Source organism: Hibiscus syriacus, unplaced genomic scaffold (assembly GCF_006381635.1).
Source record: "Hibiscus syriacus cultivar Baekdansim isolate YM2019G1 unplaced genomic scaffold, ASM638163v2 tig00112289_pilon, whole genome shotgun sequence".
Taxonomy (NCBI): Eukaryota; Viridiplantae; Streptophyta; class Magnoliopsida; order Malvales; family Malvaceae; genus Hibiscus; species Hibiscus syriacus.
Genome location: NW_024063295.1, coordinates 1,900,803 through 1,972,891, shown reverse-complemented (window position 1 = coordinate 1,972,891; position 72,089 = coordinate 1,900,803). Strand labels below are relative to the sequence as shown.

The 72,089-nt window shown below is 33.4% G+C and overlaps 3 protein-coding genes and 1 pseudogene across 3 annotated transcripts; 3 read left to right on the top strand and 1 right to left on the bottom strand.

Moving 5' to 3' along the window:
- Positions 1-432: 432 nt before the first annotated feature.
- LOC120177462 lies at positions 433-2,115 on the bottom strand (annotated as a pseudogene).
- A 22,843-nt stretch (positions 2,116-24,958) lies between these two features.
- On the top strand, positions 24,959-27,241 carry LOC120177408 (mitochondrial amidoxime reducing component 2-like). The gene is given in 9 exon segments (XM_039183569.1): positions 24,959-25,102; positions 25,291-25,440; positions 25,705-25,881; positions 26,057-26,145; positions 26,209-26,273; positions 26,514-26,616; positions 26,870-26,980; positions 27,058-27,100; positions 27,103-27,241. Coding segments are annotated over 9 exon segments (909 nt in total). The 5' UTR covers positions 24,959-25,008; the 3' UTR covers positions 27,180-27,241.
- Positions 25,487-32,576, top strand: LOC120177441 (the record flags this gene model as incomplete). The annotated part of the gene is made up of 4 exons (XM_039183589.1): positions 25,487-25,500; positions 30,697-31,738; positions 31,812-31,985; positions 32,457-32,576. Coding segments are annotated over exons 2-4 (1,260 nt in total), but the record flags the coding sequence as incomplete, so codon positions are not given.
- Positions 32,577-34,650: 2,074 nt separating this feature from the next.
- LOC120177440 lies at positions 34,651-35,380 on the top strand. The gene is made up of 2 exons (XM_039183588.1): positions 34,651-34,723; positions 34,779-35,380. The coding sequence occupies exons 1-2, from the start codon at positions 34,651-34,653 to the stop codon at positions 35,378-35,380; spliced, it is 675 nt and encodes a 224-aa protein (XP_039039519.1).
- Positions 35,381-72,089: the final 36,709 nt, after the last annotated feature.

The window sequence follows — 72,089 nt, the reverse complement described above, 5'->3', positions numbered from 1 at the left end:
TCTTGGGCCAAATCCAACCCCATTACATCAAATCTTGGCTCATCATCCCTAGTTAATCCTACTACACAATTAATTATAAATACCAATTAAACATACCGAAATTGATTCTACACAACTCTTCCTTAAAATTTATTTAAGTAGAACAGAAGCAAATATTAAACTTCATTATTGACTTTGATCTCCTTAAAGAATTTTTTGACTTCGGTTTCCAAGTAGTTTCCTTGATTATGGTTCCTCTATAAGATCTTGACCACATTGGTATCCCATGTCCCTTAACTCCTTGACTTCTCTCGCAAGAACTCATTAGTTCTTCAAAAAAAAAAAAAATCAAGACAAATCTCGATGGACTTGAATGGATGATTTAATTAAATTTTAACACATAATTAATAAATATAATTTCCATAGACGATTAATGTGAAACTAAATACCATATGATAAATAAAGGATATCTTCAAATTCCATGTCATAATTTGACAAATCCGAAAACATACCAAGTAAATGAAAAGACAACAAAACAATAAGGCATCTAACAGTCAATATCTTCAAATCCAGAGTGACTTCATCCACTTTTTAATGCCTTCATAGGTTTCTATAAACCCCAAGCACTCACACTTACATGCCAGTGAAAGCTTTCTTCCCACCACCCGAAGATCCAGCAGGAATCACTTTCAAAACATTGAACCTCACAGTCTTCGACAATGGCCTGGATTACCAAAAGAAACATAGGATACAACGAATTACAACACAGCCAAACTCGACATAACATAACCATGCAGATATGATATGTAATAGCAAATGTTAATTTAGAAGTTTTACCTGCATTGTCCGATAATGACATGGTCCCCTTCCTTCACACGGAAGCAGGGAGAATATGAGCAGGGATTCGAATGGCGCTTCTCATACCTACAATGGGAGGAAAATTTTATGCTAGAGTAGCATTTTCTCAAGAAAAATACATTTGAATCATGCTGGATCATACCTTTGGTATTTCTTGATAAAATGAAGGTAGTTCCGTCGACAATGATAGTCTAACCATCTTGGCACTATGGCAATACCCCAAGATACGTCCCCTGATGGAAACGGTACCGTGAATGGGCATTTCTTATCAATGTAAGTTCCTACCAAGAAAAAGGACAAGATACAGAACATACTAAAGGACATAACCAACAATCTTAATCTGGTTAAGAACTGAATCCTCCATAGCATTGGACTCTTCTTCATGTAATCGAGTCAATTAAGTACTAAACCCCATTTTTGTATATCTGATTTACATCCATTCTATGAAAATGCAGGCAATATAAAAACAAACAAATTTATTAGCTAGTACGATAATGTCATTCCGGCCAGCTTAAAGAATCTTAATTCAACATAAGCCACTAGATGCAAGAATAGTACTAAATTAAGGACACAACAGTGTAACTGCCACATTATCACGTTTAGTAGTGTTCGCAACACCACAACCACATTGGCACATAGAAACATAGTTATTTTTAGGAAATATCACTGAACATCCACAACCGCAACATGGCAGCAGCATCCGCAATTTTTTACTACAATACATTAACAATCAAAACTCTATATAACTGATCATGATTGCGCCTAAAATACAGAATATGAAACAGAAAGGAAAAGAAACCTTCAATGGCTTCACGAGGGGTCTTGAAGCCCAACCAATGCTCTTCCAGAAGCGGTTCCCTCCCTTTCCTGGTCTCTTCCCTTTCCCGGATTTCTTAGAGCTGAAAAACAATATAAACTCGATAAAAAAAACGCAAATCGGAAAATAAAGAAAGCTCAAAATTTTCGATGGAATTGAGCAGTGGATTACCTTAAAAACACTTTGGGTTGCTTCAAAAACGCCTTCTCGGTCTGCAATAAATGAAAACATCATCAAATGACAAGTACAGCAAGAAATAAAGTGATAGAAAGAGAGAAGGAGAGTGGATCTCAGTGAGACCTGTTCCGCCATTGTTGATGAAGTCTCTGGATAGCTTTGCGCGGCTGGTTGCGGGCAAGGGAAGTCAAAATAAGAGAGATGAACTTTGAGAAACCTTAACCCTAAGAAAGGAACTCGGACTCTCAGTCTTTTCATAAGGGACCGAGTTTGGGTCAATTTATCAATTTGGGCCTTCAAGTATACATTTTATTAAAGCAATTTCAACATTGACTCAATACTCCCAAACTTGGCCCAAAGATAAACCTAAATCGATTTAGACTCTATCGAGCGAATCGAATGTGATAAAAAAATTGACAACATAACAAATGATAAAATAAATAACATTAATATTTTATTGAGAATGGTCTTAGATTCGAGTAACTAGGTTCGAATAATTGCACGAATCAAACAATCTCGGTGGTAAATGAATTGTTATTTATTGAGATCTCGGATTCGAACACTAGGAATGTCAGGGGTACGGCTTTTCAATGTCAAATGGCTAAGAGTTATCTTTGAACATATATTGCCTTGTACTACTTACCTTATATTAATAAAAAAAATTCTTTAAGATGTATATACATTGTCAATAGGTTAAAAAATTATGAATATATATACATTATAATCATCATACTATTCAAAATAATTGTGTTGTCATGTTAAAACCTAATAATCAGTTAATTTTTTTTTTTCATTTGGTTGATAGGCTATTAATCATTCATATATTATCTCTTATTTCTTAATATCTTATTTTCTTTTATCATTTTTATATTATGTCTTTATTATTTTAGTTTTTTATTATTTTTACATGATTAGATTTGACATCGCCATGTCTGATTAGATGTCACTTTATTTGTTATCAATTAATTGTTCGTGCTTTAGTCCCTTGGATTAGATTTGGATACACAATTTGCATTTACGAATAATTTTATCATGTCGCTATACTCTTATTTGTGATTTATTAGCAGTCTTTCAATAGCTTGATATCCTTTTATAATTTATTTGTCGATGTGGTCAACTCTATTCGTATTTATCTTTTGTTTGAGTTTATTTAGTTAGGTTTTCAAATTTTTATATGATCATTGTGTGATCTTAAGTGGTTAATTATTGTGTTAATGATTATAAAAAAATATTATTATTATGTATTTAATTTACAATTGAGATTATAAACTTCATTATAATAAATTTATTTTTTTATTTTTTTAATAAAGCTAGATATATTGTTAAAAAATTAGGTAAATTACACATTTAATACCTAAACTATCAATTTTGTTTCATTTAGTAACTAAATTTGTTGGGATTTATGATGCTATATCGATCAACCGAAAAAGTGCCAAAATGGGGTGAATTAGCTAAATAAAAAATTTGGGAGTATGGAGAGAAATGATAGAAAATATGAACAAGTATTTAGAGTGGTTAAATTTCCTCAATGAAGTTTACATCCACTACCTTAGCTCCACACTAAGGATTTCTATCAAATTCACTAATTTGTTCTTTCTTTTTTTAGGATCAAGAGTAACCTTTTACAACTCCCTAGTTTTCAATGGCTAAACTAGAAACTTTAAAATCATTGAAACTTTAAAATGTTCACCATAACACAGTTTAACATACATGAGATAAAAAAACATATAATCATTTATGTTCAAAACTCATGCATGCATAAAACAAAATAGACAAACAATATACAAAAACATTAAGCTTAGAGGTTACACATTCCTCATTTTGTGTGGCTAGAGCATTTGAATTTCTTCACTTGTGACACCATTGCTCCCAAAGATCTACAAGAGATTTATAGCTTTGCGTATCCAAATTGTTTTGGGTCCTTAAATGTTAGTGCAAAAGTCTTGTTCCCTTCGGAACCCATACTTGTCTAATTTTAAAATGTTTTCTAAGTTTTAAAGGACAAGTATGTTTCATGTAACCATGAAAATGGCAATGTGAGCATTTTTGCCATTTTAAACATGATGAATTGTTTTGAGAAATTTTTTTCTTTTGTTAAGCATTCAATCTTAACTTTTTAATTAAGATTTTCTTTTTCTAAATCATTGATTTTGAATTTTGAAATCTCAAAATAATTTTTCAAAATCTATTTTTGCTTTCAAAAGAAAATCATTTTCAACTTTAAAATTTGAAATTAATTTCTTATATTTGGAATTCATGGTCTTAAATTCCAAATATAATTCATCATAGGCATCTTGTAACTCTTTAAATGAATAAGAATTTAAATCACAAGAGTTGGAAGTTACCCTTGAATCTTATTCGATGGCTATGAGATATAAGTTGGCTACTTCATCATCGAAGTTATCTTCATCACTCCAAGCCGCCACAAATGCCTTCTTTTTGTTTGATCCCTTCTTCTTTAGAAGAGGACATTCATATTTGACATGTCCCATTCTTTAGCATTCAAAGCACATCAGGGGACCCTTTTTCTTGATCGATTCATGCTTCACTTCTTTTCCTTTAGAAGACATGAATTTTGTGAATCTTTTAAAGAGCTTCGCTATCTCTTCATCTTCATCTATCTCTTCACTTAAGTCTTGATTACTCTCATTGGTGGATTTGAAGGCGATTCTCACTTTATTCATTTTCTTGTTCTTTTATTCTTCTTCTTCTTTCTTTTGGAGTTTCACCTCATGAGTGAGTAAATAATCGATTAGTTCATAAAGGGTATACAACTCCAAGTCATTGGCTTCTTTAATGGCGGTTGCTTTGCCTTCCCATGATGTAGGCAATGAGGCAAGCATCTTTCTCATACTTCTTCATTGAGATAAACCTTCCCAAAGTTCTTCAACTCGTTTATGATTGAAGAGAACCGATCAGACATCGTCTTAATGTCTTCACCGAGCTTCATATTAAAATTCTTATAGTTGAGAGTGTGAATGTCAATCTTTGAGTTCTTCACTTGGCTTGTTCCTTCACGAGTCACCTCTAACTTCTCTTAAATATCCTTAACATTAAAGCATAAAAATACTCTGTTATATTTATTCGGGCCAAGAGAATGAAATAGGATGTGCATGGCTTTGGCATTTAGTTGAGCAAGCTTCTTGTCTTCATTGGTCTAATCATTTCGATTTCTTGGAGGAACGGGAGAATCGTCGACGATGACATCCTAAACCGCAAAGTCGGTGGCGTGGATGAACAATGTCATCCTATTCTTCCAATAGGAGTAGTTGTCACCATTGAAATAAGGATGCCTATGAATAAAGTGTGAGTCTTCAAGGTAGTACGTGTCATATGTTGAAGTCATCTTCTCGGTTGCATCAGGAATTGATAGAGAGCTTAAAGGATCTTCACAATGTTGTTAAACCGTAGATTTGTGACTCACTCTGATACCAATTGTTGGCTTTATGATGCTCTATTGATCAACCAAAAAAGTACCAAGAGGATGTGAATTGTAACGTCCCATACCCGGTCTAGGAGTCCGAGCTGGATACCTTAGCGTACATTAAGTTCCAATCGTGTTGGACAAATCAGGATCCACATTACGCACATTCCATGGAACCAAACAAATTAAAATTTCTTAATATTCATCACACACAATGTTCAATGTAACTAACATATAATTGAATCTCAATTAAACATGCAAACATTACATTTAAATATTTATGGGTATTTCAGTCATTTCACATCATATAATAAATCAATAAGTCAAATCACCCAATTAAGGTTACCACATGTTAAACATTGTCAAAAGGAAGCAGCATGCAAAATTTCATATCAATTGGACATCAGACAATCACTCAATCGATTATACAAGATTAGGGATCTAAACGTAAATATGCAAAACTTACTTACCAAAGAATAATATATAATTGAGGGTTCCATTATGTAATTAAGTGTGTTTAAGAAGTGATCACTCAAATCTCATCAAATTTCCAATTTAAGAGTTTACGTAATTAAATAAATAAATATTTAGGTTAAATTGAACTCACATAATCATTCAGGGTTAAATTAGAATTTAAGAACACTTCAGACCTTTAATGAATGCAATTTCACCTTTTTTTTCATCGAGCAAAACAACTAAGGGATTGATCATTTTTCACGGGGTATCGATCCTTTCTCTTAAGGGATCGATCATTTTTCTGAAAAACTGTAGATTTATCAAGAACATGCATATTTGGTCAACTAATCAACCATATAAAATTAATCATGGACTAGGAACATGCTTGGACACTATTCAACCACTTTATACATGTCAAAACAAAGGTATAACATGCTTTACACAAGTCAACACATTAATCAAGGATTTGACACCAAAAGTCATCAATTGCATAAAAGTTCATTTCAAGCACAAGCCATCTACTCATTTTTTAGCATTTAAGTTCGTTTCATGCAACCTAAGAGTCTAACACGTTTAGTTTACCACGTTACACTTAACTAAACACTCCAAACACTTCTTTAAGGATTAAAACAATATTTGAGTAATCTCATGCTTCAAGCAACAAGTTCATACTTATAAATCCAAATTCAACGAATCAAACCAAAATCAAATCCCAAACTTAAATCCAAATTCAACGAATCAAACCAAAATCAAATCCCAAACTTAAATCCACTTATTACAAACCAAAATCCAGCATTATAAGTCCAACAAAGTGAATAATAGATCTAAGTCCCAAAAGTCCCCAAATTACCACAAAAAAGTTTTCAAAAACCACATACGTATAGCTTTATGTCTTAGCCTTGCTTGATCACACCGATGCCAAGCTCACTAAAAAAAAACTATTTACAAGAGAAAATGAAGAATAAAGAATGAAAGTTATTCTCTTGAAGATCAATGCTTCGATAGGTGTTGTGTAATATTCTTCAATTATCTTGAACTTCATTTTATATGTTGGAATGTGTTTATGTCCGTTTTTAGCCGTTGAAGATGTTTTGTAGCTGTTGGGGACTTAATTGCTGCAAATAAAATTGCCCAGACTAGGGAGTATCGGTACTCAAGCTTGGAGTATCGATATTGCACTAATAAAAACCAGTCGTTTTTCAACCGTTGGACTGGGAGTATCAGTACTGAGGTCATGGTATTGATACTCGTCTGAGTATCGGTACCAAAAGTGCCTACTATAATTTAAACATGTTTGAAACCCACAAGGCAATATCAATATTACCATGAGAGTATATGTACTATTCATGTGGTATCGATACTGTCAGAACAATATCGACACTTCTTTGCCATAAACATGTTTTGTGTTCAAATTCATGTTTTAATAAACTTTGAATTATTTTTGAAAGCTTTGAATAAATTCAATCATGTCCAAAAACATTTTGCCCCTTTAATTTGTATATCTAAAAAGGTTGAACAAAATTTTCATTCATTTCAAAATTATACCTAATGTTTAGTTTTTGTTTCATTTTGGTACATCGTCGTTAAAACCTTAGTGGAACTATTGTACGTGAAACCTTTTTTAAAAATAAATTACATCATTCATCATTCAACTATCTTCTCACTCATATTTTAATCACTGGATTTTTTTTTAATTTAATTACTTAACTTTAAAAAACAAATAGTTGTCCCTCGTTCCCATATGTAATAGGGTAAGGGGGAGGTAAGATAGTAGGATGCCCCCAAGACTAGGTTGAGAGCAGCTTCCGTAGAAGACCTCCGAATTATGAAATGCCCTCCGTGGGACTCGATCCCACGACCTCAAGGTTAAGAACCTTGTGCTCTACCAACACCAGCTTCCGTGGAACTTTCAAATTACTCATTTCTACATTAATTGAGAGGTGGAGACCAGAGACACACACATTTCATCTTTCATATTGGGAGTGCATGATTACTCTAGAGGATGTTTCAATTCAGTTGGGACTTTCGGTAGATAGGCGTGTTCTTACTGGTGCGATGGCAGATAATTGACATGGTTTGTGCATGCAATATTTAAGAAAGTCTCTAAATTCATTCAATGGTTGTTGAATCTCGCTAGAGTGGCTTTAAGACAATTTTCGAGAGTTAGATGAAAATTGTTTTGATGAGAAGGTAAGAGCATTTGCTCGAACATATATTTTACGATTCATAGGAGGTATCTTGATGTCTAAAAAATCTTATAACCAAGTGCATGTTATGTAGTTGTGTCACCTTGTTACTTTTTTTATTAAACTGGGGTAAGTACAAGACAATATATGTTCATAGAAATCACTCCACCATTTGACATTAAACACTCACACCCTTGCCTTTTTTTATGTGGTTGCATCACCTTGTTACTTTTTTTATCTGGTGCTCGAACTTGGGACCTCAAGTAATATCAACAATTCCTTTATCAATGATGTTGCATAATTTGTGCACCTTGTTACTTTTGAATAAGGGCCATGTAACACCCCCAACCCGTTCCCAACCAGGATACGAGTCCAAGGTGTCACATTGACTTTTCAAACTTTGATTCATGACAAAACACGAGAAAATTTAAAACTTTCATTAAAGTCACAGCGGTTTGTTTAACTCAATCAATTAGTACATGCTAACTATATTCAATAAACATAATACATCTAATTCAAAAACATCTTTTCGGATCTGATCTTCGGTAAGAAGTAACTGACCGGTCTTGCTCCTCTTCACTTTTCTTCTAGCTTTCCGAAACCTACGTCTGAAACACTCACACGCTAAGTCGATGACTTAGTGAGGCATAAAAACATATGACCACTAATAATGCATTCATAATCTATACTTATTATATCATACAAAATCATACATTTTGTCATACAACCACTATCCACTCGTACACACACATCATTCACATATTCTTATAACAGGTTTCATAGCACAAAACATGTAAATCAAATGTAAGGTATTTATTATTATCTCTTTATTAGTCTTATTTTCGTTCTTTATCTTTTTGTCATATGTTCTTGCATCAATTCCTCTTAACCAAGCTATATACACATCATCATATCACATATATCACTTCACACCATAAAAATTACAAACCAATCACATAATATCATGCAAGGTTCTTTTATATTATTTCCTTTATTAGCCCATGTACACATGTGAGAACCATAGATATGTGAGTCTATAGAGGTTGTGCACTAATGCTGTCACTACAGCTCGTATAATTGCACCGAAGTGCCACGTAGAATTACACCAGAGTGCCGCGTAGAATTGCACCGTAGTGCCATATAATAATGTCCATAAGGACCGCATATCATTCCTTAAGAATCATATACATATAATAGGGATCAAGTATGTGTCTCACAAGACTTCACACATGTTCCAAAGAATATATATATATCCCGAATGACCGCGTAGACCCTCGACTCTTGGCATGCCAACTATACCCCAAAGCTCTCAAGACACATAACATGAGCATTAATATTTATGTTAACATACATTCACATGTACACATAGTCTCATAGTTCTTTCACATAGCTCATTGTCATATAAATCACATATCACATATACATATAGATACATGATTCACTTACGCGTAGAACATTTTCATATGATTCACATATCACAAAGCTTATCATATATAATTGTATTCTTTTCCATATAATCACATAATCATATAATATTTCATATGACATATACTTTCTCTTTCATATATCTCATGTCAAGTATCATATCTTGTAATCATGTAATCATGTTACTTATCATCACATAACTTCTACTCATACGGTTCAACATCATTAAATTTAGTTCACTTTTTCATATTATCATACATTTATATAACCTTATATGTCCTATCAATAACCTATAAACTTACTCATATACTCATATATACTCTTTAATATAATTTGCATAGCAATGCTCTATAATTGTATCATATAATGAGTTTACCTAAGTCTTCCTTTATAAAGTTTATACTACAAGTTCTAATACTCTCATTCTATCCTATACATAGTTTCTACTTATCATATCTCACTTCCTCTTTCACTCACATAAATCATCTATATACTAGTTTTATCTATTTATTTAATTCAATTTCCCATGACTTATATAATACTCTTTCATAAAGTTTTGTAATTCTTCACTTTATAATTCATAAAATGTAGTTTCCTTTAAGTATATAAATCTTCCCTATAAAACTTATGTATTATTACTTATGTTTATGCCCTCAAATTTATACTATCCTCGTAGAGTCTCTTAACCTTTCTCATGTAATCACTTATACCATATAATATGACTTATACTTAGTTATCTTATATTCATATATATATATATATATATATATATATGTCAATGATTCATTAACTTGTAGCTTATTTCACATATTCATTTCAGTCCTTATGTCTTTATCATACAACTTATTTCATGTTATTCTATTATTACATAATAGTGTTTTACACAAATCACATAATATATATAAAGCATATCAATATCTTTAGTCATGTATACATACAATTAATGTAATACATATAATCACATATAATCATAACAAACACATAATCATGTTCATAACTTCATGCATATTACTCTAGGAAATGGACTCATCGCAAGTCTTATTTCCATTAAACACTACATGTTACTAGTATGCACTCACCTGGCCTCACTAGTTAATACAAATCTCTTATCTTTCCCTTTTATCGATCTTACTTGACAATGATTCCGGAACTCGTTCAGGCTCTGAATCTACATAATTATACATTTTCAAGACAATTATTAGATACCTACATCTTGTAATTCGATACTAACAACTTAAACGAACTTAATAAACCAATATTCTTTTCTTCCTTTAGGGGGGAATCGGTTCCCTCCTGTGGGGGTATCGGTTCCCCCATGACATTCTGTAAATTCTGGTTCGTTTGAGGGGGTATCGGTTCCCCTTGAATGGGTACCGATTCCCCTAGCCCATAAATCACATGTTGAGCTCGAAAATCACTTTATTTTCAGCTCAACACTTCATATTTCACTACCTTTAATATTCCTAACTTTCATATACATACTTAAACTAATTAATTTTCATTCAATACCTCTTTAACTTAAAAATTCACTCCTCCACATAGCATTCAAGAATCATACCAAATTTTCTATATGTTCTAAATCCAATTCTATCACTCCAAATCTCTTAATTTAACCATTGACAAGTCAAATTCAACTTCACAATATAATAACTCCCTCTATTTCAAAAATTCACTTAAAAACTCTTCACATTTAATCCTTCATAACTCATTCATTTTGGAGTTTCAACATGCTTTAATCTCTAAATAATCTTTCTTATCACCCCAAGAATCAAAATTAAGTTTAAAACTCAAGAATTAACCAGTTGAAATTAAACTTACCTTTGCCATGGAGCTTACGGGAAGAGAAGAAGAAGAAGGTTGAACCAAAGTCTCAAGACTTTTCTATTTTTCATCCCTTTCCACGTGCTATCTCCTATTTGCAATTTAGTCACTGACCCTGATTTGGGATATTACAAATCTCCCCTCCTTTTAAGAAAATTCGTCCTCGAATTTTCACTACATACCTTTATAATATCATGTCTTCTAATATTTTCATGTTGCTTCCCTTTCTTAATCTTTCCTGCTACCGCTAGCAAACTTTCCAATTTCCCCAAACTCAAATCTTCATATACATCCACATCTTTATAAGTCCATATAATATTATTCATTATATAGACATCAACCTTAAATCCTTAATCCTCACTATTATGGATCAATTGATCTTTTCCATCATTCTCTATGTGCTTTGCACATAAATCAAGCTTTTGCTCATTTCTTAATCCTTGTATGTATTACTATACACACAATCTTTTCATATAACCCTTACGTATTTGTTCAAAGAATAATCACCCATTCTCGTTCTTTTAATAATTGAAATTTGTATCATTTCAATATCAAACTTATAACTTATATCTCAAAATACCTCTTGTCATACGGATCTTTTAAACTCCATCTTGTCTTTTCCTATCCTTTTATTCTTCATTCCATCAAAATCAAAATCTCCGTATAACATAGATCACATATTTTCTTCAGGCTCTCATACTCTTTGATAATCCACTTTACTTATACAGAACCTCTTTCTTTACCATCTCTTGTACTTGTATTTTCTTCCTCAAAGCTTATTTTTAAACATACAAATACTTATTTCCTTGCCTACATCATATCTATATGATCAAAACCATATCCAAATCTATATCATACTGATTAACTAACTTTATCTTTCTTCAAATCTTATAACTCTATTATCCATACTATTACAATTAATCAATAACAATGCTTCAATTTAGGGCATAAGCCCTAATCAAACTACTCATATTCATCTTCTCAGTTGAAATCCAACCAGTGCAATTTACTTACTTATCAAATCCACATTTATTCTCATACACCATACAATTTATGTTGTTCCAACATAACCTTCTAATTCCTTTATCTAATAAACTGATCACTGATGTTCCCATTCTTAAACTCTTCTTATCAATCCTTATCTTTACTCAAACATATAAATCCTCACCTTCTTCACTATATCACATATTATGATCAAAATATACAACTGTATCCAGGTCCACTTCATATTTGGTTATCTTATCCTGACAATATCTCAAAATCTTATAATTACAATACATTTTCCATCACCTCATCTAGTTAGCCAATGTTAACTCTTTCCATCTAGAATGCGAGCCCTTATAATATCCACACTCTTGCTTATACACGGTACTATCTCTTCGTTTCAACCTCATAAGCTTTGACTCTATATGTCTTATACGCTTGTCACTAAGGCACTTATTCTTGAATTCTCCTAACTAATAACCACATCCATGAATCTTCTATCATTCTTATGTTAACATCTGTTCACTATACTTCAACTTCTCCACATAGTAACTAAATTACTTCATCTAACTTCTTCACTTCAAAAAAGTGAAAACTCTTTAGCGTTATTATGGTGACACTTGTTCACCATATTCTATCTTATCCACGAAATAACAAAACTACTCCATATCGTGTTTCTGATTCAAAACAATGAAAACTTTCTATCATTATTCAGATATGATTTCAGTTTTCTGAAATCAACTTTTGATCTTACTAGGTATTTCCTGAGGTGTCCGCTCTTCATCCTGCCTGGCCAGGGCAGATGAATAGCTATAACAATCAGGAATATCACCTTTCCCTTTATTTCGGAATTATCACGATCAGATTTCTACTATATTAAATTAATCTTATTCTATTAGTAAGACAACACACTCCTTACACTATCAGATCAAAAATTTTCACTCTATGTTGGCATGTACACATCTTTAAAACTCATTTGACTTCGATTTAAGCCTAGAATTGGCTAAACCTTAGCTCTGATACCATTAAATGTAACACCCCCAACCCATACCCGACCCGAATACGAGTCTGAGGTGTCACATTGACTTTTCAAACTTTGACTCATGACAAAACTCGAGAAAATTTAAAATTTTCATTAAAGTCACAGCGGTTTGTTTAACTCAATCAATTAGTACATGCCAACTATATTCAATATACAGAATACATCTAATTCAAAAACATCTTTTCGGATCTGATCTTTGGTAAGAAGTAACTGACCGATCTTGCTCCTCTTCACTTTTCTTCTAGCTTTCCGGAACCTACGTGTGAAACACTCACACGCTAAGTCAATGACTTAGTCAGGCATAAAAACATATGACCACTACTAATGCATTCATAATCTATACTTATTATATCATACAAAGTCATACATTCTGTCATACAACCACTATCCACTCGTACACACACATCATTCACATATTCTTATAACAGGTTTCATAGCACAAAACATGTAAATCATATGTAAGGTATTTATTATTATCTCTTTATTAGTCTTATTTTCGTTCTTTATCTTTTTGTCATATGTTCTTGCATCAATTCCTCTTAACCAAGCTATATACACATCATCATATCACATATATCACTTCACACCATAAAAATTACAAACCAATCACATACTATCATGCAAGGTTCTTTTATATTATTTCCTTTATTAGCCCATGTACACATGTGAGAACCATAGATATGTGAGTCTATAGAGGTTGTGCACTAATGCTATCACCACAGCTCATATAATTGCACCGAAGTGCCACGTAGAATTGCACCGGAGTGCCGCGTAGAATTGCACCGTAGTGCCATATAATAATGTCCATAAGGACCACATATCATTCCTTAAGAATCATATACATATACTAGGGATCAAGTATGTGTCTCACAAGACTTCACACATGTTCCAAAGAATATATATAAATCCCGAAGGACCGCGTAGACCCTCGACTCTTGGCATGCCAACTATACCCCAAAGCTCTCAAGACACATAACATAGGCATTAATATTTATGTTAACATACATTCACATGTACACATAGTCTCATAGTTCTTTCACATAGCTCATTGTCATATAAATCACATATCACATATACATATAGACACATGATTCACTTACGCGTAGAACATTTTCATATGATTCACATATCACAAAGCTTATCACATATAATTGTATTCTTTTCCATATAATCACATAATCATATAATATTTCATATGACATATACTTTCTCTTTCATATATCTCATGTCAAGTATCATATCTTGTAATCATGTAATCATGTTACTTATCATCACATAACTTCTACTCATACGGTTCAACATCATTAAACTTAGTTCACTTTTTCATATTATCATACATTTATATAACCTTATATATCCTATCAATAACCTATAAACTTACTCATATACTCATATATACTCTTTAATATAATTTGCATAGCAATGCTCTATAATTGTATCATATAATGAGTTTACCTAAGTCTTCCTTTATAAAGTTTATACTACAAGTTCAAATAGTCTCATTCTATGCTATACATAGTTTCTACTTATCATATCTCACTTCCTCTTTCACTCACATAAATCATCTATATACTAGTTTTATCTATTTATTTAATTTAATTTCTCATGACTTCTATAATACTCTTTCATAAAGTTTTGTAATTCTTCACTTTATAATTCATAAAATGTAGTTTCCTTTAAGTATATAAATCTTCCCTATAAAACTTATGTATTATTACTTATGTTTATGCCCTCAAATTTATACTATCCTCGTAGAGTCTCTTAACCTTTCTCGTGTAATCACTTATACCATATAATATGACTTATACTATCAAGTTTAGAAATATGCTTTTAATTATTAAGTTTTTTATTTTAATATTGTTATAATTAGACTTTTATTTAAATTTTGATAATAAATATTTTTTTCAGTTCCAATGGATGCCATATATGAATGAATAAATAAGTGCTTGCATCCAACATGACTTACTGGGTCCATTAGATGTATGACTTACATTTGTGTCTCTTATCTGTTATGCTATTATCGAGTAACATCCAAGTGATCGTATGTTTCACTAATTCGGGTTCACATGATTTATTTAGGAAGCACCCGTGAATCTCAATAATATGCATAAACTTGGTAGACGAGGGAAGCATGGTGTTGATTAGATGGAGAAGTATAACGGGTAGATAACGATGTGGGAGCACTTATATGAACAAATTCTCGTTCGTCGTTATATTTCAGATATTGGTTTCACGATTTTACCTGAATATATTTCATGGTTCAGTGAAAACGAGAAATTTTTTATACTTTTTGATAACGCACGAGGCAGATCTATTTATTTTCGTTGAGAAAAACGTCCACCGAGATTGTATCATCTTTTCTTGACTAATCGTAGACGAAAAGCAAACACTTCCTGTTCGTCTTCAATAGTTCCACCGGAAACACCACAATATCCACCATATGGGTTATATTTTGAGCCCATCAGTTTACATTCTATGCCCCTACAGAGGATATTACACGTATATGGACCTGACATTTGCTTCATATAAATCATGTCTGATGGGTGGTTCTTATCCACCAACACCACCACCGTATACAACCCACTCACCGATGTAATTTTTTTCACAATTTTCATAGTTCTCAACAAGCGGTGGGATTATTCATCATACACGTTCACAGTTATTATTCCATGGAGGTAATTTTTCGACATCAGTTCCGATCCAACAAGATGAAGCTGATGTCGATGAAGATGATGAGATTAAATAGGAAAAACAACCTATACGAAGAAATCTTGTTCGAAACAGACAACCCCTACCATGTAAAACACATTCATTAAAAAAACCTCATTAATTTTTATATTATTTTTTTTTAATTTTTTGATTAAATATTATATTTTTATATTTATTTTTTATGTTAAATGTGATGTTTTTAATTGAATGTTATGTTTAGATGTGATGTTTTTATATTTATGTTTAATGTTATTTAGTTTTTATGTTTTTATATTATGTTTAATGTTTTTATATTATATTTTTGGGTAAATTACATTGTTCCTCATTGAACTTTACTCTCTCCTATTTTTCTCACCGTACTTTCAATTTTTCTATTTTACTCATTGATCTTTACAGATTGAATAATTTTGCTCACTCTGTCGTTAACTTTTTAATGGTGTTATGACAAGGCACAAGATTAAAATGACATCATTTTGAAAAACTCAAGTATATACCAAAACGATGTCGTTTTATAATCCTCTTATTTCCCCCATTTTTTCTCTACTTCGCAAATAAGGTGATCGATTGCCACCGCTAGCCACCACGTTATTTTTCATTTCGAATATTGTTTATCATCGTTGATGGTGGTCGATCGGTCTCAAAATTCATGGGTCGGTTCGTCTCGACCCTTTAGTCCAATCTAGTGGTTGTTTTATTGGAAAATATCGTAAAATTCGTGAATCTCGATTCAAATGTTTCAGCTTCCTCACTTTTAATCTCTAATTTGTGGACTTTGAATCAATTTCTGACAAAATAGAGGTCAGATTCAGACTCAAGGTGTAGAGGCGAATAGACCTATGGAATTTAGGATCGAACGACTACCATCTACGGCGGTCGACGGTGATCGGCTATGACATCCGACTACCTTCTGTTTTTATTTTATAGTTGAATGAGCAAAATATGAACGAGAGTAAAGTTCAGTGAGAAATCATGTAATTTACCCTTTTATTTTATAATAAAAATTGACACATCATCACACAGTTAGAGAGTTAACGGCAGAGTGAGCAAAATGATTCAATCTATAAAGTTTAATGAGCAAAATAGAAAAATTAAAAGTACGATAAGTAAAATAGGAGAGAGAGATAAAGTTCAGTGAGGACGGTGTCATTTACCCTATATTTTTATATAATGTTTAATATTTTTATATTATATTTAATGGAAAATTATATTTTTATATTTATTTTTAATGTTTAATGTTATGTTTTTTTATGTTTAATATTTTTAACTGAATGTTATATATTTTAATTATATATTTAATATTAATTTTTTAATTATTTTTTAAAATAAATTGTAAAGGTGTGTTCTACCTAACATGACTTCTAGGTGAACTGTCACATTAATATAAGACGTTTTACGTAGAACACACTTTTATTGAATCAAATGTTATGTGTATAAAGTGTATCCTACAAAATGTACTTTCGTGTCACTTTATATGAGAATATAATATTTTAATAAATATTGATCAAAGAATGTTATTTCGATAATTTTATTTTATTTTTGTGATTTTTAAGTAATGTCACCGGCTACTTGCTCTTGGGATCCACGTGCAAAAGAAAATGAATAAAGTTCCGAGCCAAACTTGGTAGTGCAAGCCACGAAATCCATAACACCCACAAACCTATACGGGTGATCCGATCCGATCCGAGTTGTCATATTAGGGCCACCGGAGCGACTCACAATAAAAATCTCGAAATTTTTTAAAATTTCTATTAAAGCACGTAAAATCGTAAAAAAATTTATATATTAAAAGTAGAATTTAACAATTTTAAGAAATAAAACAGGTTTTAGACTCGGATATAAAAACAAAATACAACCTACATGCCCCCAAATCACATGTACCGTACTCCGCAAGCAACGTCGGTAGAACTCCTTTACTGATGTCGATAGATGCACTGATTTGATTCTTTTAACCTGAAATGGTGAGTAAAAAGTGAGTTTTGAGAACTACCAAGTGATGCTGAAGGACATGCATATAAATGGGAAAGCATAAATTTTCCTTATTGATTCAGACGTTTACAGGTTTTCGGGATGAGCTGAGGTTCCACTGATATTTCTTTGAGTAAAAGACATGGAGATTTCAGTTCAGAGGAAACATTCATAGACCCAAGTTCAGGAGATCAGAATAGGATATCTAGTGTGTTCCAACCAAAACAGAGTAACATATATAGATCCTTTAAAAACGTTAGTGGTTTAAAACATATTTTAAAACCACAATAATACCCTCCCACCGAACACCTTTATGTAGTTTCCCCAGAACTGCATCCATAAGGACTTACTCTAAGCACATAACAAAGGGCCACCCTAAGGGAGTACCTTGGGGCCTATTGTAACACCCCAACCCGTATCCGAGTCCGAGGTGTCACATTGACTTTTCAAAACTCTTTTATTTACAAATCCACCAAAATCTTAAATTCATCATTTGAAAAAGTGAGTACTTTATAGAAATAATTATAATTAAATCGTTTTACAAACCAATCAGAGCATATTCAATCCAAATCTTGTAGCTACATGCCAACTAAATTTTGTAACACAAAATACATAGACTCCATAGGTTTCTGATCTGATATTCGTAAGGAATGTGCTAACCTGTCTTGCTCCTCTTACTTCTCTTCTCGTTTCTATAACCTACGTGTGAAACAATCACACGCTAAGTCTTTGACTTAGTGAGGCATTAAATTATAAAAGAACTCCAACTATTTACACATGCATGAACATATCATCTTATAATGCCACATCAAAACAATATAACATTATATATAACATATATATATCACACATTATTTTAAATCTCTAACCTTATTCCACTATCAATATTCTTATCATTTATATCTTATAATTATATCCTCTTATATCTATTCTTTTACTCAACATATTATTCAATTAACCAAGAAATAAAGACATCATCATATAAATCATATCAGATTATCTATTAAGAAATACACGCATACATATAAAGCATCATTAGTCACTTATCATTTAATCACATAGCACATATACTTAACCTTCTTAATCATGTACTATACATATACCTCATCATGTCCTTGCTATAAAATTTATCATATCACAACATATATTTTTTTATTATCTCTTGATTAGCCCATGTACATATGTGAGAACTATTAATATGTGAGTCTCTAGAGGTTGTGCACTAATGCTGTCACCACAGCTCGTATAAATGCACCGAAGTGCCATGTAGAATTGCACCGAAGTACCGCGTAGAATTGCACCGAAGTGCCATATAAAATGTCCCTAAGGACCACGTAGAAAATTCCTTAAGAATCATATACATATGAAAAGGATCAAGTATGTGTCTCCAAAGACATCACACATGTTCCAAGGAATACATATATATCCCGAAGGACCGCTTAGACCCTCGACTCTTGGCATGCCAACTATACCTCTAGCTCTAATGACACATAACATGGGCATTAATATTTATGTTATCACGCATTCGCATATACACATAGTCTTATTATTACATTTTTATAAGATCACACGTAGTTAGGTAGTTCATTTCCATATAAATCATACATACACGTAGATCACTTGCACGTAGAACATCTTCATATAATCATATGATTCACTTTCACTTATCACATATACTTTTTCTTTCATATATCTCATGGCATATATCACATGGCTCTTTATTTCATTCTCATATGATCACATAATCATGTAGTTCCCTTCTCATATCACTTTTCATGGTTTTACATAAACATATATCATATATTATTCATATATATATATATATATATATATATATCCGCAAATACATGTAAGCCCATATTTTCTTATCTTATAACTTACGTTACAAATGCCTGTAATCTTATGACTTATTGTTAAGTAACTCAAATAACATTGTATTATTACATACTTTGTTCCATAACCATATATTCACATACATTATAATTACCTAGTTTACTCCATTTCACACATAGTCACATAATCACGTAATTTACTTACAAATAGATCATTTCCATACCTAAATCATATAACACCCAATTCTTCCTCATAAAATTATATTATATATTCATATAATATCATATTATCCTATAATTAAATACTTATCTTATGGTTTGGTATCATCATTTATACTCAATTCCCTTCACTAATATATTATTCTCATATTACTCTATAGTCTAATCTTATTTAACTCACCACCTTTCTCATGTAGTCATATAAATCTATTATATTGATTCTTATAATTGATCACGTATACTATGTAACATGTATGGTCACCTATCATATAACCTATTTCACATTCCCATGTAATCATATAGATCATTCATATTAATTCCTATAACTTATCACAATACATGTATTCACATAAATCATTTAATACATATTGTAATATATATCACATATACCCAAATCAAACATATGCATATGATCATAAATTCATGCATTCTAATATAAGAAATAGACTCATCGCAAGTCTTATTTCCATTAAACATCATAAACTAACTTGTATACATTCACCTTGGCCTCACTAAGTTCCAATCCCCTTTTTTGATTTCCTTTCTTTCGATCGAATCTTAACTTGATGATCATCCCGGAACTTGTTCATGCTCGATATCTACATGTTTATACATTGATACATATCAGTATCTAAGTGATGTATTCTAATCTATCATTTCTTAAACCAAAAGAAAGACCTAATTCTATTTTCCCTTGAAGTGCATCGATACATTCTATAGTGTACCGATGCATTCTTTAACATGTACATCGATACACTACCCATGCATCGATACACTACCCATGCATCGATACACAAATCACCTTCGATGTTTTAATTTTAAGGGGGTACATCGATGCACTCCTTATGCATCGATGCACTAATTGTCGATGTTTCCATTTTTAATAGGTGCATCGATGCACTTCCTGTGCATCGATACACACTGAACAATTTCTGGAAATACCCTTGATGCATCAGTACACATTGAATGTGCATCGATGCACATAGTCCAAAATTCATTTTTAAGCCTGAAAATCACTCCAATTCTACTTAAACACTTCATATTACATCCTCTACCATATTCTTAACTCTCATATACATACTTAAACTCATTTCTACTCCTTTATCACCCTTTAAATCTCAAAATACCTTTCTCCATATGGAAATCAATAATCATACAAATTTTTCAATATGTTCTTAATTCAATTCTATCACTTCATATCTCTTAATTAAGTTGATGACAAGTCAAATTTATCTTCTAATTTGAGTAATGAACTCTATTCTAAGATTTCATTTGAAATCTCTTAATCTTTAATCTCTCTTAACTCCACCATCCTTTACTTTTAAGATGATTTAAGCTTTCTTTAAGCTTAATTATCATCTAATGATTATAAACAAACCTTGAATTCAACAAGAAATTATCTAACAAGAGGACTTACCTTTGCAACCTTGGATCACGATAGAGAGAAAGAAGAAAGATGAAGAGAACTCTAGAACTTCATTTTTCTTCTTCCCACGTGGTTTTCTTATCTTATAAGGGAAAATAAAAATCTTCCTTGTCAAATGACCATTTTACCCTTTACTTCATTTAATAATTACCAACAATCTCTCAAAAATATTTTAAAATAAGTCCCTATATTTTACAATCTTTTAAAATCATACTTCAAAGTTTCAAAAATTCTATTTTAGTCACTAACCCTGATTTTGGGATATTACACCTATGGGCCTACCCAAGGGTCTCCTTAGGTCTGTAACGATTTACCAGCTTAATCAGAGCTAAACCTCCATACTTCATAATCCTACCCATACAATATCTAGTAGAAATCAAATTTAACAGTAAATTGTAATATCAATATTGTGGTCCAGAAAAATCTCGTAAGAGTGACAATGAAATAAACGACATAACTTCCCTCCACTCGTACACCATATGTAGTCCCATGATTTACCCAAGAAAGGGTCTTGGGGCTTGAGAACCTACCCAAGAAAGTTTCTCAGGGGCCTCAGAGCTTACCCAAGGGTCGCCTTAGGTCCATAAGGAATTATTAGCTTGATTAGAGCTGAACCTCCATATTCCATCCTACCCAGATAATGTTCCAATAAAACAGTTCAAGTAGTAACCAGTAGGTCCCATGATCCATAAATCAGGAACAATTATATTTTCTAGTGAAAACAGGTAATCAGAGAACACATACCATGTAGCCATGGTTCATAAGCCAGTAAATCAGTAAATCATAAATTTCGGTGAAACACATTTTAAAATAGATAAAACAATCATGTAGTACATAGGGAACACACTAGAGGATCCAAATATTCTTCAGAGGTACTTGGTATTTATCAGGTAGGAAACCATGAAACTTTCTATAGTTTAATAGGATTTTAGAATCAATATCCCTATAAAAAGGGGGTTTGATAGCTAACTGATTCATCATTCTTTCGGGAAGTGATTTATCAAGATCATTAGTATTTCAGATATTTTTCAGAGGCAATTAAGTAATCAGGAAGCCATTCATAATCTTTTACATCAGAGTTATTAAAGATTTAGATATAACAAGAGTGTTCCCATTATTCAGGCAGAAAGGAGTATTCCGAACATTTTAATTTCTGATGGATTCTTAGTAACTTAATCCAATAAGGGTAAAATGGTAGTTTGCATTATTATGAATTTATACCGAATTATCATGATTTCGAGTCAAATCGTACTAATTGATCTCTACACTGTAAAACTTGTCAATATTCTAGACTGATACACTTCACGAATAATCACTTCTTAATATTGATTACACTTGTTGAACTTATCACTTTCAGAATCAACATTGAATGGAACTAGAGGAGGCGATCATGTATTTGATAGTATTATACATTTCTAGGATGTATCAGTATCAAGAATACTCAACACACTTGAGTTATGCTCCAAAACCTTTAGGGATGATACAACATAAGTTTATTGATGTTTCTAGAATTTATCCAAAGACATTCACTTATTTCAAGTTGTTAGAATATTTGGGTCACTTCCACACTCGATGTTACTTCGGTCATCTTAGAGTTTAAGGTATTCCAATTCTTTTTTGGGTTTAGGGGTATTTCATTCATTTGAATATTAGAGTTGTTTTAATATTTCGTAGCTCGATTACATTTTGGTAAATTCTTTTCAATCCAAACCTATGTAACTTTTTCTAGTAATTTGTCAGATATATCCGTTCAAAGTTATTTGAGATTTCAAGATTATATATTGGATTATCAGGATTTCGAGTCTAATTGAACTATAGATCCCAACACTGCGATACTTGTCAATCATTTGAACCGTGATACTTCACTATTATTCACTTCTTAACACTGACTGAACTAATTGAATCGATCAATATCAAGATCATTGTTGAATTGATCTTAGGGAGACGAACATGTATTCCAATAATATTTAATTCATTTCTGTGTTGCAATGGTATCACGAAATGTCAACGTGATGGATTTATGGTTTAAAGCCCTTATGGACGGTACAATATATAAGTTTATTAGCGTTTTCAGTTTTATCCAAGTCATTCTCTTAATTCTATGTCATTGAGGGTACTTAGGTCATTTAGTAGTCAAGTTTATTTCGATCACTTCGAGGTTTCCAGAGTAATTCAGTCGTTTTCACAATTCGGATACATACAATACTTCCACTTAGTTCAACTTGGTCATATAATATAGTCATTTTACACTTCAAGGGTATTTTGGTCATTTTACACTTAAGGAGAAATTTCGTAATTTCATAATCAAGTAGTTTCAGTATTAAACTTTTTAATGAAGATAAATAGAATTTAGAGATTCTGAGGTTATTTGTTTTTCCGGATAATCAATGAACTTAAAATCATTTCTTATCAGTCCTCTTGTGTCTATGCATGTAGTCTGAGCCTTATTTAGTTTAATTTACTTTATTTCACATTCAGATCGAGTTTAGAAATTTTAACTGCACACACAAGTAACTATATATATTCAATCATGCATTTACCAATACCAACATGTTTCATTAAGCATGCATAAGGTAGTAATGTATTACCTCGATTTTCGTGCTCCACCAATCGAACATTTAAACTCCATTTGATCACTCTCAAACTTGAATCCAACGTCCAATAATATCTCGGATATATATCAAAGGAATTTACGTCAGAAATTGAACTTAATCGAAAAACCAAATTGAATCCGAAGATAAAACACTAAAAAAATAGCTTACCGAGTGCAAATTTGGAAAAATGAAATTTGGATTCGGACTCAGGATGTCGAAAAATATGAAATATGACTTTTTGAAAATTTTGACTTTTCTGTCAAAGTCAACGAGTTGACTCGGACGGGTTGACTAAGTAATGGTTGACTAAGGCGAGTTGACTCGGTTCAGACCAGTTTGACTGGACCGGTTCTAGAAGCTCTCTGGACTGGCCGACGAATCCCACACACACTGTCGGCGCGTGTAGCGGTGACAGAGCTAGTTTCAACGGTTCGATTACTCCCTGTTTCAACATTCACCAAAATCAATCCAAATCAACATTAACATTAAGCCAAAATCCATCGGAAATAAAAGAAAAAGGGTTGAAACACTTACCCATACTGACGATGGACGAAAACGATGGACGGCGAACTCGGTCAGGTTTTGGTCGCACGGAGCTGGGGAATCCGGTACTCGGGGTAGTGTGTTAAACTGGTGAGCACGACAATCGAATTTTGCGAAAAACTGAACGGTTGGGGTTTTAGTGGGTTCTCCAAGTTTATGATGAACGATGGCCTATACGAGCAATCCAAGGGTCGGGGTTGGATCACCATTCGCCGTTGAGGCTGAAGGACGCAGCGGTGCACCTCAGCGCTGACCGGAGGAGGCTAAACGGAGCTCGGGTGGACTGTTCAGGTGGTGAGCAAATGGGTTTAGGGGGTTTGGTTTTTAAATTTCCCTGATCAGAAAAATGGTATAATTCAAGATTAAGTCCCTGAACTTCCCACATGTTTCAAAACCGAGCTGCAAACTTAAAAAAAAATGTAATTTGGTCCAAAACCGAGTTACATGGAATGAGAATAAAAACAGATAAGATTGCGTGGGAACTCAACATTATCTTTGTATATGCATCGTTGACAGAGCACTTTTAACTTGCTCATCAGTCATCGCCATCAATGGAAACTGCAACCAATAAATCGTCGATCTTCATCTACCCTGTAAAATCATGCCGTGGAATCTCAGTTCCTCATGCACCTCTCACCCCCACTGGTAAAACCCCTCTCTTTCTTTCTTATCTGTTTGTTTCCTGGGGAATAAAACTTCATTTGCATGCCCCGGTACATTTTCCCTTTGACTTAAGTTGTTTATTCCGTCAACAATTAACCATTTTGTTGTTAGATTATGTTTATATCTGCAACTCTGGTATTAGTTTCAGCTTTGATTTTGTTGAATTGCAGGATTTCGATGGGATAGGCAATGGCTTATTGTGAACCAGAAAGGGAGGGCACTCACTCAAAGGGTTGAACCAAAGCTTGCTCTTGTCCAAGTAGATCTGCCGGTTGAGGCCTTCTACCAGGGTTGGGAACCTATCAATGACTCCTATATGAGTAAAATCAACTCATCTTACGCAATATTTTTTGTTAAAGGGAACGAATTTATAAAATTAGGTGATTAGGGAGGCGATTATCAATAAAAAATACAAAGAAAAAATCTAAATTTTATGAGAATTTGAAATTCCTGCAGTCATCCTTGTCTTGCCTCATTCACCTGTATAACATAACTTAGTCATTTGCTTTTAACAAGCTTAGCTGCTTGGGGTTTCTAACAAGTTTTCTAAGGATTTCCTTTGATTAATCACCATCTTTTTGCAGTTATCAAAGCACCTGGAATGGATTCTCTCAAGGTTCGGCTCAGTAAACCGTCAGGAGTAGCAGATGGTGTTTCGGTATGGGAGTGGTCCGGGTCTGCATTGGATGAGGGTGATGAGGCTTCGAAATGGCTCATGGAATATATCGGGGAACCCTGTAGGCTGGTTCGTTTTAATGCAGGTTGGTTTGATTATAGTACATTGCAATATTCTTGGTAGGTATTGTCAGAATGAAAATGTTTTCCTTGAAGAGCACAGAATATGTATATATATACCGATGGCATATCAGCGTAGTGTGCACATTAAGATGCTTAATATTGTCAGTAACTTGGTTATGCTGTTATTCGATTATGCAGCATCGGAAACTAGGCCAGTAGATCCGGGGTATGCTGGTGGGCATGACATCATGTTTTCGGACGAGTATCCGTTCATGCTACTATCTCAGGTTTGCTTTGTAAGTGATGTTTATTAACAAAGTTCAAATCTGACCTTAGAGGTACTTTTGCAGGAATCATTGGATGCACTTAACAAGCTTATGAAGGAGCCTGTGCCGATTAATCGTTTTAGACCCAAATACATTTTCTTTTCTTTTCAGGCTCATAATTACATCTCTCGGTGTCTATCTAGCTTGTGATTCGATCGGGAACGATTTCCATAAGCTAGTCGTTTCTAGGATCCACTTACTACATCAGATTCAAATCTTAGTATGATTTTTCCAGTGGAAATCATGTGTCTGACCCTGAATTTTATCACCTCTTTTGTACTCTATACGAATTGTTTATGACTAGTGCTTCGTTTACTTGCTCGCGGCAGCATTGTTGTTCGTGGTTGCGAACTGTTTTCGGAAGACACATGGACGAAAATGAAAATAGGCCAATTTTCATTTGACTGTGTGAAACTATGCGCCCGCTGTAAGGTAAGAAGCTATCGATTCTGCATTTTCAGCCTACTTGTCAAGTGCAAGTGCAAGAATGTTATTTGAGGTCACCTTTCTGCATTTTCTGCAAGAATGTCATTTTGCGAACTTGACGGCTATCGGAAAAGACAAGATTGCTTCCATTGTTTGTTTGACTCCTTGATTTTGCAGCATGCCATCATCTATTAGATATGTGCATTTCATATGCATGAGCATACCATCCGTGGACGGTTAACGAATGTGTTTTTAGTAGGTACCTACAATCAATCAAGACACCGCAATCGCCGGTCCGGAGCCGATTGAAACTCTAATGAAAGTCAGGTCAGATAAGGTTTTGCGACCGAACGACAAACAGCAGGGGAGGGTAAGACGAAAACTCCGAGCTCTTGGCCGTATGCTTGTATAATTCTACCAATAACCTTGGTTCCATGGCTATGGAAGATCTACTTTGGGCTGAACTTGGTTTGCAAGGAAAGCACCGAAGGAACTCAAAGATGGTTAAAGTGGGAGATCCCGTTGTTGTCGTCCAGAAAGTCTCATCAGCTGCAGAAGCAGCAGCTTGAATATTGGCTGAACATCATCTTTGGATTTCATTTTCTGTTGTCTAAATAAATAAGTGGTTTAGACCCATCATTTTCATGGCGTTTGATCTTCATTTCAACAAGGACATGTATATTTTATGTAAGATCCAACCACAAATAAAAATGACATGGGAAAGGCTGAGAACCCAGAAATTGCCATACAAGAACATTGAAATGAAGTTGAATTTCTGGGATTTCATGTTTCTTAGATAATGTTGTCGGGAAAAAAACAGATAGGTTCATTTATAGTGTAGGAAAAATTATTTGTTGAGATAGGGTATTTGTTAGTGTTGGGTAGGAAGACGTCGACGTCTTCTGGATTGTTACTATGTTAGGTTTGTCATTCTGACCGCACACAATTTGAAAAAGATGTTATGTATTTTCAAAGATGTTTATTCATCTATGCATCTTTTTAAAGACGTTAAATTTTCCATGCATCTTCCTACCGACATTATAGCATTCACGTTATTTCAACAAATAAGTTTTTTGAACACTTTTGGTACACAAAATGTATCTTGAACTCAATACACAAGTCAATGTCAACTTGTTCGAAATGAAAGCGATAAAAGAAAATAATTTTTGGAATAGTAAAAAGTTGAAGTAGGAACATCATTACCAAACGAAAATAAACTTGAGAAAGCTCAATCACCCCACCAGAAAACCAGTATTCCTTCTCCATTGAAGCCTACCCATGTCTCCCTCTTTTATCATTATAAAATCAATAATATTTAAAATATTAGAAAAATATTATTTTTATCAAAATAAATTTAATTATCAATTCAAATTGTATATGGATCAAATCAAATATATCATTTAAGCAAAATAAAGAATGTGAGACAATAACTAATGAAGTTGTCTTGTTGCTATTTGGAATTTTGTAGGAGCATGAATATGCAAAATCATTAAGAGAATGCAGATAATGATTAAGAGTATAGTTGGATAGAGAATTCTAAGGAAACATATTTGCATTAGAAGTTTTAAAACTTTTAAAATAAAATTATCCTTTTAGTAAAAAGAGTAGAAAATTCTAAATTTACAAGAAAATTTAAAAAATGAATTTAAGTAACTTAAATATTTTATAAAACCCCATTAAAAACATGTGTGATATTTAAAATTCAGTCTAATCTTATTATATTTAATACATTCAATTCCATTCTCTTCAAAATAAAAAACATTCAATTCCATTATGAAATAAAATTTTTGAATTTTAAAATACCTTATATTTAAATTTAATGTGCATTTTTATAGTATTAACATCATTTAAATACTTTTACAAATTTAATGATATTTATATTAAATAGTTTTATTTTTATACTATTTGTTTTGATATTATTGTTTTTATAATAATTCTAACATGATTTTCTTAAATAATTATTCATTTAAACGAAAAAAATTAAAAATATTAATATTTCAAATACTAATATTTGAAAATATTTAAAATTTTTTAAAACCTTTAAAATTATGTTTAAAAAAATCTTTAAAATTAAATCCATTGAGTGAGTGTTTTTATTTTTAGAAGATTAAGATTCGAACAATTATATTCAAGTATTTATATATTATCAATAAATTAAAAAAATTCTAAATACATATTAGCTCACGATGATTTAGGTTATTTTAATTTTTAATATTTTTTTAAAAACTTTTCGAAAGATTCAGATGGAATTATTAGGAGATAATTTAAACACTGAAATTTGAACCCCAAAAAGGACTGCATAACAAATTCGGGATATAAAAACAAGAGAAAATAACCTCAGTGACCAAAAATGCCTTATAATATACGATTTTAACCAACTTTTTTTGGATTTGCCAAAATGACCAACAAAATCGCAATGCGATCGCTAATTCGCAACGCGATCTCAGGTATCGCAAATCAATTTCCAGATTCGCAACGCGAACTTCGACTATCGCATTGCGATTTACATATTCGCATTGCGATAGTCCAAGTTCGTGTTGCGATAGTTGAAGTTCGCGTTGTGATTTTCCAAATTCATTGCGATAGTCCAAGTTTGCGTTGCGATTTATTCCAAATTCGTTGCGATAGTCCAAGTTCGCGTCACGATTTATTACAAATTTGTTGCGCTAGTCTCCAAGTTCGTTCGTTGCGATAGTCTCCAAATTCGTTGCGATAGTCTCTAAGTTCGTTGCGGTAGTCTCCAAATTCGTTGCGATAGTCTCCAAGTTCGTTGCGATAGTCTCCAAATTCGTTGCGATAGTCTCCAAGTTCGTTGCGATAGTCTCCAAGTTCGTTGCGATAGTCTCCAAATTCGTTGCGGTAGTCTCCAAATTCATTGCGATAGTCTCCAAGTTCGTTGCGATAGTCCAAAATTGCAACGATTGGTGGTATTGCATTTGTTTCTTAAGAATTTTCTCTAAAAAGATAGTATTCGTGCGGACGTGTCAAAGACACGTATTACCATTACCATTACCACGATCACGACCACGACGACCACGACCACGACCCGACCCAACCCGAGACAGACGACGGCTGCGGCGGCGCGCGAGAGTCCCCCTTGTTCTCTATCACTCAACAAGGAAGTGGGAAAGCCAAGCCTTAAATACCATTCCTAATAGTATTTCTAATACTATGTGGGATTGAGCATTACCAACACTTGTTCTCAATACTAATGAATTAAATCTTTAATCAAATATATATCTCATAATTCATAACATTAGCATCATATATATCTATATTTGGTAACTGAAATAGTAGTAAGCATATACAAAAGAAGTTAATATTCCAATAAGAATCAAAGATTACATAAATTTTATGATCATATCACGATTTTCAAAATAAGTCAAAATAATAATGTCTAAATGACACCATTAAAAATAAAAAAACCTTAATCTTTGACTATCTTTCAAGTATTTCTTAATTATAGATTCATCAAAATAAACTAGAACACGATACAAAAATCTAAAACCAACTACAAGATTAACCAAATACTGAATTCAAATTTAATAAAATAAACAGTACATAACTGTAATAAAATTTCTTAACCGTGCAATCAACAATCAATACAAATATATATTGTATACTTTACGAAACCATAATCAATGAAACTAAATTTAATCAATAATAGAATTTTACCTTATTGTTTTACTGTCGCACTCATGAAACACCATAATAAAAATTTGTACATTTATTTATCACCAAAGCACCAATAAATTATAACAACTATTATACTCATGAAACACCATAATTAACGCATAAGATAAATTCAAGTGTTGGGAACAAGTGTTGGTAATGCTCAATCCCACATAATATTGGAAATACTATTGGGAATGGTATTTAAGGCTTGGCTTTCCCACTTCCTTGTTGAGTGATAGAGAACAAGGGGGACTCTCGCGCGCTGCCGCCGCCGTCCGTCTCGGGTCGGGTGGGGTGGGGTCGTGGTCGTGGTGTTGTGGATTGCATGTTAATGAACAAGTTTATGCCTTGGATATATATATATATATATATATATATATATATATATATATATATATATATTATTTTTAGATTGTACCCTAAGCATTTCACATGGAAGCTCTAGTTTATGCTGCAGTGAATGATACAATACATTCTTTTGATGTAGATGGAAGATTATCCTGCTGAAATACTAAAATCTTCAGAACATTATGACCAAGTTACCAACATGGTCCATCCCCTGGAGGAATCTACTTCGATCTGCAGTATGGAAACTAGGTTCAGTAGCACAGGTACCGAAACCGGAATTTCGTCTGAAAGCAGTACCTTAGCCTCTGGGGTTCCATATATTGAAGGTGGTTCAGCAGGTGTAGGAACAAGTAACTCTAGAAAATGCTTGAATGAAAGCACGGGGTTAGTTGCTCCTGAGGTAACTGCTGATTATAGTCACGGTGAATCTCATAGGGATAGTAGTGCTTCAGCTAACTCTTCCGTAAAAGAAAAACAATATTCAGCTCCTGTCTCAATAAATCTTTCGGCTAATGAGGATTCACCCAGTGGCTTTGCAAATGCAAACAGGGTTTCCGAACCAAGTATTTTGTCTTCTCAAGGGCTTGAAGATTCATCTTTGCATGGAATACCGGTTGAGAATCAGTTGGGCGAAGGAACAACAGTCCATAACTCAGCTTCCGATTCTGCTCGTCATGCCTCTGAATCAGTGACTTTCCAATCAACAGGAGGTGAATCAATTAGAGAGGCTGTACCTTCAGGTGTAGGATTTCTTGTATCCAATAGGGAATGGGGCCAGGAAGACGGGAGTGTGCTTCACGTTGATGTTGTGAGTATCTCTTCCAATATCTTATCCGGTGGCAGTGCTGATACAAGTAGTCATGAAGCCAGGAGGAATAGTATAAGATTGTTTTGGGATGCATTTTCGAGACACAGCTCCAGAAGACTTAATGATTCTCCATCCATTTTCCTCTCAACAGATGATAGCGATGATATCGGCTTTCATGACAGGTGGCTCCTTGATTTCAGTGGCGATTTCTTTTATGATGGGTCAGGAGGTGATTCTGGTTACCTCAGCAGTCGGCTCCACAGCTTTAATGAACGGAGACGACACTCAAGATCGGAGGTATTTAGTTGCAAAGCACTTTGACTACAGAAATTCGTGCAATTTGTATGAGCTACCATATTTGGTTTTACAGATATGGGAAAGGCTGCGTCGTGGACATGATGAAAATAGTCAGCAAACTACAGTTTGCCCATCTGGACTCCACCCTGATGGAACCTGCTCATGCGGTTCTCTCTCGATGACTGACGAGTCTAGTGCTCGTGCAAGTATATCACGGATAGTTATGCTTTCCGAGGCTCTCTTTGAGGTAGTTTTCCTTTATCAGCTTGCATGTCTTCCTGTCTATTGCCAACGCATCGTGTTTTGTGTCGTTTTGTCATCTTCCATCCCTTGTTCCTTCAGAAGTTGATCTTGTATGACAAATTATACCAAATTATAAAGTCACTTGTTGATAACGACCAGGGTAGATTTTGTTGATAGGGAAGAATGAATTGAAAATTGGTATAAGGACTTCAATGTTGTTAATGTATTCTGGATGTTAAAGTTCTGTCTTCCCATTTGCGATGCTCATCCTTTTTCTTATTGAGCAAGATTTTATATAGCATGTCTACTATAATGAGGTGAGCGTATATATGCGAGGCAAATTGCATTTTGCAATCTTCATGCTAGTAAAACAGAAAGTAGTAATGATCAACGTTGATGCCTGTGATATCGATAGACACTTATGGAGTTCCAGAAGTTCACCTCATTTCTTTTCTGTCAAAATGAAAATTTGTAGGTTTTGGATGACATTCATCGCCAGCCAGCATCACTTTCTCTGTCTATGGTGTTTCTCCCTGCCCCCGAGTCTGTAGTTGATTCTTTCCCTCTCAGACGTCATGAAAAGGTGCCATTGAAGTGCCATTGAACAGTAAGTTTTTTCTATATTCTTGCAGATTGAAGTGCTTGTTGATTGGCCTACCTTAATAACATGCTTTTCTTTACTATTGCTACTGTAATCATATGTATAGGTGTTATATATGCCTGGCTGAATACAACGATGGGGACAAAATAAGAGTTCTTCCTTGCCAGCACGAGTTTCATATGTCTTGCGTCGATAAATGGCTAAAAGAGATACATGGGCATCGTTTCTTCCGCATATAGGTTACTGGCGCCAGCCCTTGTCTTTACGAAACTGACCTACCTCTCTTTCTGTTTTGTAGAGTGTGCCCTCTTTGCCGGGGTGATGTCCGTCGGGGCGTGGAATCATCGATCTCCAACTCTGAGACTCCCTCTCTTTGATAAAACTGTACATATGTAAACACCGGTACAAAATAGTAATGAATTCTTGTACAAATTTTAAATGATGTATTAACAGTAGCACTCATGCTGTATTTTTTTCTCCTATATACCATGTTATATCCATTCAACAGCTAGCTGCCTATCACTTTCAATTATCAACCGGAATATTTGAGCCCAATGAGAATTTATTGAGGAAAATAAATAAAGAGATAATCTCATTTATCTATTTTCATCGTAAAAATATATAAAATTAAGTGCAAACATTAGTACACTTTTACAAACTCTCGTACCTCTTCAAAAATGTTTATGATATCCGGATTCTAGTTCATCCTAGTTTTAAATAAGTATATTTTTTAAATAATTTAAAGTGATTATAAGATAATATATATTTAAAATTTTTAATTAATTGATAATGCACATACACTTTGCAACACAATCGCTTAAACTCATGATCTACAATAAAAACAATATTCTCTTTTACTACTGATACCACTTAATAGATTTAGTTTTAAACAAATATTAACAAAGTAGGGATATATCCGCTACTAAGAAAAAGAAAAGGAATTATTTAGATGGAGCTGACTATGTGAAAACAAAGATATTAAAGTCGCATTCAGGTCAGGCCAACTTTCCCTGTCATTTCCTTATCTATTCAATTATTTGTTCATGAAATAGGTCTTGGATTGATATCAAAGTAAAGAAACTTGAATTTCAAATTTGTTTAATATTGCTTTCTATTGCCAATTTAAAATTGTATCATCTAGGTTAATATTTGAGTGTTTGATAAAATTAATTTCATCATTTAATAAATTGTTAAATCAATTTAAAGTATAATAAATGTTATTGTAATGGGTATTTATCTTTTTCAATAATTTTATATATTTGTAAGAATATATTAAAGCACACTTTAAGAAAAACCAAAATTGAATGAATTAGTGAATTAGTGAATTAGAAAATTTAATATTCTTTGGATATAGGTGTCAAAAAGTCTAATATAATTGGACAATGAATCATTTTATAAATATTTAAGTATTCAATAATAAAAGCATGAATCAAAATAAATTTACTACAATCGAAAAAAAGGCATTCTATATATAATATGTCTGTTATAGAACTCTAAGTAGTAATAATATTTATAAAAAAAATGAATAATTTAATTATATGTGTAATATCAATTCTCACATCTTCTCCTATGAATTAAAGACTATAATTTGATATTTTACAGATTACGACACTTTTTAGACGTACCACAATTGTACAATTACATACAATAAATTTTCAAAAAGTGTTTTAATTTTTTAGTTCCAATTATAAGTACAATCAATGCATATGCACAACCTTAACTAGCACAAATAAATTCATTGACAATTTAAATATAAAACCTATCAAACGATCTTAGTAATTAAAAAGAGTGTTGTTCTAAAACTTACGTAATCAATTTTTGTCTAGAGCCATGCAGCAGATCCCGTTCATATGGAGGCTGTATCTTCACCTTCAACGAACCCTAGGGTTTCGTCATACAAAGAAAAATCACTTAAAAAGGATCTCATAATTTCACTAAAGAAGAGGAGATTTTCGATGAAGATGAGATTGAGATATTAGAAGGTGATGTTTCTCATAACCTGATCGATGGGATCATCTTAATTGATTTTTCGGATAGGGTCAAATCCCTTGTAGTCAAAAGTCTCGATATGACGGTAGTCGTTAAGCTTCTAGGCAGATATAACTCGCTTCGTAGCAAGCTGTATGATCTTTGGAAATCCAGTCAACCCTTCTATCTCATGGATATAGAGAACGATTACTTCCTGATATTCTTCAGAACCCCAATCTGACTTCTTGAACGCCATCTCAGTTGGTCCTTGGACAATTTTCGGCAACTATCTCACCGTTGAGACTTGGTCCATCGAATTTTCCACTACACAACCATATCCTCAGAAAGCTGGTGCTTGGATACATCTTTCGGGATTGCCTGTCACGCTTTATAAGCGTGGCATCATCAATGAGATGGGCGAATGCATGAGACTTGTAGTTCGCATGGACTATCGAAATGATAGTGGGAGGCAGGGACGTTTTGCTCGCATGGCAGTTACGATTGACTTGCATAAACCCCTTGTTTCCAAGCTCCTAATTAGTGGAAATATTCAGATTGTAGAGTATGAATCGCTCCCGAGAATATGTTTTTCCTATGGAAAGTATGGACACGTTCAAGATCATTGCCCAGACCTAGCTCCTAAAGTTGACACCGCTCCTACTGCTGACCAACCAAGCGCTGACCAACCCCCCTTGGATTCATCTGCACCATTTGGGCCTTGGATGGTCGTTGAGCGCAGGCAGCGACGCTCGATAAAGAAACAATCAGAAGCTACTGTTCCCACCGATAACATCATCATTGTTGCATCCAAATTCAAACCAATTTTTTAGGAAATTTCTGATGCTCCTGACGTTGAGAAAACCCATGATGCTATCCCTCTCACAATTAAACCTTTTGCTCGCTCACCCCCAAGACGATCGCTAAAGACAAAACAACGATCACCCAGGCTCCTAAAACTATGAAACAAAAACTGATCCTATCCGTACGCAAGCCTTTGACAATATTCATAACATCAGGCTCAACCAAGTTTCCCAACCCGGCTCTTCTAGCACAGCTCCTCGCACTCCACATGTTTCCCAAGCAACTCGACAGATTCTGCCATTCAGTTGTCACAATTTCTGAGAATGATTATCCCAATGACGTGCATGATCCAATGCAACAGGATATAGATAACATCCCACCTCATGAACTAACCCCAAGATCTCCTCCGGATATTATTGATCCTGGAGATTCGCAAATTTCAGATCACCCGCTCAATGCCAACCATGACTTGCATTCTGAAATTGATATTGATTCAACAGTTGCCCCAGACATAGTTAATAACTCTTAAGACCGCCTGAGTCACATCTTTTCCTGTTATTTTATCAATGGTATTAAAGCTTTTTAGTTGGAATATGTAGGGTTGTGGCCACCCAAGATTCTTGCCTGCTATCAGGCAGTATTTAAGAGACCATAAGCCTGATATTGTTGGTGTGGTTGAACCTTGCATTAGTGGTTTTAAAGCCAACTCAATCATCGCCTCCTTGGGTTTTCCTCATTCATATCGGATTGAAGCAGTGGGTTTCTCTGGAGGGATTTAGCTCTGTTGGTATAACACTGTTTCTATTGAGGTTCTGGTAAACCACTTTCAGTTTATTCATTTCTTATTCCGCTGTCAAGAAAATGGTAGCTCCTCTCTAGGTACTCTCATACATGTAAAGTCCAAATGCTACATAGCGAAAATATATTTGGCTGAATCTTCGTCGTCTTACTTTAGACATAACTTCTCCTTGGTTGATTTTCGGTGATTTTAGCGCTACTATCTCCTCTGATGATAGACTTGGTTGTACATCTTCTACCAAGCCCAGCGTTGCTTTTCGGGACCTCTTCTACGACCATAGGCTTCATGACTTGGGTTTCATGGCCCTAACTTTACTTGGTCTAGAGGCACTGTTTTTGCTCGTATGGATCGATTTATTTGCAACTCTGACTGGGATGAGTCTTTCCCAGAATCTAGTGTCCAACACCTCATAAGGATGCCTTCGGATCACCGTCCTTTATTTCTCCAAGTCGGTGCCTTCTCTCGCCACTCTACTAGTCTGCCTTTTCAGTATCTCTCTGCTAAGCACACTCACCTGACTTCAGGCGTATGCTCATTGGTAACTGGGATAATGATGAAAATCTTTCATCAACTATCTCTAAGTTTACTACTACTGCCTTTTAGTGGAACAAATATGTTGTATCCGTTTTTGTCTAGGTACGATTTTTTTTATTTGACGGAAAATTAAAATGAATAAATAAATAATTTTAGTAAAAAAAATATTTTGGGAGTTTTTTTTTGGGTTAGGTAGGTCAAATACCTAAAAATAATCTTTTTAAATAGTTTTTAAGAAAACATAATTTAAAAGATAAATTGATCTGCGTATAACCAAAAATTTTTAGTAAAGAAGGGATTCGTGGTCGATTACATTTAGGGAAAGAATAGCACCCCTATAACGCTCAAAATTGATACTCATTAATTATAAATTGTCTCTATTATTGAAAATTTAAAAATTTAAAAATATATTTAATTCATAATCATGTTATTTCAAATTTATTAATATAATTTTAAGAAAATATATTAATATATATATATCTTTATTTTTATAAATAAGATATTTATTTATTTATAAATATAAGAAAAGGACTTCTAGGTGCTTTAAGACATCTCATTTCTTAATATTAAAAAATAAATAAATATTAATAAAATATTTTTCTAAAAATAATTAAAATAAATTAATATATATAATTTATAAAAATAGGATATTTATTTATTTGAGAATATCATAAAAGGACTTCTAGGTGCTTTAAGACAACCAATTTCTTAATATTAAAAAATAAAAAAATATGATTATTTTTCTTATAAGTAATTTATATAAAATTAAATTTATAAATAGGATTTTTATTTAATATAAAAAAATAAGTAAATAAATATTATTTATTATATATGTTTATATGGATACATAATAATAATAAAAATAATTAAATATATAAACATATAAAATTAAAATATAAATAAGCAATGACTATAATAAATAAAATTAAAACTATAGTATTAAAATATAAAAAGTAATAAAACTTGTAAGATAAATGAAAGTATTAAAATTAGTGACTAAATTAGAACATATTAAAATTAAATATCCTAATTCGTAATTAATTATTTAATATTACAGTGGCTAAATGTGCTATTTTTCCTATTATTAATTTAGGGACTAAAATAAATATCTATCAAATTCGAATATCAAATTTAAATAAATTAAAACATGCCTTCATGATTAAAATATTAATTATTAAACTTAAAGGTCTAAACATGTTATTTTACCTAATATATATATATTATTTATATCAATGACTAAATTATAAATTAAATAAAATTAAGAGATCAAATTAAAAGGATCATAAATTTGATTCAGTGACTAAAATAGAAATTTACAAAACTAGGATGGCTACACGCGTGATTCTTCCCAGATGGAAATTACATAGACACCCTCCCCCAAAACAACGTTGTTTGGGGAGGGATTTAAATACCCTTAAACCGATCATTTTAGGCCAAATTTCCATTTCTTTTTTTTCTTTCTCTTTCTAGGAGAGATTTCCTCTCCCTTCTCTCTTAGTTTCCCTCGCCGGAGGGAAACCAGACACCGGCTGGCCGCCTTGCTCCGGTGTCGGAATTTGGAAAACTAGCACAAATCGAAGCTTAGCTTCCCCTAAAGCCGAAACCAAGATTTGTTTACCTTAAAAATTCTCCAATCGTCCTAGATCTGAGGTCGTGACTTCGGTGATTCGACTCTCGAAAATGGAGATCTCTTCTCTTTTCCTTTGGTTTGTTGTCTTGTTGTCGTGGTTGCTTGGTGTTGCTCCCATATCTCTCTCTCTGTGTCCCTCGATGGTTGTCGTGTTCTCTGTCTTGTTTCTTTTTCTATGGTTGCTCTCGTGGTGTTCTTGCAGGTTCGGTTGATGGTTTTATAACCATCACCGGCGCTCGTCTCGGACCGGGTAAAAGGCTGAAGTTTGGTGAGTCACCAAACTTCCAGTGGTAACTCACTGTTGGGCGACATGTGCGGCTGAAATGGCTCTTCTAGAAGCCTTTGGTGGGCATCGTGGCAGCAGATGAAGTGGCGTGGAGCGGTGGCATTGAAGACAGCAGCCGCGTGGCCCTAGGGTATCATAACCCTAGGGTTTCGTCTGGAGGTCCTTGGACCGTTTGATCTTACAAGATCCAACGGTTGCTGCTTGTTGGTGGCTGAAGCTGAGATATAAACCCTAAATAGGTTTAGGGTTACACATTTGGGTTTGGGCTCTGGGATTTGTAAATGGGCAAGTCTGGTTTTGGGTTTGTAATGTAAATAATAATAATAATAATAATAATAATAATAATAATGATCATAATAATAATAATAATAAATCAAATGGAAAAAACTAGTGTCTTCAGCTGCCTCTCTTTGCTCATTCTTGTGTTAACGAGAATAGGGCAAAGATAAAAAGATAATATTTTTTTTTTCATTTGACTTCACTTGATTATGATGGCAATGTTAAACAAATTCTTCTTTGGGATTAGTTCTTCTTATTATAAACTTTTCCATTTTTCACTGGGGATGATAATTTATCTTCTTTTATGATGTAATCTAGCAAAAAGTTGAACAAATTCTTCTCATTATGAACTTCTTCTTTTTTAGACGAGTTCTTCTCATTATGAACTCCTTCTAGAAATGCTGATCTTCAAAACAGGAGTTGTTAATTTGGCTTCATATGTGATGAATTAAGGTAATTTTGAACAAATTCTTCTTTTTTGGGATTAGTTCTTCTCATTATGAACACTTTTGGAAATGTTGATGTTGATCTATCTCCTTCTATAATAGAGTCATGCAAAGGTTAAACAAGTTCTTTTCATTATGAACTTCTTCTTCCTCTTCAGATAAGTTCTTCTCATTATGAACTTTCTCTGGAAATGTTGATGATGATCTATCTCCTTCTGCGATAGAGTAGAGCAAAAGGCTGAACAAGTTCTTCTCATTATGAACTTCTTCTTCATTCTTCAGACGAGTTCTTCTCATTATGAACTTCTTATTCCTTCTTCAGATGAGTTCTTCTCATTATGAGCTCTACCTGGATATGTTAATCCATTGAATGATGGATTCGAATCTTTGCTAAAATCTTTGAAATTCCTGTCAAATATTCAACATGGATAAAATGAATGAAAATGCCCCTATTTTGCAAATGTATAAATATGATGCTTGAATGTTAAGTTCATATTTATTTGATTTCAAAGTGGTGAATTCCGTCTTCACTTGTGTAGAAATCCAATAAATCTTTCTTCTTTGAAAAGAGAATCTATCATCTTTGAAGAGAGAATCTATTATCTTTGAAGAATGTAGATGTAGATATGCCAAACTTAGTAGATAAAGCAAAATAGCAGTATGTTCTGATTGGAATCTTGAAATACATCATAAGGAGGATTTATCCTAATTCCTTTCATGTCTCCACATCTAATCAGATTTCAAAAAAAGCCATTCAGACCATATCATGTCGAGATACTTAACAACAATATGTTGTTCAATCTTAGTTGGCTCCACTAGTTTATTGTTGTTAAAATTTCAGCTTCCCTTCTGTGAAAAAAAAATCTCCATCATATCTCACTTCAAAGCTTAGTATTGAAGAAGACAAACTTCATTTCGGATCAATAAATGGAAACACCATTTGATTGCAACATTGGTTCAACATCATAATTACTGGTTCGTAAAACATTTGACCACATTCATCCTTTCCTGTGGCTTCTGCACAGATTTTCTTTTATGTTTTTCTGTTGTACTTGCTTCCAAATGACTCTGTGATGCTAATAACTTGTTTGCTTTTCAACAATGATTGCAAATGTTGATAAGACTTACTTTGGATTCCATGCACTTAAAAGTATTAACATAAAGTGATAGCCAAAAATAGTTTGTTTGTTTCAAGATTATGTTAATCCATTTACAAGATGTTTATATGAAAGAATAAATTTAATTTTGAAAATAAATTGAATTTCAAAAAGATAAACTTGGAATAAATAATAAATATATAGAAATGTATTCAAAGTCATGGAAAACATAGGAATGATAAAAATTCAAATGACTCAACAAATTATTAGCATAAGTATTTCTAAATTAATCAACTTGATATAATTTAGAGCAATGAGGTAAGCTTATGTCTGGAAGATCTCAAACGTTGCCAGAATGCTTGTAGATGTAAAGTTCCTCCCAAAATATCAAACCCTTAAGAGGGTTTAATTGTCAGATGCCTAATATCAACATGCATTTGAGCAACCCTTTCAGGTTTTCAACTCAAATCCTTCCTTTGGTTGCAAGATGCCCTTTGCGGGTTTTCATCTTGACCCTCGTTTTCTATATTTTTTTCTTGTTTCATCATTTTTTTCATTTTTTTCTTCTTCAAGCATAATATTTCTTGACAGAATCTGAGTTTATTGGGTTTCTCAGAACTTTTCCATCCATTTCTGCCAAAATCAACGCTCCTTTGAAAAAGGCCTTTTTTACAACATATGACCCTTCCCAATTAGGTATCCATTTCCCACGGAAATCTTTATGTATAGGCAAGATCTTTTTCAGCATTAGATCACCCTATTGGAATTCTCTTGGATGTACTCTCTTGTCATGAGACTTCATCATCCGTTTCTGATACATCTGTCCATGACAAATAACTTTCAATCTCTTCTCATCAATAAGGTTCAATTGATCAAATCGAGCTTGGATCTATTCAAATTCATCCAATTTTACCTCTCTCAAAATTTGAAGTGACGGAATCTAAACTTCAATTGGTAGACTGCTTCCATCCCATAGACTAAAGAAAAAGGCGTTGCCCCAGTCGATGTTCGCACAGTAGTTCGATATGCATATAAGGCAAAAGGTAACTTCTCGTGCCAATCTTTGTAAGTTTCAGTAGTCTTTGTAATGATTCTCTTGATGTTCTTATTTGCTGCTGCAACTGCCCCGTTCATCTTTGGACGATACGCTACTGAGTTTGCATGCTTGATCTTAAACTGCGCACAAAGTTTAGTCATTATTTTGTTGTTCAGGTTCATAGCATTATCTATAATGATTCTCTCTGGTAGCCCATATCGACAGATTATTTCTTTCTTTATAAATTTGCAAATTGTAGACCTCTTAATATTGGCATATAAAGCAGCTTCAACCCACTTGGTAAAATAATCAATTGCCACTAGGATGAAACAATGTCCATTTGATGCTTTTGGTGTGATTGCCCCAATGACGTCTATTCCCCACATAGAAAATGGCCAAGGTGCAGCCATTACATGTAAAGGAGATGGAGGTACATGAATCTTATCTGTATATACCTGGCATTTATGACATCTCTTTGCATAATCAATGCAATCTGTATGCATGGTAGCCCAGTAATACCTATATCTCATTATTTTTCTGGCCATGGAAAGACCATTTGTATGTGTTCCATATATCCCACTGTGTACTTCTTCAATGATGCTTCTGGCTTTGCTATTAATTATATATCTCAATAGAATTTGATCATTACTTCTTCTATACAAAGTCTCACCATCAAGAAAGTATCCAACAACCATTCTTCTCAATGTTCTTTTATCAATCTCAGATGCATTTTATGGATAACTTTGATATTTAATATATTGCAAGATATCATAATACCATGGCTTGCCATATGCTTCTTCTTCCACACTGTAGCAATGTGCAGGAGTTTCATATACTTGCATTTTGATTGGCATTATATCAACTTTTTTTAGTTGTTTGAAACATAGCAGCTAATGTAGCCAAAGCATATGCCATTTGATTTTCCTCTAGAGGGAGATAATTGAAGGTGACTCTTTCAAATTCTTTCACTATTTCGAGAGTAAAATCTCGGTATTCCAACAATTTGGGATCTTTCGTTTCCCATTCTCCTCGTAATTGATACACCACTAACGATGAATTTCCATATATATTGAGAAATTTAATTTTCCTTTCTATGGCTGCCTTCAATCCCATGACACAAGCTTCATATTCCGCCATGTTATTGGTGCAAAAGAACTTCAGTCTGCTTGTAAAAGGATAATAAATATTTTATGGAGAAATTAACACTGCCCCAATTCCTCGTCCCAAGGCATTGGATGCTCCATCAAAATAAAGCTTCCAAGATTCATCATTTGTTCTAACTTCTTCATTCATGGATATGCACAACAAATCTTCATCTGGAAAATTAAAACTCAGAGACTGATAATCATCTGATACACGACTGGCCAAAAAATCAGCTATGACACTTCCTTTTATTGCTTTTTGGTTGACATAATACGATATCAAACTCGGATAATAACATCTTTCATCTAGCTATTTTTCCTGTCAAAGCTGGTGATTCAATTAAGAACTTTAAAGGATCAAGTCTAGATATCATCCAAGTGGTATGATATAACATGTATTGTCTGAGTCTTCGAGTAGCCCACACCAAGGCATAACATAATTTTTGTATGGGTGGGTATCGAATTTCACAATCAGTAAATTTTCTTACTCATATAATAAATGGCTTTCTCTTTTCTTCCAGATTCATCATGCGGTCCCAGTACATATCCCATCGAATTTTCAAAGATTGTCAAGTAGAGAATTAACGGTCTATCAGGCACTGGTGATACTAAAATGGGGGCATTGGATAAATATTTCTTAATAATATCTAAAGTTTCTTGACATTCATCATTCCAGACTTCAGGATTAATCTTTCGAAGTAACTTGAACACTGGATCACATTTGTCAGTTAATTAGGAAATGAATCGAGATATATAATTTAATCTCCCCAAAACGCATCAAACTTCTTTTTTTGTATTAGGTGATGGAAGATCTTGAATTACTTTTACTTTATTTGGATCAATCTCGATTCCTTTTTGACTGACTACAAATCCCAAAAGCTTCCCTGATGTTACCCCAAAAGTGCATTTAGCTAGGTTGAGCTTTAATTGATACTTTCTCAATCTTTGGAAAAGCTTTCTTAGATTTTTAATATGTTCTTCTTCGGTTCGGGACTTGGCAATCATGTCATCCACATATACTTCAATCTCTTTATGCATCATGTCATGAAACAGAGTTATCATTGCTCTCTGATACGTTGCCCCTGCATTTTTCAATCCAAATGGCATTACTTTGTAACAGAATGTGCCCTACATGGTTACAAATGTTATTTTTTTCCATGTCCTTAGGACATTTTTATCTGATTATATCCTGAAAAGCCATCCATAAAGGAAAACCATGCATGTCATGCTGTATTGTCCACCAATGTGTCTATATAAGATAATGGAAATCTATCTTTCGGATTAGTTTTGTTAAGATCTCTGTAATCCACACACATTTGAACTTTCCCATTCTTCTTTGGTACTGGAACTATGTTGGCTACCCATTCTGGATATTTGGCTGCCTGTAGGAATCCTGCATTAATATGCTTCATTAATTTCTCTTTAATCTGCAACAATATTTCTGCTCTCATTCGTCTGAGCTTTTATTGAACAGGTTTATATTCTGGACTGATTGGAAGTTTGTGCACCACTATATCCGTACTCAAACCAAGCATATCTTGATAAGACCAGACGAAGATATCTTTGAACTCTTGCAATTCTAGTTTTATCTGGGCTGACAAAGTAGTTCCAATTTTCACTTCTTTAATTTCTTCATTGGTTCCCAGATTTACAGTCTCAATATCTTCTTTGTGAGGTAAGATTTGTTTATCTTCTTTTTCTACCAGTCTTAACAATTCGGTAGGAACACCACATTCTACTTCATCCTCACACTTATTGATTTCCTCCAAACATATGAGCCGCTCTAAATTTATCTCATGATTAAATTTAGGAATAATCATGCTATTAACAGTGTGACACCTGCAAATTTAAATCATACATATTTCCGAAAGGATATAGTAAATTTATGAAATAAATATAAAGAATGAGAAATAATGAATGAAAAAATGTAAAAATGCAAGGTATAAAGAATAATTGCCATTTGAGAATTTTAAGAAAACTTATTATATTTGATATTATGTGAACTTAACATAATTGCCCTTACAAGATAACAAAAACTTTTTTATATTCTTGGGCTAAAGCATAAAAGATTAGTTCTGAGTATTACTTTGAGTTAATACTAAAAACTACGGGGAGATCTTCATCAGTCCAATTGTTGAGTGTTTCACCAGGATGACAAGGGCGAATTTCAACCAAGTATTTGTCAGTCTTGTGGTCATTTGTGATCATATTGATAAATAAATCCTCCCATAGCTTCTTCAACCATGTTTTGATCTTTTGTCAACTTTTCTTCTTTAAGAGCATCAACCAGCTGTTGCTCCACATTAACCATTCCTTTGGATTTGAATGTGGACTTCAGATGAGGGAAATACATGTGTTCCTAAAGAATTTCTTCTCTCTTCAATCTTGCCCTTCAATTTTCACCTCTTCTTTTCATCTCTTTGTTCCTTTGCTGAAAATTGGGCTTAAATCCAAGCCAAAAACAATCTTTTTTCATCTTTATACTCACAGGAACTGAACTTCCCTAAAGATTCTTTCCTAAACCTTTCCCAGTTTTAGCTCCTATGCCTAATGTATGTTGTACAGTCATTTTAGTGCAATCAGACAGTCTGGGATGTGGAATTTTGCTTCCCTCAACAATAAAGGTTGCATTGACAAATTCCAAAGCTCGGAAAGAGCACTTAAGAGCATTATCATTGGTTTCAATATACGTAGCATCATTTGTTATAGAAGCAATGATTTCTTCCTCAGCTCCTACACATATTAGTTGACCATCAACAACGAACTTCAGTTTCTGATGCAATGAAGAAGGAACAGCTCATCAGAATGAATCCATGGCCACTCTAATAAACAATTATATATAGGGTGGATATCCATTACCACAAAGTTAATATTGTACACTACGGGGCCTATCAATAGTGGTATTTCCATTTTTCCTAGCACCTCCTTTTGAGTTCCATCAAAAGCTCGCACTATGTTCTGATAATTCTTCATGTGCGATTTATCCACCGGCATCCTTTGAAGTGTGACCAAAGGCATCAAGTTAAGAGCGGATCCATTATCAATTAGTACTCCTGGTAACACATGGCCATGACAATGTGTGGAAATATTCAAAGCTTTCACTGATCCCATTCCACCTTAAGGTATTTCATCATTAGTGAATGTTATGTAATTATCAGCGGCTATGTGCCCCCATAATCCTGTCAAGCTTGTTGAGAGATATATCTTTAGGGATAAATGTTTGATTAAGAACTTTTATCAAAGCATTTTTGTATACTTATGAATTCATCAACAGATCAAGAATTGAAATTCGCGCTTGCTGTTTATGTAGCTGCTCAACTACACTATATTCGCTATGTTTCAAAAATTTTAAAAATTCTGGCACTTGTTTTCTATTACGAGCTCATTGACTGTTGGCGGGGATTCATCATCAAATACCTTTTGAGGTATCACTGTTGCTTTTCCCTGTTCTGATGCATTCGATGTCTCGGCAGAGTAACACCTCCCACTTCTTATAAAGAATCCGACTTCAGTTACTGCTTCAGATGTCGAATCCACACTCTGTACTTTCTCTTCTTCTTTTTCCAGAGAAACATATCCTTCTACCATTGAAACATTGGTAGTATAATTCCAAGGTACCCTACGAGTATCCTTATATGGAAATGGTAAAGGAGTTGTGATAACCACTTTCGACTTTGTTGGTGCAGGATTCACTGTAGATGATTTCACAGTAATAATCACGTAATCACTTGTTCTCTGTCTAAGCTTAGAATTTTCTGATGCGCAAACGTCATCTTTTCTTTTTCCGGGTTCTTCCTCAAAGAATTCTATCTCTTTGTCATTCATCAATTTTTGCACCAATCCCCTAAATTCAGAGCATAGTTGAATTCCATGTCCATTTTCTTGATGATATTCATAATAATTCTCGCCTTCATTATGTTTTGGCTTGAATTGTTGCTGAATCATACCAGATAAGGAGAGTTGTTGAAATATCCAACCAAAGAGAGATTTAATTTTAGATACATCATTTTTTATTTTCCTTCTATTCTCTTCCTGAATTGCGTTCACGTTTTTATCTCCATGATTAGGAAGTAGATGATTTGATGTAGCTGGCGAATTGAATTCCAATTTTCCAGTATTAATCAAATTTTGGACCACCCTTTTGAATGCCAAATAATTTTCAATAGTGTGACCTGAAATTCTTTCATGATAAACACAATGTGCTTTTACATCGTACCATGGAGGGAATGGTGGTTGCATGGGAATTAAAGGATAGGGTCGTATGACATCTGCCTTTAACAGCGAAACATAGATCTCATCGTAGGGTACTTGTAATGGTGCAAAAGAAGGCCTTTCATTTTCCTTGCGAGATCCTTTGGATTCCGTTCGATTAGTGTTTGTTTCTTCCTTCTTGACCCTTGGTTGGGTTATCGTAACACTTTTCGAGGTATCCTTGTTGTAGGCGTTCACATTGTTAACTTCATTCTCCTTTTTTTGATACATGGGTCTTTTTGAACTAGACCCTCACTTGATTCAATTTTGCCACTTTTTATGACATTCTCAATGAGTTCTCCAGAAATGACCAGATCTACAAAATTTCTGGTTACATTCCCCATTAAATGGATTAAGTATGGGCTTTTAAAGTGTGGATGAACATCACTGTGGCTTCTTTTTCTGATAGAGGTGGCTGAACTTGTGTCGTTGTATCACGCCATCTCTAAGCGTACTGTCTGAATATTTCATTGTTCTTTTTCTCCAGATTTTGGAGAGTCCATCTATCAGAGACCATATCTGTAATGTGGTGGTACTGCTCTAGAAATGCTTTTGCCAGATCCTTCCATGATCTGATGTGTGCTTTGGTCAGTTGAGTATACCACTTTAAAGTTGGCCCTGTCAAACTATCTTGAAAGCAATGAATTAACAATTTCTCCTCTTTCATATGACATGCCATTCTGTGACAAAACATGGTAATGTGGGATGAAGGGCATGTAGTACCGTCATATCTTTCAAATTCATGAACTTTGAACTTGATAGGGAGGATTAGGTCTGGGACCAAACTCAACTGACTAGCATCAAACCCATAGAATGATTCAGTTACCTCTATGGATTTTATTCTTTCCTCCAAGCTCTTGATCTGTCTAGTTAATTCTTCATTGTCTTTTTCTTTCTTATTCAACTCATTCAAATATGGAATTAGATGCTCAACATTAAAATCTCCTATCTTCACGTATGATATAAGCAGATTTTTGCTTGAAGACGCGGGATCCACTTGTTGATTTTCATTTGGTTTGGCCTCTTGAATTGCCGATGTGCAAGCATGGATTTGCACAGGTGTGATGCCAGAATGATAAACCAGTTCCGGCTTGAAACCTAAAGGATACATAGGTTCCTGGTTGAAAGGTACAGGATTTTCATGAATTTTTTCAATGGTAGCTTGCTTTCTGAGCATATCCTCTATTTTCTGCATCATACTTTCTTGTGAGTTTGCAATGCTGGCTTCAATTTTCTCTAACTTCATTCTTATTTCTGCATGTTCTTTATTATGTTGTTCCTTGAGACGTTGTATTTTATCCTCCATGATTTTCTTAGTCGCTTTTCTAGTACTGTAGTGATGCTGAATTTCTTGTTTGACCATGATAACTGCGATTGAAAATCATTTTGATATTATTTTTTAGAAATTTATTTAATGAATGTTTATCTTAATGTAAAATAAAAATTATACATAAATAAAATAATGCAATGAATGTATGCAAATGAATGTATGCAAAAGGTATTGACCCCAAAAGTTAACTGTCATAGAACAACTTCCATCGGCATACAAAAGTTTCTATATAATAGTTCATAACTACATATACGAGATAGCTTCCTATTAAGTTCTATAATTTCCTTCATCAGCCATGCCATCTTCTTTCCAAACTTAGAAACTGGATCAACGTGATGCTCAATAATCTTTGCTTCAACAGCTAACTCCCCAATATATCTGGCAACTTCGCTCATTTGTACCATGGCCTCGAATACCATATTGCTTCTTTCTTCATTTCTTTATTCATAGAAATCAGTTGATTTTTTCCATTGTTCATTGGTTCCATCAAGAGTTTGCTCTAACTCGGTGATTCTGACTTGACAACTGTGCAGAGTATTTTCAAGATCTCGGATTCGTCTTCGTATTGAAGTGTTCTCCTCATAACTCTCTTTGAGATCATTGGTTCTAGACGAACTTTTTCTTGGAATAATGATTCTTCAAGTTGCAAGATGTAAGCATTAAACTTTGTATTTTTGTTTCTACACTGATCCAAATATTCTTCAAGCTTTGTTCGTGTTTCTTGTGTCATTTGATTAAGCTTCTAGATTTTCACATTCTTATTTCTACATCGTCGCATCCAATTGTCGGCCACTTCTTTCTTTACTTCGAGTCTAGTATTGAAGTTCTTTCTCTATAAATCCCATTTTTCCTTTTCAACATCAAACTCTTCAATCCTTTGTCCCCTAACTTCAAGTTCGACAATCATATTGTTCATTTCAGCTTCAAATCCTTTGAACATGGTGTTTTCTCATCCTCAAATCTCTCAAGCATGCTATTCTTCATATTTTCTAATTCTTTGACTCGATCCATTTCTTTCTGCATTTTCATTCATAATCTTACCACTTTCAGCTTTGTGCTTTATAATTTTCTTCCTTTTGTCAACCTCAAGATCTTCCATTTTTCGCTTTCCTTTCTCAAGGCTTTTGAGTAAATGGTTATTTTTTCCTTTCAAATCTTCAACTCGACATTTCTCAATGTTCAACTCTTTAGTCATTTGTGCTGTTGCTCTGCTCGATCCTGATGCTCTCCGAGATTTTTGCAGCTCATGGTAATTCTTCTTTAACATTCTGAATTCACCATCAACTTTTTCTTTGTTTTCCCTCAGCATTGCACATTGTGCTGAATGAAAGTCAACATCGACGCCTAACATAGTTTTATCTCGTCGCATTTGTTCTAGCTCTTTCGACCAACCCTCTCTTTCTGCTTCAAACTCAGCTCTTAGGATTTCAATCTCTGATGGAACTGCCCAGATGCGATCTTCCATAGAGACATCCTCATTTTGATCTGGTTGAGGAATATTTTCATTTTTCCTAACAGATCTCCATTCCTCACAATCAGGAGTTAACATTACTTTTGCTGCTTTAGCCTGAATACAAAAAGTTGTTTTCCAAGCTTTAACAACATCCATGATGTTTCTTTTGTAATTTTTTCTATGAAATGCGAACTCAGACGAATGTAACCCAGCAGTAACATGAACAAATTGACGACCCTCGTATTACCTTATAACCAGAAGTGGTGCATATCCAATTCCTCCCTAAAAAACAAGCAACATCACCCAGTTGTAGTCACCACATTTGTAAAAGAAGTCATTTTGTATTTTCCACGGGGTGTGCCAAACGATGTCATTACTTTTCAGATTTCGAAGGGAATTTATCCACATGTCTTTCGTGACTTCTTTTGGTCATTCTTGCTCTAAAAACTCTTTCAACGCTGAGTAGTCTGTACTAAAGCGACGATATGAAACCTTTTTTGTACTCCAAAAATGGCTACAGATCCAGACATATAATAATTGTGCACATCCAAAAAATCGTCCACCTCCCAGTCTCCTACAAGCGCTTAATGATCAAAAAGTCTCTGATAGAATTGCAGAAGCAAGATTAACTTTTTTTTTTGTAACTGCTCGAACAAATCTACTATTGCAGCCTCAATGTATCCTAATGCTTTCGGGAAGATGACCATACCATATATACCCAGAGCAACGAGATCAAATCGTACTTTATCATCTGGATGACTCTGAATAATTTCTTTGATATTGGTCCAAGCAATGCCTTCGCCTTCTCCCTTTTGTTTTGTACGGGCCACTACCCATTCCTCTCGTACTCCTACAATCTTTGCTAATTTAACTCGGAAATGTTGAGTTTTAAATGACCTTGAATAAATTTGATTCTCTAAAGCCCCTTCTATATGTAGCAAAGTTGTATACTCTTCAATAGTAGGAACCAAATCCTCCTTATTGAAAGTGAAGCAATTATAACCAGGATTCTAGAATTGAATCAGGGCTCGAAGCAATTCATCATCAACTTCGACATAGAGTAAATATGGGATGTCCCCGTAAGACTGATAGAACTGTAACTTATTGTTTGAGTCCCAACTCTCCCAAATGCTTCAAAAATCTTGCATATCATTTCTTTTTAGAGAAACCAGATCATAACTTGCTAACTCGGGTACATAATCATCCTGCAGACTGTCTCCCCCTTGTCTTTGTAAGTCCTCAGACCACTGTCTTTCTTCTGAGTTTGGAACTATTTGATTTGAACACTTTTTATCCATAGATGAAGGTTTTCCAATGAGACGATTAACTCGAAGATCAATACCTTTAATCCTGTATGATGCTATGCAAACAACAAAAATAACATAAAAACATAAAAAATAAATTAATTCAAATAATAAAGAACAAAAAAATTTAATTTAATGTCTACCCAAATATTTCTATTTAAACATGCTTTCTACATAGCATAATTTAAATAATACTATAATTCACATGCAATTTATTCAGCAGGGAAATAAATAAATAAAAAAAGTTAGAATTCATTTCTCCTTTGTGTACCTATTTTGGACAAAGTTCGGCATGGCTTCATATTGGAAGAGTTTCTAGGGTTTACTATGTGCAAAGTTTCAGTTCTAAGAGTAAAGGTACCCGAATTGTCCTTGTTGATGCCCCCTTGGGCTGTCAAACCCTCAATCCTAGTCCACTACAGACTTAAGCAGATCGAGTTCAATTCGAGGGGACACATTTCCTTATGCCTGACACGGAGAATAAATTCTCACGAAGACATAGCATATGAACCCCGAAAGATACTTGCTAGGTCTGACACGGAGAATAAATTCTCACGAAGACGTCGCTTTCACTCCACTTAAAGGTACAAGCTTGATTATAAAGCTTATGTTATGCAATGTAGTGTTGTGTGTGAGGAAATGTTCAAACCTCTGACAAATAAATAATGAAATTTAATACTTGAAAATAAAATAAAAATATTAATAAAAATAATATATATATATTATGAAAATAATAAGTATATATAGAAATGTTGAAAAGAAAGAATTATAAATTAAATATATGAATTTTAATTTCTAATTAACATAGACAATTATAATTTATTTTAAGCTTGACAAGGTCTCCAACGGAGTCGCCAAGCTGTCGTAACCGATTTTTGCTAGGTATGAATTTTTTACTTTGCGGGAAATTAAAATGAATAATAAATAATTTTAGTAAAAAAATATTTGTGAGTCGCCATTGACCTTTTTGGGTTAGGTAGGTCAAATACCTAAAAATAATCTTTTAAAATAGTTTTAAGAAAACATAATTTAAAAGATAAACTGATCTGCATATAACCAAAAATTTTAGTAAAGAAGGATTCGTGGTCTATTACGTTAGGGAATGATTAGCACCCCTATAACGCCCAAAATTGGTACTCATTAATTATAATTGTCTCTATTATTGGAAATTTAAAATTTAAAATATATTTAATTCATAATCCTATTATTTCAAATTTATTAATATAATTTAAGAATATATATATAGATATATATATATATATTTTTATAAATAAGATATTTATTTGCTTAGAAATATCAGAAAGGACTTCTAGGTGCTTTAAAACAGCCCATTTTTTAATATTAAAAAATAAATAAATATTAATAAAACATTTTCTAAAAATAATTAAAATAATTAATATATATAATTTATAAAAATAGGATATTTATTTATTTAAGAATATCAGAAAAGACTTCTATGTGCTTTAAGACAAACCCATTTCTTAATATAAAAAATAAAAATATGATTATTTTCTTATAAGTAATTTATAAAATTAAATTTATAATAGGATTTTATTTAATATAAAAAAGTAAATAAATATATTTATTATATATGTTTATAACTACATAATAATAATAACAATAATTAAATATATAAACATATAAAATTAAAATAAATAAACAATGACTATAATAAATAAAATTAAACTATAGTATTAAAATAAAAAGTAATAAAACTTGTAAGATAAATGTATTAAAATTAGTGACTAAATTAGAATAAATTAAAATTAAATCCTAATTCATAATTAATTATTAATATTACAGTGGCTAAATGTGCTATTTTGCCTATTATTAATTTAGGGACTAAAATAATATCTATCAAATCGAATATCAAATTAAATAAATTAAAACATGCCTTCGTGATTAAAAATTTAATTATTAAACTTAAAGGTCTAAACATGTATTTTACCTAATATATATATTTATATCAGTGACTAAATTATAAATAAAATAAAATTAAGAGATCAAATTAAAAGGATCATAAATTTGACTCAGTGACTAAAATAGAAATTTACAAAAACAGGATGGCTACACGTGTGATTCTCCCAAATGGAAATTACATAGACACCTCCCCAAAACGGCGTCGTTTGGGGAGGGATTTAAATACCCTTAACCGACCATTTTAGGCCAAATTTCCATTTCTTTTTTTCTTTCTCTTTCTAGGAGATTTCCTCTCCCTTCTCTCTTAGTTTCCCTCGCCGGAGGGAACCAGACACCGGCTGGCCGCCATGCTCTGGCGCCGGAATTTGGAAAACTAGCACAAATAGAAGCTTAGCTTCCCCTAAAGCCGAAACCAAGAGTTGTTTACCTTAAAATTCTCCAATCGTCCTAGATCTGAGGTCGTGACTTCGGCATTCGACTCTCGAAAATGGAGATTCCAACGGTTGGGGTAAGTTCTCTTGATCTCTTCTCTTTCCTTTGGTTGTTGTCTTGTTCGTGGTTGCTTGGTGTTGCTCCCGTATCTCTCTCTTTGTGTCCCTCGATGGCTGTCATGTTCTCTGTCTTTTTGCTTTTCTGTGGTTGCTCTCGTGGTGTTCTTGCAGGTTCGGTTGATGGTTTAAACCATGCTCTCGTGGTGTTCTTGCAGGTTCGGTTGATGGTTTTATAACCATCACCGGCGCTCGTCTCGGACCGGGTAAAAGGCCGAAGTGCGTATCATTATGACGCGGCTAAGGTGGTGCAAAAGGCCTTATACCTTCGTCTGAATCATTTTCTTCTTAGCCTCCAGGACTCTCTAGTGCTTGAAACTAAAATCTCTCCTCGATCATATGAGCTCTTGTGGAAGCAAAAATATATTTGAGTGGATCACTTTGTTATTTTTATTGCAAAGCGACCATTCGAAAGCACGTAACTGTATTAGTCTTGAAAATTAGCGATGGAGACGTTTGATCCGATGATTCTTTGATCAAGAAGATTTTCCCATTAGCAAACGTTTCCCTATTCTCCCTAGATGTTTGTTATCAGGTTTAGATGTCTCTCATTCGATTGATGAAATTCACGTCTCTGAAAGATATGGCCCCCTTAAAAGGTCCTGCATCGATGGCCTACACGCCGAGTTATTTTAGAAAAATTGTGAACTAGTTGGCTCTGTTTGTCGATACATTGTAATGTTTTTGAGGGAGATGATTCGCTTCAAATTTGAACAGAACGATCGTCGCCCTCATCCCCAAGGTCCTTATCCCTGAATCTTTTTCTAACTTTTGGGCCAATTAGCTTGTGTTCTGTATTACAAACATCTCAGAAAGTCATTGTTAAGTGTCTTCAAATCTTATGCCACTACTCACTAAACCCAAATCAATCTAGTTTCATCTCGGGGAGAAACATAACATACACTATATTATTAATCAGGAGGTAATCCACTCGATTTCTAAGCATGGATGGATGACAATAAAAGTTGATTAGAAAAAAACATTTGATCATATTCGTTGGAGCTTCATTAAAGACACCCTTCAGGATATTGTCAACCCTTTCAGTTTAGTTAGCATTATTATGAATTGAATCACTGTTCTACATTTTAGATCCAGTTGAATAGTGCTATTATGTGATCTTCGACCTGAACGAGAGATTTGGTAAGGGGATCCCCTCTCCCCGTATCTCTTGTCATCTTTATGGAAAGACTCGGCCACAGTATCTCTAATGATGTTGGTTCTAACTCTTGGACTCCCTTACTTTACTAAGCAAGGTACTCCACTCTCTCATTTGTTTTTTTACGGATGATCTTATTTTGTATACCGTGCTGACATAACCAACGCTCATATTATCAATCATGTTCTTTCGAATTTAACTTATTCGGGTCATCGAGTTAACAAGAAAAGGCGCAACTTTATTTCTCCACAAACACCCATGCTGAGATGCGTGACTCAATTAGAGAGTTCTTGGGATTTAATATGGTTGATGCTCTCGAAAAATATGTTGGAATTCTGTCATTCACCAACGTGTCCGATGTTCTGATTTTGATTTTATTTTGGATAAGATGCGCTCTCGTCTGTCGGGCTGGGCAGCCCAAACACTCTCTCTTGTGGGTCGAATCACGCTTGGAAAGTCTGTGTTAGAAGCCATCCTCGTCTATTTTAAGCAAATTGCTTTAGTTCCGAAGATGGTTTGTCATGATATAGAAAAGCTCATCCACAACTTTATACGAGATTCTTTCCAATCAGTTCAAAAGATTGACCAGGGGTGGCCTTGGTCTTCGTCGAACTTATGAGTACAACAAAACTTTCCTCATGAGGACTGATGTTGCATTCATAAACAACAGTAATTTCCTTTGTATTCAACTACTTTAACAGAAATAAAAATCACTGATTACTGTCTCATTCCACCACCAGTCCAATAATTCCTTCATGTGGAGATCACTTTCGAAGATTTGGGAGGATTTTCAAACACCATATGGCTTGGTCCATTGCAGATGGCTCTAGCATCAACCTTGGGAACGCCATTTGGATATGTCAGATTGACCCCTTAAGCAATCATGCGATTGATCCCTTTCACCGAAGCTCTACCCTCGCTTTGAAGACCTCATGACCAGCTCTGGCTTATGGACTTATTCTATGATATCTTCTTTATTCCCTGCTGAAGTGTTTCCCCACATAGTTAGCATTCGTTGTCCTATCATGGGAGACACCGCATACACATGTAAATGGTGTTGGTAAGACCAATTCTCCATCGACAATGCTTATGAAAACTCATGGAAACTAACTGGGACCCTCACTCCATAATTTGGAAGACGATCTAGCACTTCCATGCCCTCAGAGAATGTTTGTTCATATGATTAGTTTCAAGGAAAAACTCGACCAATGCCGGTGTTTTCAAAGAACTTTAGTGAACTCGGCCATATGCACGATATTTCGAGCCTTAAACGAAACAAATCTCCACACTCTCAGAGACTGCAATTTTGCTCGTGATGTCTGGAAACATATTTTATCGCAATGTATCCATTCAAATTTCTTTACTTTAGAGCTCCAAGACTGGATTTGAAGAATATCAGCAGATAAAACCTGATCTACTTCTGCTATCAACTGGAACCTAATTTTTGAAGCCATATGTTGGCACATTTGGAAGGTTCGAAGTGATCATATTTTGCCAAATCTACCCATGACTCTTCTAATGTTGCTCATCATAGCTTAATTTGGGCAAAACTTATGATACTTGCAGGAATCTACCGCAACGAAGGTGACTCCTCCTCGACACCTTTGTGGCTTTAGTTGCGCCATCGGAATTTCAGATGCACTTCAAGCGAAACTTTGGGCTATTCACGATGGTTTTTGTCATGCTTGGCATCTTGGTTCAAATCATTCAAGTTCAATCTGATTGTTCGAATGCTATATCAACCATTAAAGACCCTACTGCTCCATCAAATCAACATCCTCTCGTCCGACGCATCTCTTTATTACAACAACGAAGCTGGGTTCTTTATTTTATTTGGATTCACAGAGAAGACAATTTTCCTGCTGTTGCTATGGCAAAAAAACCCTCTCCATCTCATTTCGATCTACTTTATTAGATTTCTACACGAACTATGTTAAGCAACTACTGCGTCGAGATTCTGACGGTCCTCCTTATTGTATTTCTAGGCTTGTCTTGTTAAGCTTCTAGCTTCTTTATCATTCAAAAAAAAATGTTGTTCTCGCTAAACTAAAACTCGTAGGTTTGAGCATCTATATTGTTGGTTAACTAAAAAAAATTATGAACATATATTTATAATCTCTATATATTTGAAGAAATTTATCTAAACCTAATCTATACATTAGAAGATTAAAAACAAAATAAACTATAACTCAAAGCTACTACATAGATATAGGATCATTGTGATAATGAGTGACTAGATCTAAAACAAAATAAAATATGGTAATTACATATTTAATACTTAAACTATCAGTTTGATCTATCTTAATTCTAAACTTTCAATTTTTTTAAAAATCATCATAAAATTTAGTTTTTTTCATTTTAATTTCATTTTAATACATGTAGACACTAAATTTTGTTCGGATTCCCATTTGCTCTTGTTTGTTAATAATATTATACTTTAATATTATATGTTACTTGATTACTTTAATTATTATTAATTTGTTGTTTTTATTATTTTCTTTTTAGTTTAGATGTTATTACACTTCTTAATTAATTATGGTTTAATATTAAACTATATAATATTTAGAAATAAATTATGTACTAATATTTTTATTATTTTTAGGGTACAATCCAACAAGTAATATAAACAAACCCAATCGATGGCCAAACAGTAAGCCCAAGCAAATTAGGGTTTCATCATATTCCAACCCAGCCACCTAATCTTAGCCGTTAGATCAGGATGTTAGATCTAACGGTCTAGATGACCCCAAATATTAAGGTTTCTTAACCCTAGTGAAGACATGCCACCGCCGTCAAGGAAATAGACCGCCCAATGAGAGCGTGTGATGCACATGCCACCGAGTGTGTTCCCTCGTTGCGTGAGCCTCCACCACCGGTGACCTTGACCACCACTGTTGATGATTTCATCTGTTTCAACCACCCATTTGTAAACCTCAAGCAAACATGGAAAAGAAGAGAAATCAGTCAAAATAATAATCAAACACCAACAACTCTATAAACATAATAAAGGATAAATCACTGAAAATTCGAAATCAAAAATAGGGGTTTAGGAAAATCATTCCCCCTACCATAGCTGAATCAAATTGTTAAACACGTGTGAAAAATACCTCATTATTCTTATTATTAACCATTTCAGTACTCTATATTTATATACAATTCGATACATCAGCTAGCATACTAACTAACGTCTAACCAACTGTTAAATAATTAACAAATCTGCTAACTAATTTCTAACTCTCAACACTCCCCTCAAGTTGGTAGTCTAAAAACATCTTTGACTCCCAACTTGGAAATTAATACTCATGCTGCTGTGCTCCCAAGGCTTTGGTTAAAACATCTGCCAATTGATTTGCTGATGGAACATAAGCTGTGCTGATCACCCCTTCTTGTATTTTTTCTCGGATGAAATGACAATCTATTTCAAATATGTTTGGTTCTCTCATGGAAGACTGGGTTTGCTGCTATTGCAGTGATGCCTTACTGTCACAGTAAAGTCTGGCTGGTTGAAGTTCCTTTGCACCCACTCTATTAACAGACCTTTTAGCCACACAATTTCAGCTGCCACCATTGCCATGCTTCTGTACTCTGCTCTGCTGATGACCTTGCTATAGTATTTTTCTTTTTTGACTTCCAAGAGATTAAAGAATCTCCCAGTTTAACATAAAATCCAATAAACTGACCTCTTTGTCATCAAACAAACTGCCCAGTCAGCATCACAGAAAGCTGTTAGTTGACATTGTCCTGCAGAAGACAACAAAATTCCTGACCATGATTCTTTTTTATATACTTAACCACTCGAAGAGCAGCTTCCAAGTGTGATCTTTTTGGTTGCTGCATAAACTGGCTTAAATGGTGTACCACAAAAGTGATATCTGGTCTTGTATGAGTGAGATAGATCAACCTTCCTATCAACCTCTGGAAGACTTCTTTCTCACCCTGCAATACTTCATCATCTAACTTATCTTTATCATTTTCAATCAAATCATAGCCACTAGAAGTAAGCTTTACATTCTGTTCCATAGGAGTACAAACAGGTTTTGCACCTCCTAATCATGTTTTTCTATTAACTCTAGTGCCATACTTCCTTTGGTTCAACAAAATTCCTTCACTAGATCTAAGTATCTCAAAACCAGAAAATACTAAGTTCCCCTAGATCCTTCATTATGAAATTAGCATGCAAGATAACTTTCAACTCTTCTATCATGGCAGGATTATTTCCAGTAATCAACAGATCATCAACATATATAAGCATGACCACTATATTTGTTCCTTCTCTCTTTGTAAAAAGCGAGTAATCGGACTTACTTTGAATGTATCCAGCATCAACCAATGCTTCAGTCAACCTCATGTTCCACTGCCTAGACGCTTGTTTCAGGCCATAAATGGACTCTACAACCTACACACCATGTTCTCCCCCTGGCTGCAGAATCCTTGAGAGGTAGCTGCATGTAAACCTCCTCATGCAAATTGCCTTGAAGAAACGCATTATATACATCCATTTGAAACAAAGACCAACATTGCAAGGAGGTAGGCGCCAAAACAGTTCGTACCGTGACAAGCTTAGCAACAGGCTAGAAGGTTTCAACAAAATCCACACCTTCTCGCTGATTATACCCCTTTGCAACCAAACGTGCCTTGTAACGTTTAATCTCACCATTGGACCGAAACTTAACCTTATACACCCACTTACATCCAATGGGAACCTTACCGGTGGCAAAGGAATGACACACAAAGTGTTGTTAATTCTAATGCTTGAATCTCCTATTGCATGGCAGTAACCCATAAAGGATCTTTAATGGCATCATTTAAATAGTAGGCTCACAAAAGAAGTGGAAGAAAAAAAAGATTTAGTGTGAAGTGGTAGATGAATAGGAAATATGATTTGAAATGGGATAATATGTAGAAGTGGATGATTGGCAAGAAACATACTCATTTAACCATAGTGGAGGCTTGGACACTCTAGAGGACCTCCTAACAACTGGATCATAGGAACAGTCGAAGAACGAGAAGTAACAAATATAGGAGACACTTGATCACCAACACTAGGACTAGATGAAGAAGACGAATTGGAAAAATTATTATGTGCTGAAGACGCATCTGACATAGGCAAGTCAGTGACAAAAAACTCTGAATCGAGTATAATAGGTTGAGAAGGAAACAACCTAGACACCAATTCAGGTGAATGAAAAAGAAAAGAATGCTCATGAAACCTAACATCTCTACTAACAAAAAAGGTCTTAGAAACAAGACTAAACATCAAATAACCCTTTTGCGTATCCGAATATCCCATAAAACTGAAGGAATAACTCTTGGGAAAAACTTATCACAAGGATTAGTATTAGTAGCATAACCTAAGCAACCAAAGACATTTAAATGTAACAAAGAAGGAGGCTTATGATGAAACAATTCATATGGAGATTTCCTGTAACACCCCCAACCCGTACCCGACCCGGCTACGAGTGCGAGATGTCAAAACCTTTACTTGAACAAAATAGTGAATAATTTTAAAACTTTTACTAAATACAATTGACTATTTTACATAAATTAGTATCATATGATTTTACAAAACCAATTCGAGTATATCGAATTCAAATTTTTATTTACATGCCAAATACATATATTTTCTGATCTGAACTTTGTAAAAAAGATACTGACCTGTCTTGCTCCCCAATGCTCTCTATATTCTTCTCGAACCTACGCGTGAAACAATCACACGCTAAGTCGATGACTTAGTGAGGTAAATAAAACATATAATAGAAATCATAAAATATTCCATATAACAAACCACATGAACATTTAATACTAACTTATCATACAAAATCATATAACAATTTCATACAAAATCACACACCTTTTTATATAACAAATACACTCATGTACATATATCATCATCTACTTCTTAGCATTATCTATATTATTATAACTATTTCTATCATTATCATCTAATTATTTATCACCTGATCTTGTACTTATCATTTATGTATATCATATCACACATATATCATTTCACCAAGAAGCACACATAAATCATAATTCCTGTAACCAAAGCACATACATTATATATATTGTATTCATGTTATCTCTTTGATTAGCCCATGATACACTTGTGAGAACTATAGATATGTGAGTCTATAGAGGTTGTGCACTAATGTTGTCACCACAGCTCGTATAAATGCACCGAAGTGCTACGTAGAAATGAACCGTAGTGCCACGTAGAATTGCACCGAAGTGCCGCATAGAAATGCACCGTAGTGCCATATAATGTCTATAAGGACCACATAGAAATTCCTTAAGAATCATATACATATACCAAGGACCAAATATGTGTCTCAAAGACCTTATCGCATAGAAATGCACCGTAGTGCCATATAATGTCTATAAGGACCACATAGAAATTCCTTAAGAATATACATATACCAAGGACCAAATATGTGTCTCAAAGACCTATAAATTCCAAAATATACATATGTCCCGAAGGACAGCGTAGACCCTTGCTCTTGGCATGCCAACTATAACCCTAGCTCTCATGACATAACATGGGCATTATCATTTATTTCATTTCAAATATTCACATAACATGTAATTCACTTCCACATATCACGTATCACATATCTTTTCACATAACTCATAGTCATAGTCTTATCTCATAACATATACATGTTTTCGCCTATATAATTCATATCATTTCTATACCATCACATAATTCATTTAACATACATACATATCATGTACATTATAATAAAATACCTATAAGTCATATCACTTAGATTTCATATCCATCTAGTCACATAGATCACTTTTGCATAGCTTATATCCACATATTATCTACATGTATACCAGGAATCAAATGGCTATACCAATCATATAAATATATATATATAGTTTATGCAATCACGTTACTTATACTCACATGGATCCATATAGAGATTAGTTCCCTTGTCCATATTATTACACCGCATATAATCTTATATCAATCCTATAGGTAAAAGCTATTTATCTTTATCTCATTTTCCCTTTGTATCAGCTTACATGATTTATTATTCTAACAGTACCAAACATATAACCCTTATCACTTATCTCACGTTATTTATTATGAATTATTCTATACATTTAATTTAGTTCTATATAGCTCCTATAACCTTCTCATAAGGTTTTATAGTTCTTTATTTTTAACTATCATAATTTTCTTTTAAGCAATCACTTTTTCCTATAGTGTTTATCCATATGTTCGTATATCGTTATGCTCATGTCCCTAATTATATATACCATTTCATAAAGTCTCTTAATTTATTATTTTTGATTTATATATTATTCTCTTAACTATTCTCATATTACTCTATAGTATGGTTTATTTAACTCATCACCCTCTCATGTAGTCATAAATATATTATACTGATTCTCATAATTAATCACCTATACCCTGTAACATGTATGGTCATCCATCATATAACTTATTTCACTTCCCATGCAATCATATAGATCATTCATATTAGATCCTATAACTGATCACACTACATGTATTCACACAAATCATTAACACCTAATTTTATCATATATACTCAAATCAACATATACATATATCATAAATTCATACATTCTAATATAGGAAATAGACTCGTCGCAAGTCTTATTTCCATTAAACATCATAACTAACTTGTATGCACTCACCTGGGCCTCGTTTGCTTCGAATCAATCCTATCCTTAGTTTGTTCCGGAACAAGGTTTCATTCTATTCTATAATAATACATTATAGTTATCAGTATACTAATTGATATATTCAAAACTATCACTCCTTAGGCTAAGAGAAAAGTCAATTTCATCTTTTAATGAAGGTATGCATCGATGCACTGTACAGTGATCGATGCATTCCTTAACGATGCATCGATGCATACTGTGCATCGTGCATAAAATACATTCGATGTTTGTATATTTGAGAGTGCATCGATGCACATTGAATATGCATCGATGCACACAACCCAGAAATTCCATTTTAAGCACGAAATTATTCAACTCTTCATTCAATTCTCTATTTAAGCCCCTATCATGTCCTTAAACTCAACTACCATTACTTAAACCAACTATATCCATAAACCATATTTATCTTCCATATCTCATCATGATTCTTAAAATTAAGAATCTTACTAAATTTTCAACTTTCTTATAAATCCTTTCTAACTTCATAAATCTCTTATTTTTATTGATAACAAGTCAAATTCCTTCTCAAAATTCACTTATTAACTCTTTTCCAACATTTCCTTTAAAAACTCATTTTCTTTAATATTTCATAACTTCTTCATCTTTTGATTTTAGGATAACCTAAGCTTTTTATAAGCTTAAATATTACCTAAGGATCAAAACTCACTCTTAAAATTAACAAATAATTAGCTACAAGGAATCTTACCTTTGCCTTGGAGCTTTCACGGGAGGAAGAAGAAGATGAAGAAGAAAAAGAGAGAAGAGATTTCTGGAAAAATCTCTCATCCTTATCCATATATATATCATTATTTTATTCATCTCTTGGTCAAATAACCCTTTTGCCCTTTAATACCTTTTATAATTACTAGCATCTTCAAGGTAATATTTTCAAATAAATCATTGAACTTTTCAACTATTCCACTTTAATCACCAAATTATGAAATATTACAATTTAGTCACTAACCCGGTATTAAGGAGGTTACAAATCTCCCCTCCTTTAAAGAAAAATCGTCCTCGAATTTTCTCTGCACATCTTGAGAAGAACATGTATTCTAATGTTTTCATGTTGCTTCCTTTACTTAATCTTTCATGTCACCATCAGAAAACTTACTTTTCATTCCTTTAGTTCTTCATCTACCTTTTCCCTTATACATCCATATCATATCACTTATCAGGTATACAATAACATCAGTTCTTATCACTTAAAATCATAAATCAATCAATTTACTCATCAATCTCTAATTTCCTTGCAATCATACTCCAACTTTCATTCTATCATCACTTTACTGTCTCTTAACTTCTTTAATCATATAAATCATTCTTTATTTCTCTGACTACTTCTACTTGACCAAGAAACATAACTTTAAATCTTCATCATGGATGATTAAAACATACATTTCGCAAAATCAAGCAATCTTTCACATCCTCTGACAAACCTTTCTTACTTCTAATCAACTTATAATTTATACTTCAACATAACCTTTATCATATCTGATCCTTTAAACTCAATCATTTCATTTCCTAATTCGATTACTTTTCCCTAATTTAAAATCTTCTTATAGCATAGGTCATATCTTTTCTTCAGACTCTCATAATCTTTTAGGTTCCTTTGGATACACAAATTCGTATCTTCTTAACTATACCTCATTTACGTTATCAGAATATACTACCATATCTAAATCCACATCAGACTTGATTGACTTAACCTTACATCTTTTCCAAATCTACAACTTATCACTTTTACTATTACAACTCGTCAATAAACTGTTCAATCTAGGGCACAAGCCCTAATCAATCAATCATACATCATTTCTATTCGAAATTATCTCAACAATAATTTACTTAACTTATAAATCCACCTTTATTCTCATACACCATGTAATTTCCATTATTCACACTTAACATTCTAACTTCTTTGTCTTATAAACAGATTAATGATGTATCCATTCTTAAATTCTTCTTATCAATCCTTAGCTTTACTCAAACATACAAATCCTCACTTCCTTCACTATATCCCTTTACTATGATCACAATATACAACTGTACCCAGATTCACTTCATATTTGGTTATCATATCTTGACAATATCTTAAAATCTTATAACTCCAATACATTTAATCACACAATCTTGTTAGCCAACGCTAACTCTTTCCATCTAGAATACAAACCTTTATCATATCCACAATCATACTTATACAAAATACTACCCTTGATTCAAATCCATAACTGATTTCATTCATCTTATAAACATATCACTGATGCACTTATTCTTGAACTCTTTTACAATTCTAACCACATCTTTTGATCCTTTAACGTTCTTAGGGTGACACTTGTTCACCATATTCTAGCTTGTCCACTTAGTAACGAAACTACTCAATTTAACTTCTACATTTGCAGAAATGAAATCCTTCTAATCATTATCTTCATATCATTTAACCCAAAGACATGTAACAACAGAATCTTCCTCAAATCCACCCTTGAACTCGGGTGCTCTTAGCTCTTTCAACTAATTCGATACATTCATTCTATGAATTAAAGAAGTGGAAAATTGAAAACACATCAAAATATTATTCAACATCATGAAGACATTTTCTAATCTTGTACAGGCATTCCCTGAGGTTTTTCGCTCTTCTCCCTGCCTGGCCAGGGCAAGTGAATGCTATTACCTTCAGGTATATCGCCTTGTGCTTCACTTTTAAAGCTCTCATTATCAAACATCTAATATAATATAACTATTGAACTCTATTAACAAGACAACACACTCCTTACCGTTCATACCAGAAACTTTTTCACTTCGTGTTGGCATGTACATTTTTTTAAAAAAACTGTTGACTTCGATTTAAGCCTAGAATCAGCTAAACCATAGCTCTGATACCATTAAATGTAACACCCCCAACCCATACCCGACCTGACTACGAGTCCGAGATGTCACATTGACTTTTCAAAACCTTTACTTGAACAAAATTGAATAATTTTAAAACTTTTACTAAATACAATTGACTAATTTACATAAATTAGTATCATATGATTTTACAAAACCAATTCGAGTATATCGAATTCAAATTTTTATTTACATGCCAAATACATTCTGATTTGAACTTTGTAAAGGAGATACTGATCTGTCTTGCTCCCCAATGCTCTCTATATTATTCTCGAACCTACACGTGAAACAATCACACGCTAAGTCGATGACTTAGTGAGGTAAATAAAACATATAATAGAAATCATAAAACATTCCATATAACAAACCACATGAACATTTAATACTAACTTATCATACAAAATCATATAACAATTTCATACAAAATCACACACCTTTTTATATAACAAATACACTCATGTAAATATATCATCATCTACTTTCTTAGCATTATCATACATATTATTATAACTATTTCTATCATTATCATCTAATTATTTATCACCTGATCTTGTACTTATCATTTATGTATATTATATCACACATATATCATTTCACCAAGAAACACCTATAAATCATAATTCCTGTAACCAAAGCACATACATTATATATATTGTATTCATGTTATCTATTTGATTAGCCCATGGTACACTTGTGAGAACTATAGATATGTGAGTCTATAGAGGTTATGCACTAATGCTGTCACCACAGCTCGTATAAATGCACTGAAGTGCCGCGTAGAAATGCACCGTAGTGCCACGTAGAATTGCACCGAAGTGCCGCGTAGAAATTCACCGTAGTGCCATATAATGTCCATAAGGACCACATAGAAATTTCTTAAGAATCATATACATATACCAAGGACCAAATATGTGTCTTAAAGACCTCATAAATGTTACAAAGAATATACATATGTCCCGAAGGACCGTGTAGACCCTTGACTCTTGGCATGCCAACTATAGCCCTAGCTCTCATGACACATAACATGGGCATTATCATTTATTTCATTTCAAATATTCACATAAACATGTAATTCAATTTCACGTATCACGTATCACATATATTTTCACATAACTCATAGTCATATGTCTTATCTCATAACATATACATGTTTTCGCCTATATAATTCATATCATTTCTTATACCATCACATAATTCATTTAACATACATACATATCATGCACATTATAATAGAAATACCTATAAGTCATATCACTTAGATTTCATATACATCTAGTCACATAGATCACTTTTTCATAGCTTATATCCGCATATATTATCTAAATGTATACACAGGAATCAAATGGCATATACCAAATCATATAAATATAAATATATAAATATATATTATGCAATCATGTTACTTATACTCACATGGATCCATATCATAGAGCTTAGTTCCCTTGTACATATTATCACACCGGCATATAATCTTATATCAATCCTATAGGTAAAAGCTATTTATCTTTATCTCATTTTCCCTTTGTATCAGCTTACATGATTTATTATACGAATATGTACAATAACATATAACCCTTATCACTTATCTCACGTTATTTAATTATGAATTATTCTATCCATTTAATTTAGCTCTATATAGCTCCTATAACATTCTCATAAGGTTTTATAGTTCTTCATTTTATAACTTCTATATCATAATTTTCTTTTAAGCATATCACTTTTTCCTATAGTGTTTATCCTATAGGTTCGTATAATCGTTATGCTCATGTCCCCTAATTTATATATATACCATTTTCATAAAGTCTCTTAATTTATTATCTTCTGATTTATATATTATTCTCTTAACTATTCTCATATTACTCTATAGTCTGGTCTTATTTAACTCATCACCCCATCTCATGTAGTCAAATATATTAACTGATTCTCATAATTAATCACCTATACCCTGTAACATATGGTCATCCATCATATAACTTATTTCACTTCCCATGCAATCATATAGATCATTCATATAAGATCCTATAACTGATCACACTATATGTATTCACACAAATCATTTAACACCTACTGTAATTTATATCATATATACTCAAATCAAACATATACATATGATCATAAATTCATACATTCTAATATAGGAAATAGATTCGTCGCAAGTCTTATTTCCATTAAACATCATAAACTAACTTGTATGCACTCACCTGGGCCTTGTTTGCTTCGAATCAATCCTAATCCTTAGTTTGTTCAGGAACAAGCTTTCATTCTATATCTACATAAAATACATTTATACTTATCAGTATACTAATTGATATATTCGAAACTATCACTCCTTAGGCTAAGAGAAAAGCCAATTTCATCTTTTAATGAAGGTATGCATCGATGCACTGTACAGTGTATCAATGCATTCCCTAACGATGCATCGATGCACTACTTGTGCATCGGTGCATAAAATACATTCGGTGTTTGTATATTTGAGAGTGCATCGATGCACATTGAATATGCATCGATGCACACAACCCATAAATTCCATTTTAAGAACGAAATTATTCAACTCTTCATTCAATTCTTCTATTTTAAGCCCCTATCATGTCCTTAAACTCAACTACCATTACTTAAACCAACTTATATCCATATAAACCATATTTATCTTCCATATCTCATCATGATTCTTAAAATTAAGAATCTTACTAAATTTTCAACTTTGTTATAAATCCTTTCTAACTTCATAAATCTCTTATTTTTATTGATAACAAGTCAAATTCCTTCTCAAAATTCACTTATTAACTCTTTTCCAACATTTCCTTTTAAAACTCATTTTCTTTAATCTTTCATAACTTTTTCATCTTTTGATTTTAGGACAACCTAAGCTTTCCATAAGCTTAAATATTACCTAAGGATCAAAACCCACTCTTAAAATTAACAAATAATCAGCTACAAGGAATCTTACCTTTGCCTTGGAGCTTTCGGGAGGAAGAAGAAGATGAAGAGAAAACGAGAGAAGAGATTTCTGGAAAAATATCTCATCCTTATCCATATATATATATATCATTATTTTATTCATCTCTTGGTTAAATGACCCTTTTGCCCTTTAATACCTTTTATAATTACTAGCATATTCAAGGTAATATTTTCAAATAAATCACTGAACTTTTCAACTATTCCACTTTAATCACCAAATTCTGAAATATTATAATTTGGTCACTAACCCGATATTAAGGATGTTACATTTCCAATTAAGAACAGCAGAAGGAAGCCTATTAATTAAATAACAAGTAGCCAAGACACACTCTCCCCAAAACTTAATAGGTACCCGAGACTGAAAATGAAGTGCACGAGCTACTTCTAACAAATGTTTATTCTTCCTCTCAGCTACCCCATTTTGCTGAGGAGTATAAACACAAGAGGACTGATGAACAATCCCAAAAGAAGATAAAAGAGAAGAACAATCTTTGCTGAAAAATTCAGACCCATTATCACTACGAATGATTTTAATAGAGGACTCAAATTCAGTAAAGACCAAAGAGAAAAACTTCCTTAAAGAGACAATAACATCTGACTTAAGTTTCAATAAATAGACCCATGTCATTCTTGTACAATCATCAACAATTGTCAGAAAAAACCTATGACCACTATGAGTAGAAACTCTATATGGGCCCCACAAATCCATATGAATCAGATGAAAAGGGAGACTAAACTGAGACTGACTAATTGGAAAAGGCAACCTAGCTTGTTTGGCTAAAGGACAAACTGAGCAAGAATGAATTACAAAGGAATCCAATTTACAATCACTAAATGACATATGATGCAATTTGAGAAAAGAAACATGACCCAATCGAGCATGCCAAATAGAGGTTTTATTATTAACAAAAGACATACAATGAGTTTGAACATTGAATGGTACCTTAGAAGCAATACTAAAAAAAAAAAAACCAAGAGACTGAAGAATATACAAGCCCCCTTGTTTCTTACCAATCCCCAACATCTTGCCATTGAAGAGATCCTGAAAGATACAAAAATTAGGATAAAACTGAACAACACAATGTAAGTCTGTTGTCAGCTTGGAAACAGATAACAAATTATGAGTAAATGAAGGAACATATAGTACATTTTTTAAACTGTGAGAAGAATCAAACCAATATGAACCAATATGTGTTATAGGAAGAGTTTTACCATTCGGAAGATGAACAAATCATGAGGTACATGCAACAAGATTACTCAAGCATTCAAAACTAGACAACATATGGTCAGTAGCTCCAGTGTCAAGAATCTAGGTAATCGAATTACTTTTAGAAACATGTAAATCACCATGAATCATACCTGCAAAGTTAGCAGCAGTAACATCACCAAAATCATGAAGATCCTTGTTGAGGAGCTCCAGCAGTCGATTATACTGGTCCGTGGTAAACATCGGAGCCAAAGAAGTAGGCAACGGGGAAGACTCAGAATGAGTATTATTCTGATCAGAGTTAGCCACCATAGCAGAAGAAGTCTTCTTTGCCTTTGTGAACTTGAACTCATGAGGGAAGCCATTGAGCCTATAACATTGCTCACGTTTATGGCCACGAATCTTACAAAAATCACAGACTCCGTTAAACCTTGCACGAGGAGGATTAGAAAAATTGGAGTACATCACCGTCGCATCAGAAAGTGGTGAAACGCCAGAAGACATATATCTTTGTGACTCCTCCTGAACCATCATTGAATATGCCCGATTAATAGAAGGGAGCGGATCCAGAAGAAGAATCAGGCTCCGAATCGCAGAATACGTTTCATTCAGTCCCATTAAAAACTGAAATAATCGTTGTTGAAGAACATGATTCAAGGCTTGCGAAAAATCGACACAGTTACACGAAGAGACAAAAAATAAGGCACTGTACTCATCCCAAAGTAACTTCAGACGCGAATAATAGGTGGAAACCGATGAATCACCTTGAGTAAAGAGAGCAACCTCTCGATGTAAAAAGAAGATTCGCGAGCCATCAACCTTGCTGAAACGCTCCTTCAAATCTTTCCAAACAAGTGCAGCAGTGGAAGTGAATACTAATCCCGCAGAGAGGTCAGCACTTACAGTGTTCAAAATCCACGAGAGAACGATTGCATTACACCGATTCCACTGCGATTGCAAAAAGTTCAGCAAAATCATCCCGAGCATAATCACCGTTGATGAACCCTAACTTGTTCTTTACTAGCAACGCGATTCGAATAGAGCGGCTCCAGAGATTGTAATTCTCAATTCCCGTCAACTGATGCGAAACCAGTACAGTCCCAGGCGTGTCCTATGAATGAAGGTAAAGAGGATGCGTGAAATCAATCGATTCCATAGAAACCGAGAGAAAAAATGAACCAGTGAAGAAAGAGGGAAAAAATTAGAAAGGTCGAGCCCCCATGAGACCTTTCGTCTGATACCATGTTAAAACACGTGTGAAAAATACCTCATTACTTCTTATTATTAACCATTTCAGTACTCTATATTTATATACAATTCGATTACATCAGCTAGCATACTAACTAACGTCTAACAAACTGCTAACTAATTAACAATTCTGCTAACTAATTTCTAACTTCTCAACACAAATCATCACCAACCCAAGAACTTCACCAGATAAAACATGCAAGCAAACTGAAAAATGGGCAGTTCAAAAAAAAAAAAACTCGAAATAGAAAGAAAAAAAAGGATTTCAAAAAGAAATGAAAAGAAGAGACCATACGAAAGAAAAAAAGAAAACAATAAAAATGGAAACTATACCTTTCGGTGGGAACCATCCTTGCTTCGCCGGAGTGAAAGTGGGCTTCCATAGCATCAAAGGTAGTTTCTTTTATTTATTGGTTTTGGTTCATGATAAAAATGTGAAGGGTGGAGTGAAATTTGGGTGCTAGGACGGTCTAGGGTTTGAAGAAAGGAAATTTAGGGAGTAAAAAGAGGTTAAACACTTTAATTGCCCCTACATTTTTGTGTTGTTTCGATTTCGTCCTTATATTGCAATATGTGTATTTATTTTGTTTCCTTTTTTCATAAATGGAATATGTAATATATATTTATTTTTTAAGTGATATTTTAAATATTTATAAATATATAATATTAAAACAAATATAGAATTTAGTACTTATATTTTAATAGAAACTTCGTTAGTTTTAATACTATAAAATTATAAGGTTTTTTTGTTAATTATTCGACTAACTTATGGAATACCTCAAAACACCTGAAGTTCCCTTTCGAGGGTTATTCAATAAAGTAATATCAATATTAGTATTGCTTATTATTATTTACATTATATTAAATTAATTATATATATTTATTCATTTTAAATAAAGACATATTTTTTTACATTTTCATATTTGTTTTATAACAATGAAATTATTTTAATAAATAAATATTTGTTGTGTATTTTATTTGTTTTAGTATTTTATTTGTTTATTTACTTGTCACATCGTATAAATATCTCATCCATTTTTATATGTCATTTATCCAGTTGCATTCATATGTCATATATTCATATTCTGTTCTCAAAAAATTATCAAAGACAATATTATTTTGCGTCGTATATTAACGAAATTATGTCCAATATAATTGAATTTCAATTTTTTGTTAATTCACGTAGTGAGAGGACATAATTCTTAAATGAAGCCGAGTTGATTAAATCATTTATCGAGTCGATTATTTTTTAATAAATTCACTCATTTAAAAAAACTTATCGAAATAAAAGAATCACAACTCAAATTCGAGTTCAAATATGTAGAATTCCATCATTTTAGACAACATATAATCGACGGCACCAATTATGGGCGTTGTGGGGGTGCTCACCTTTCCTCACGCGTAATTACCTCCCGAATCATTAAAACGAATTTACGATAATTTTTGTTAATTCACGTAGTGAGAGGACATAATTCTTAAATGAAGCCGAGTTGATTAAATCATTTATCGAGTCGATTATTTTTTAATAAATTCACTCAT

Bases quoted from the DNA above. Each gene is read 5' to 3' on its own strand.
- LOC120177440 (XM_039183588.1), top strand. From the start codon at position 34,651: ATGACGGTAGTCGTTAAGCTTCTAGGCAGATATAACTCGCTTCGTAGC. The intron at 34,724-34,778 runs GTCAACCCTTCT...GATATTCTTCAG, and splicing joins GTATGATCTTTGGAAATCCA to AACCCCAATCTGACTTCTTG.